Source organism: Canis lupus, chromosome 3 (assembly GCF_048164855.1).
Source record: "Canis lupus baileyi chromosome 3, mCanLup2.hap1, whole genome shotgun sequence".
In the NCBI taxonomy this organism is placed as follows: Eukaryota; Metazoa; Chordata; class Mammalia; order Carnivora; family Canidae; genus Canis; species Canis lupus.
The window spans coordinates 22139243-22209481 of NC_132840.1; the positions used below are offsets into that span (position 1 = coordinate 22139243).

Below are 70239 nucleotides of genomic sequence, written 5' to 3' on the forward strand. Positions count from 1 at the left end.
AAAACTGTTCTTTTTCAGGACTGTTTCAAGCTCTTTTGCTAGTAATCAGTATGAATATAAAGTGTGTATTTGAAAGGTAAAAAAAAAAATTTAAATTACCTCATGCAGTTCTTTAAAGTTTTATTTATTTATTTATTTATTTATTTATTTATTTATTTATTTATAAGATTTTATTTATTTATTCATGAAAGACACACACACATACAGAGGCAGAGACACAGGCAGAGGGAGAAGCAGGCTCCATGCAGGGAGCCTGACACGGGACTTGATCCTGGGACCCTGGGATCACAACCTGAGCCAAAGGCAGACACTCAACCACTGAGCTACCCAGGCGTTCCTTATTTAAAGTTTTATATACTTTGCTTCCCACCCTTCCTTTGGAGGATGGTTATGAATTAGGTACTTGGCGCATTGCAAGGATTGAATAAAAATCAAATAAATGAATCAATGATGCATTTAAAAATAATGAATTTTAGTATGTAAACAGAGACTTATCCCAGATTTTTATTTGTCATCCTTCCAGGGTAAAGAGATCGATCGAGGGCAACATTAGTGATGTAGTTTTTGGAATGTTGGTGAGGTTGGTGTGATCTGGAGCCAAAGGCCAAGGAAAAATTCTTGAGATATCTTTGGTGCAAAACGGTGGTTTTCTTAAAGCCTGGGGACCAGAGCCAGGGGCAGAAGGAGCTGCCGCCCCAGGATTGTGAGGAACAACTGATCATATACTTTGGGGTTGGGGGAAATAAAGATAAGAGAAGCTCCCGAAGGATTTTCATATGCTAAAGGAGACTCCAAGGATACTGGAGACCTGGCCATGGTCTGGCTAAGGTGGTTTTTCCCTCTAGGCAGGCATTCACACGAAGACAGTCAGGAGCTCCCTGGAGGAACCTTATTCCGCCTGCCTCAAGTATTTGTCAATGGGCTGCGGGTTATAAGGATATTTAATTTTATCTACATTTCCTTCTGTCTTTGTTTCCCACATCGTTAGCAACTAGCAAATAACCATCTAATCCACCTTAAACAAACAGAGCTATTGATTCAGTGACAAGAGAAGCTGCATGAAAGGACATGGGGTCAAAGTTTACATTTCTAGCGCAGAGAGGTTTTATCCAGTTTCCTTCTAGAGGCTCTGGAGTCAGCCTTGATTTACCACCTGAAGGAAATCCTCCCTTTTCTTGGAAGACAGCCTCTTCCATGAGAAAACTGAGCACTTGTGCACACACACATACACGCGTGTGCATACATGCTCACATGCACACACACCCTGACAAACTGTGGCCATTTATTCTGTGTTGTGTCAACTGAACCCAATGAATGGGTCTGTCCCTTATCTGCCTGGATAAACTGCCAACTTACAAGCAGTGGTTGGCTTTCTCAGGAGGATCCCTCACTTCCTGCACCTGCCGCCCAGCACCGCCCCTGCACACAGCCCAGTCTTCCTTCTGATCTCCAGAGAGGATATTGCTTGAGCCAACAGCCCTGTCGCTTGCCCTCAGGTGGTCAGTTGTCCTTTGTCGCTGTATTCATTTTTTGTATGAACCCTGGGTACGGTAGGATGGATTTTCCGAATGTGCACACCTGCATACGTACCGCCCAGGTCAAGATGCAGAACATTCCAGCCCCAGGAAGGCTCTCCAGTGACTCAGCCCAGTCAATTCCTTCTCATACCCCCAGTCCCAGCCCCCAGAGGGAACCTCCACTCCCACCTCTGTTGCCTTAGTATTGCCTGTTCCTAAGCTCGGACAAATGAAAGCAGATTCTCGGCTCTTCTGTTGCCCTGGCGTTTCTCCCTCAGCGCTACGTCTGCGAGCTTCACCCTCACTGTGGGCTGCAGTGATGCTTCGTTCTTTCTCACTATCACCTAGTATTTCATCATGTGCCTCGAGCATGGTTGGTATTCGGGCTGCTTCCAGGCCAAGGTTGGGGTTATTCTGAATACAGCTACAATTGAGCTTCTTGTATGTGGGTTTTAGAGGATGTGTTCCCTGCCCGCATTTCCCCTGGGGACATATTTAGGAGTGGAAGCTCTGAGCATAGCATAGGCATAGGTTCAATCTATGTTTTCCAAAGTGATTTACCAATTTGTACTCCTGGCAGCCGTGTGTGAACGTTCTCGTCATTCCACACCTTTCCTAACATTTGGCATCGTTTTAACCATTTTTAACCAATTTTTACCATTCTGAATTTTAACCATTCTGGTGGTGTCTTATTGTGTTTGTTTTTAAGATTTTATTTACTCTGGAGAGTGAGCGCATGAGCAGGGCAGAGGGAGAGGGAGGAACAGACCCCCCACCCCCCTCGCTGAGCAAGGAGTGGGATGCTGGGCTTGATCCCAGGACCCCAGGATCCTGATCTGAGCCGAAGGCAGACACTTAGCCGGCTGAGCCACCCAGGGCCCCCTTACTGTGGTTTTGAATTTGCATTTCCCCGACTGATGATTTGGATCCCGCTAATTGTGTGCTTTCTGGCTATCTGGTTAGTGCAGTGCTTGTGTCTTTTGGTAGACACCGGTATGGAAACTCAGAGTGTGAATGTGACTTCATACTTTAAGGAGCCTTAATTTCGATAGTCTTAGAAGGAAGGAGGACTGATTCAAATGCACCGTTTGTTTCACGCCCACATAAACCACTTCAGTGACTTGAAAGGTCTCTCTCAAAGCTGATCAGCTCGGTGCAATTAAGTCACGTTTCTTTCACAAAGCCTGAGCACTCGTCCCGGCTCCAGGACATTGCAACGTGGTGCCTAAAGCCCGCACTGGAGGTTAAGTCGGGCAATCCGCAGGTACGGGGCCCACATCCATGGAGTAGAGACGTGTTCTGTGACATCCGAGCGGATTCTGACAAAGCACCAACTCACCTGTTCCCGAGTAGGGGGCAACTCCACGGTAGCCGTTGTGCCTACCCCGTTTCTCCGAAAATGGCCCGTGGTATCTGGTGGCACAGAAGGTCCAGGCGGTCCGCGGCCCCTGCCGGGGGTGGAGATGGAATCTGTTTTTTTCTTTCTGGCGCATAGGACTTCTTTTCATTTCGCGTATAAGTCATTTCTTGAAAATGGGTGTGGTGAGCTTCTCCCAACGTGCTGGGGGCTCTTCACGCTGCCTGATAACCAACATAAACTCCTAATTTTAGTGAAGTCCGGTGCATCTCGCTTTTCTTTTGTGGCTCTTGCTTTCTCCGCCCTGCTTTAAGGGATCTTTGCCTGCCTCACCTCACTGTTTTCTTTCAGCTGATATCCTGTCCTGCCTGCGCCGCGTTTCTGACCCCTGGCCTGCTCTGGCCAACCCGTCCCCCCCACCGCCCCGCGCACCCCGTGTTCTCTGAAGCCTTTCTTATCTCTCCGCCCAGATGAACGCTCTGGGGACTGCAGGTCACTCACTATGTCCTGTTCCTCTGCCTGTTTATCCGGTGTTCTCTGGCTGCCCATTCACAGCTTCAGCAGCCGTACCATTGCTTGCAATCAGCCACCCTTTCTCTGATGTGGTGTTGCCACTCTCGGAGGAGAGCGATTATATCATTAACATGGATGTGGTCTGAAGCAGAAAACTCAATTTAGAGTCAGTGTGACATCTCAAAGGGGATTGATTCTGTGAGAGTGGCCATTTGTTGGTTTCGTGAAAATATGCAATCAGGAAAAAAAAAATCCCAAACTGTACATGTTTCCTTTGCCCAGAGCTGTACTTGGAAGGCACTGGAGTCAAGCCTGGGAGGACAGAGACTTAGTGGTGCACCCTGGGATCCACATGGCTGACAGATGTAGCCGGCAGGCACCACGGGGCGTGGGCAATCCACAGAGCAGGGAAAACCGAGAACTTTCAAGCCGAAAAGAGCTTAAAAAGCTTCCAATCCACCTACGTTTTTTGCATCTGGTGAAGTCAGCAGGGCCTCATGGCTGGGAGGGGCCCTTGTTCCCAGGTGGACTGATCCCCATGGAGGTGCTGGCACTCAGAGAGAGGCCCCAGGGGAAGCTTGCATCCCCCCTGCCTCCACTCCTACCATCCAGTGAATGCTGGGCCCGTGGGAAGCAGGAGAAAACACAACTCACCCTAGTTAGCAAGTAAACACAATAGGCCAATAGCAGGTAGATACAGCCATAGTGGCAGCGTGTGGCAGCTTCTGCGAGTCAACAAACCCCTCAGAATGAGGAGCATGTGCATAAGGGAGTTAATGCAGCAGGCCTGAGAGCATGGTCCCCAGGAGGGCCTCCTGGTGAGGTCAGCCCTCAGCTGGCATCTGGGAACTTGGATTCAGGGAGGGTCCCCCACTCCCAGGGCTGATAAGAGGGGCTCCTGGTGCTGACACTGTGCAAACAACGTGGTGGTTGCAGAACATCTGCTTTCCTCCAGGGACTCTGGGATTTGGGTCTGTGCCAGGGAGAGGAGAGTGCTCACATGACTGACTCCCAGGAAAAAAACTCTGGCTGCCACATCCCTGGCGAGCCTCCCTAGTGGACACCACTTCCCAGGTGTTGTCACAGTGTGCTGCTGGGGAACAGAGTGTCTCCTGTGTGGCCCCTGAGAGAGGGCTCAGGAAGCTGGTGCACGTTCTCCCAGACTTTGCCTGTGTGCCTGTCCCTTTGCTGATCTTGCTTTGGGCCATCTCCCTATAACACGTTAGGGCCGTGAGTACGACTCTATGGTGAGCTCATGAGTCCTTTTAGAGGATTACTGAAACTCACACATGTCTACATATGGCACCCCTAATTCAGTGCTGTGCTAAGTAGTGGTGCTAAACCAGAAAAGGTCTTATGCTTTATCTTAGGTAGAATCCAGTGAAATCATTCATCGAGGTGAACATCAAGTCCCAAATGATGCAGTGAAGATTTCAGTGTGGCCAGAGTCCATGTGTTTAAAATGAGGGTCAAAGGCTGGGGTAAGGAAAAAAAAATAGGCTTGAGTTGGGTCTTAAGGATGGTGTGGCAGGCAGGACACTGGCCCCAAAGACAACTTCGTTCTAACCGGTGGTGCCAGAAACTCGTCACTTTACATGGCAAAGAGAAATTACAGTTGCAGGTGGAATTGAAGTCGCTAATGAGCTGTCCTGGATTATGTAGGTGGGAGATGTTATCACGGGGTAATTATCAGATATGACAGAAAGATGTCTCAGTTTGCTCAGGCTGCAATGAAAGAATATGTATGCTGGGTTGCTTATAAAGAGCACAGGTTCGTTTCTTGAGGCTCTGGAGGCTAGAAATCCAAGATTAAGGGTGCTGGCAGACGCTGCTTCCTTGACAGCTGCCTCCACGTGCCCTCCAGAGGTGGAGGGAGCTCCCGGAGTCCCGCCTGCAGGGGCAGCCCTCCCGCTTAGGAGGGCTCCGCCACCGCAGCCAGATGGCCTCCCGAAGGCTTTACCTCCTAGTGCCCTCCTCGAGCACGGTTAGGGTTTCAACACAGGAATTCCGGGGGGACCATTCGATCTCTTGCAAGGGAGGCAGAAGAGATGTGATGTGGAGACTGGCCATCGGGGCTTTCAGACAGAGCGAAGGGCCCTAAGGCCAAGAACACGTCTGGAAGAGGCCAAAAGACAAAGGAACACAGCTCCATGGACTCTTCCATCTTAGCTCTGTGCCACCCAGCTTGGCTGTCTGACCTGCAGAACTGAAAGATGAGGTGTTACAGCAGCCTTAGGAAGTGAATAGAGATTTGCAGGGTTTCTGTTTTTGGTGGATGAAGGAGAGTAGCAAGCTAGGACTCACTCATCAGAAGCGCTGGGTGCCACCACCTGTCGGTTTCCAGGCCAGGAGGCAGAACGCCACCCCCTCCCACCCACAGGTGACTCTGGCTTCTCTAGGAGGGAGTCTACCCTGTCCTCCCAGCATCCACCTTTCCAGGCTCTCTTGAACACCCCTCCCTAAGCCTGGCTTGGAAGGTGCGAAGGAGAGGTGGACTGGAAAATGAAAAGTTCCTCCCTGAGAAATCTCTTCGCAGGTTCCCTTACAGAGTCCCCAGCTTCCCCGGTGCCCTCGTGGTCCCAGGCAGTCCTTGCTAATCCTAAGAGGCAGGAATACTAGGCTGAACCATACAAAACGGCCCCTTCTGTGGGGAGAAAATAGCTGAATGTTGGCGATTTCAAATAATTTCACATAATATTATCATCAACGGCACTGTACAGATGAGAAAACCAAAAGTTTGGAAGGTCAAGTCATTTGCTCGAGGCCACACATTTGGTGAGCCAGGAATGTGGATCTGAACTGAGGGCCCACCTCGCAATGTGCTGCTCTGACCACGGTGGCAGGCTGCCATCCATCAGATTGGGAGGGTGTGGTTTTCAGATGCCAGGATGAGCATCTGGACGTGCTGGGAAGCCACAGGGAAACCCTTGTAGGGGGAGAGGCTGCAGCGGGGGGAGGGGGGCTGGGGGGCAGCGAGGAGGACACACAGGGACGTGGTATGGAGGATGAGGCGTAGGCTGCGGTGGAGATGAAGGTGAACTGTACCCGGATTACGAGGTGCTGGCAGGTCACTGGAGAGGAAGGAATGATCAGAGACACTTTTGGTTTTTGAGTCTCCTGTCCTTGGCATCGGATCTAGCCCATAGCAGTTGCTCTATAAATCCTCATTAAATAAGAACAGAACTAAACAGATAAGGTTAGAAATTGTTCCCAGGCAGTGAAGAATCCCCACGTTGAAAGTAGGGGGTTTCAGGAGCAGCTGTGGTGCAAGCTGGTGTATGGTGAACAGCTCCTGTAATGCATATAGTGACACCTACTGCCAGTAATATGGGCTGTGACAGTTCCAGGGCTGACTTCTCTATACTTGGGTGCTCCTTTCTTGATCTAACTGGAACGCTGAGTGGAAATTTGAGCACACGTCTTTGTGTAGTGGGCAGGTAGGTAAGTAACCTGGGCAGGCTGAAGGGGCACATTTCTGAAAAGATATGAGTATAAACACGCACGCAGACTCTTTAAAGAATTTCTGAGTTCTGCAAGCTTGTCCCACATCATAACAAACATATCAAGATACTCCCATGTTATCTAAATACTCTCAAAGAATTTGAGCTTTGAAAAAATAGTTTTCATTTGAAATTATTTAGCGACAGGGAACTCATTTAATTTATGATTGCTATGACTTCCTGGCAATCATGGTATTAGGAAATTCTTACCAAGTGATTTCTAACTTACATGTGGTTTTCAAGTACAATGAAATGTTTATCAGTAAATAAATTACAATTTGAAGTTGGCACGTTACATTTTGGGGACTTTTCTTCAAACATTTATTAATTTCAAGCTTGCAGGGGAACCCTGGGTGTCTCATCGGTTGGGCCCCTGCCTTTGGCCCAGGGCATGATCCTGGAGTACCAGGATCGAGTCCCACATCGGGCTCCCTGCATGGAGCCTGCTTCTCCTTCTGCCTATGTCTCTGCCATGCTCTCTCTCTCTCTCTCTGTGTTTCTCATGAATAAATAAATAAAAATCTTAAAAAAAATTTCAAGCTTGCAGTGTACTTCTTGCATTTTGGGACCAATAAAATTTCCTTTTCAGGCTCAAACATTTTCACAGGTTCATGAAAAGTCTAATGAATAAATGGCTTAGTAAACACTGCTGCTTGTGTATGATTGGCCAAAGAGGCAATAAAAGTCAATGAAGATTCTGACTCTTCTCTATAGAAGGGTGCCTAGACCTGAATGTGGGGAAACGTGTCTTTTTCCCTTGTTGCCAGGGTTTTCTTGGTCATTTCCATCACTCCTGCTGCCCCCACTCCACCATAAATAGGAAATGCCAGTTAACATCCAGGAGCGGCTGGAAACTGGGCGCAGACACACAGAAGACCCCCCCCCAACACAACACAATTGACATTTTCTGGGGAACAACAGGATTTATGATGGAAATTTCCCTAATTGGACATTCTGGCCCTAATATGCTGGACAATCCTGTTTTTCTCTGGTCTTCAGATACTTTTCTTTAAACATCTGGGCTTTCTTTCTTTCGTTTTCTTTTCTCTACACTCGGGGTCAGTGGGCAGTGACTGGCGCCCTAGGACCAGGTCTGTAAGGAGCCGCGGCAGGTGTACAGTTGGCCACTGTCTGCACACGTGACCAGGGTCTTCCTCTCCTCCGGGTGTGGGGGTGTGTGGGGTGGGGGGATGCCTCCCCTGCAGCTCCAGGAACTCGGGGCGCGCTCACCGAGGAGGGCCTGACCGCTGACCGGGCCTGCTGGGGGTCACGGTGCAGGGACCCCAGGCCGTCTGCAGCCCTGACCTCGGCCCCCACCCGCTCCGTGACTACCACCGCTCTCCACCTCCACCCACCCGGAGCCCTGGGTGTGGGGTCTGCACCCCGACCTCCCTCCGCCGTCGGGCCGGCAGCACCTCGTCTTCCGCCATCGGACTCGCACGCCGCGCCCCGCCCGCGGGCTCCGCCGCAGGAACGCCCCCGCGGCCCCTCGGGAATTTCTGCCGACACCCCCGCCCCGCGCCGCCCCCGGGACCCCCGACGCAGACCCCGGAAGGACACCCGGACCGTCAGCCACCGCCTCTGCGCAAACTGATTTCTCGGAAAGACGAGCGCTTCGAAGAAGGCCGGCCGGGCCGTCCGCCCCCATTGGGGGGCGCTGGCGGGGCGCCCGCGCTGATTGGCCGGCCGCGGCGCGTCTCCCGCGCCCATTGGCCCGCGCGGCCGCCGCTCGGCGCGCCGGGCCCGCCCCCGCCCTAGACCCGCGCGGGCGCCCCAGCCACGGCCGCATCCCCGGAGCGCGGCGGCGGGAGCGTGGGAACCGGGCGGCGGCGCCGAAGGCGGGCGGCGGGCTGGGCGCGCGGCGGCAGGTAGGCGGCGGGCTCCGGCCTCCTGGTCCCGGCTCTCCCTCCCGAGCCCAGGCCCGCAGGCCAGGCGCGGAGCGCGGGCGGCGGGCCCCCCCGGCGGCTGATGCTTGCCCCTCCAAAATCCCATTTTTCTTAAAAGTCTGGCTTGCGTGGAAGCCCCAGGATGGCCTTTCTCAGGAGGGGGAGGACCGACCTCTTTACTGCAAGACCTGCCCTCCGGTCCCGCCCAAGTCCTGCTGCCCGGAGGAGCGCTTGGGAAGCGCCCAGTGACCACCGGGGTGGTGAGCTAGCTTGCGCAGCGGGGCGCCCTCCGCACCCATCCGACCCCAGGGGTCCCTGCCCAGAGAGCCCTAGCCCTGCAGGGCTCACAGCTAAAAGGCATTTGGGCGTAAAATGCGCCCCAAGGCAAAGGGGAGACTTTCCCGTTTGAGGTATGTTGCTTACCCCAGGGCTGTGGAGTGCTTGCTGGATGGAGAGACTGGAGGCTGAATGTTCCAGAATTTAAACTGTCCTTTCAACCTGTAGGGGGATGTAACATACTTTTTTTTTTTTTTTAAACCCGAGTTAGGAGCTGGTCCTGAAATGAAGGTTCTGAGCATGCCCTTTGAGATTATGGGAGGCTCTTCCAAGAAAAGAATTGAGAGTGGTTCAGTCATTTCAGAAAGACTAAGGCCAAAGTGACAAATAACTTTGATGCTTTTGGTTTAGGGGTGGAGGACTTGGGGCTGTGTGGCCACCAGGCAAATACCTCCCCGCCCCACCTCGGGGCCCTGAGAGGTGTGGGTGGTGAGTCTTGCACCTCCTAGGCACATCCTGGAATCCGGCTTGGGTGGGGGCAGGGCAGCTTTTTATCACCTCCCGCCTGGGAAGCTGATTCCTGGGACCCATTTATTGGGATGCAGATTAGCTCCAGATAGGACTTGGCCCTTAAAGAGAATGATTATCTAAAAATCAAGGAAGAGGAAGTTATAAACATGTGACCAGGCTTATGAATTTTTTTCTGGCTTGACATTTGACGGGATTAATGGGTTAGCCTTCACTAAATCATTGTGGGTCATGGAGCTAGAATCTTAGGCTTGTATTGCCACTTAGAATCTTAGAGGTGCTTTCCATGAAGATTCAGGTGGGACTGGCCATGTGCTTAGATCTTGTAACGTGACCTTGGCTTTTCTCTGCAGAGCGAGCAAAATAAGAGTCTGCTGGGGTGCCTGGGGGTCAGGGTGCCCTTCTGGGCTTCAGTGTTAACTCCTGTGAGCAGGCCGGCTGGATTAGATGGTTTCTAAAGTATTGTCCAGTTTTCCTATTCTGTGATTCACTCTTCCTATCCATGCCCTCTCTCTGTTCTCATTTCCTGTCCTTATAAATCACCAAGACAGTTGTCCTTAACAATTCTGGGGGTCATGAGTGCCTTAGAAATCTTGATAAGAAGGTGTTGACCCACTTTCTAGAAAAATGCCCATACAAACAAAATCTTGCTTTTTATTTTCAGGAGGCTCCCGGAGCGCGGACTCTGGTTTATAAACCTCGTGCTAAGAGGGTGAATAAAGTCCTAATAAGTGGGCACATTTCATTGAATTGACAGATCCGCAGACACCACCGCTTCTGTTGTGGCCCCTCTCACCCTCCTCCTGCACACAGCTCACTCCTCAAGGGAGGCGAGATTCTCCTGTCTTTCCTCCAGGAAGGCCTGCAGGAATCAGTACTGTGCTAGGTTATCTTCTGGGGCATGTTTCCTTTCTCTCACCAGGTGTTCCTCCTAAATCTTTTTTTTTTTTTTTTTATGATTTTATTTATTTATTTGAGAGAGAGAGAGGCAGAGATAGTGACAGAGCATGAGTAGGGAGGAGAGGGAGAAGCAGGCTCCCCACTGAGCAGGGAGCCCAACATGAAGATCCACCCGGGACCCTGGGATCACGACTTGAGCCAAAGGCAGACACTCAACTGGCTGAGCCACCCAGGCTCTGCCCTCCTAAATCTGTACTTCATTTATAAGCACAAGGGGCTGTTTTGGAATTCTGGGATGCTTGAGGTGCATTCAGTTTGCAGGTGAGGAGAGCCTCAGAGAGGTTCTGGTGGTTTTCCCAAGGCCTAGCTGGAGAAAAGCCTTTGCTGGGTCTGCATTTTCCAAATCCAAGTCCAATTCCTATTCCACCCCCCGCTTCACCCCATTTACGCCCACCTGTGGGCATGGAAAAGTCACATTTGGCATTTGGGACTCTCCTTCTCCCCAGGACCTGGGCCCCCTTTCCAATCCCACACCTGTAGGGAGGCTGGTTTCCAAGTCCTGTACTTCTTGCTTCATGGACCAGCATGGCTCTGGATGTGACCGTATTCTTGGGGACATTATGTCTTGTCAATACTGATTATTTCACACCTATTTGCCCAAAGAGGTCACACTTTAATCAGAAGAATAGAAATGCCTTTTTTTTTTTTTTTGGTGGGCGTCTGTCCAACTGTCTAGGGGATTTCCACCCCTGTTCTTGTAAATGTGGGCTGTGATTCGATACGGCATGATTATTCTTTTTCTCTTTGCTGTTGGGAAAGCTGCCTCTTCTGGCAACAGTGTTCTTTTAGAGGATGTCTTTGGGTACCCTGGTGAGGTCCCCAAATCCTGGTGCCTTCTGGAAGAGTCTAGCCCAGCTGACTTTGCTTTGTCCTATGGCCCCAGTTGATCTTCCTTTTTGTTCCAATTGGTTGTAAGGGTTCCTGAGCAAGAAAGTTGGGGCAATAGCATCTGTTAGAATCTTTTCAGGTCCAGGCATGGCCTCAGGTGCTTCATATGCATCCTCTGAACCTTCACCACAAGGATGCCCAGTACTGATAGTTACTCTAGGGCTTCAGTCCCCCTGGCTCGCACTCCCAAGGTTAAATCATGATTCAGGGTCACCCAGCTGGGAGATGGTGGGTCTCAAGGGGACTCCAGCTCTGTCTCATTCACAAACTCTTGCTCTTATCATTAACCCAGCTTTGAGGGAATAATCTAGAAGGGCTATCTTTGAGGATCTCCTTTTTTGGAGCACACAGATGTCGTATTTGCCAATAGACACGGGTCAGACTGGGCATCAAGTGATAGAGTTGGCTCTGAGAGTGATGAACTGCTTATTAAAGGACCTGGAACTGCAAAAGTGATTATTCCCCACGTCATGCTAAAAATGGAATGGTGCTCTTAGACGTGGCTGTGTTTGTCCGGAATGGAGCAAGGGGCGAAGGGTGGAAGCAGAACCAGCCAGAACCTTAGGACAGGTGGGTATATGGTGCAGGGCAGCTGCAGATGCCCCGCAGAGTCTCAGTTTTCAGGACTAAGAGGGCCCAGGGAAGCATGCTCTTCCCACGGCAGGTGGCTCAGGGTCCTGGGGTCTGTGGATTTCCCCCTAGGCTAGCACCTGTGTTGCAGCCCTCTAATCATGCTGTCAGCAATTCTGGACTCCCAAGTACATGGGGTGCTATGATTAATGAGACGATATATGTAATTTCACAGAACGTGTTTTTTTCTTTCCAAGGATGTGTGACCGGAACGGTGGCCGGCGGCTTCGGCAGTGGTTGATTGAGCAGATTGACAGCAACATGTACCCGGGGCTGATTTGGGAAAATGATGAGAAGAGCATGTTCAGGATCCCTTGGAAACATGCTGGCAAGCAAGATTATAACCAGGAAGTGGATGCATCCATTTTTAAGGTACAGACTGGAACTCCTATCCCACATCACCAGCACTTGCTGTCTTCCCTTCGGGCCCACGGAGGCGTTGAGTGACATCTTTCTCCTTTGCTTGAAAAGCCATCTAATTTTGTTAAACAAACATAGATTGAGTGCTGAATGTGTCTCCACACACCTGTTGTGTGACTGAACCCCTTTGAGGTCAGTTGGCGGCTGTCGTTGGCATTTCCCCGGCAGGGGGTATCCAGGGCTCTTCCCCACCTACCCTTTCTTTTGCATGAGGCTGACAGTCAGGGAGAGAGAGGACTTCTGCAAGGCCCTGAGACCAAGACCTTTACCCTCCCCGGGTTACCATCTAAATTCCATTACGAATTCTAGGAAGGGCATAATAAGTCTTTGTACTTTCAAAGTTATTACTTCTGCCTGGCAATATAGCGTCAGCTCAGACAAGAGAGACACCATCTGTCATTGCTTCCGGGGCCGGGTCATGTGGGGTGTCCTGAACCTGCAGCAGAGGTCTAAGAATAGTCTTCCTTCCCCTGAGAATAAGAAGTGCCCAAGCATGGAGAGGCTTGCTGTTTACCAGCAGCTCTGAGCAAGAGAGCTCACTGTGTGCCAGGCCTGACCCACATGTTTGTTTCTCCTCTTGCGTGCTCCTCTACAGTAGGTGCTGTTCTTTTCCTGTCCAGGCACCAAGGGACAAGGGGCTTGTCCGAGATCTCATAGCTCTTGGGCCGTGGAGCCAGGTAGCCCTACCATGAGCCCATGCTCCTAACCCTAAGTGCCAACCAGCAGAGGTTTCTTGCCATTCCACCAACATTCAGGCAGAGGAGCAGGAGTGAGGGCAGCCCAGCTGGGTTGTCAGAGTCCCCTGTGGATTATTGTCACCTGCGGGCTTCTCTGAGGCTCCAGGAATGCAGCTCCCCCACCTGGGGTGATTTGGATCCCTGGGTCATGGTGAGCCCTGGCTTCTGCGATGGCAAACAGATGCACCACAGTTGGCTCAGAGCCCCTCTAGTTCTGCGGGCATTCAGGGTCCAGGGAGGGGAGAGTGGGTGAGGATGAGGGAGGGCGGGGCAGGCTGAGTTGTAGAAGGGTGGGCATTGGCCCCCAGACTGTGGTGAGGGAGGGAGCACAGGTGTGCAGGACCCCAAGCAGCACTGGATGACTGAGGATGGCAATCCTCTGATCCAAATGAACAAAAATCTTGGAAGATCATGCCTTGGCCCCAGAGTGGAGCACAAGTAGGTCACAGCTGGCTTCAGAGGTGTTTTGGCCCTTCCGGTCTCTGTGTAGCATTTGCAGTGGGCTCCACGTTTCTGTTACAATTCTGTTATATCTCTGATCCAGGGTCACAGAACTCTTTGGTCAGTTACCAGCTTTCTCCGTGGAGAGTGGACACATGTAGACAGTTTGTACTCACTCACCTTCATGGGGCCCTGTGTAGCCCGAGTGTCCAGCAGATTTCTTCTCATCAGGGAACCCAGGTCCAGAGCCTGGGTCCTGCCAGGATTTGTAGTGTTACTGTTTGCTCCTTTATCATTCTTGGTGATGCTGTGGATGCCTCTTTTGTAGAGGCATTTTGCCTTTGGCATCAGTATGAACCTCTCTTGGGAAAGACTCCAGCTAAATTTGAGCAGTGCCCAAGGTCCACAGGGTCCACTGGGAATTCTAGGTGATAGATGGCTACGGGCCCGAGCTCCTCAGCCCTGGCATCACTGACACCTAGGGCCAGGTAGTTCCTTCTTGTGGGGCCATCCTGGGATCTGCAGCGTGCTTGGCAGCACGCCTGCCCTCAAGCCGGTAGTTTTTGCCCCCTCCTCACTGAGAACCTCTTGGGTTGCTGATGATGACCAGGATGAATGGACATAAGCAGATGTGTGGGGTGCTGAGGGCTCGGTTTGTGAGTGACCATCAATGAAACCTGCAGGAGGGGATAGAGGCTGGGCCAGTAGGTGGCCTGTCCCTGCCTGTGGCTCTTGGTGGCCATGCAAGGCTTCTCCTTTCACCCTGCTCCCTGTTTCAACTTAGGCTCTAGGGGTAATGAAATAAAGCCAGCCCCAGATTTATACGTCTTATGCAATGCTCTCCATGGCCGTTTCAACAGTGTTGAGAAAAATGTGCAAGATTCCCAATGCTTCCGTTCATTACGCAGTCGCTCAGTGTGGCAATCTGAAAGGAGCCCACAATCTCAGCAGGAGCGGGGTGGGAGGGAGATGTGGGTGCCCCCAGGGCTGGTGGCCACGGGGAGGGTGGCACACTGGTGAGAAATGGGGGAAGAACCCACGTGGCGCTCCTCAGAGTCTTGCCAGCTGGCTGCTATCCTCTGAGGGCGGATCCCTGCGATGCCCAGATGCACCTTTGCTGGGGCAAGAGCCCACAGTCAGGCCTTGGGTGGATGGAGCCAGCTTATGGGTTTTCTGGTTAAGTAGAGAACCTTTAGTTTGGGCCACAGAAAACCTTTCAAAAATCTGTGAGTTAAGAAAATTTAGTGGAGCGTAAGAAGCCATTAATACCAGAGGATTCTTCACCGTCTGCAGGTGTGATTGTGTGGCCAGCCTCACTGTGTAAGCCGGAGACAGGGGTTGAAAAAGACTGAGCTCATTTTGTACCATCCCTGAGTATACGGAGGCCCTCATACCCACTCGTACTTGTTTTTAAAAAAGTACTTTACATCCTTTTCGTAAAGCCGATGGTCATATCTCTCGTTGACCAGCATTGTGATGGGCCTAAATGATCTACAACTTACTTAGTAGTACAGGTATTTCAAAATCAGTAGGCCTTTGAGGAAAAAAAAATAGCATTTGATTTTTTTTTTTTTTAAGATTTTATTTATTTATTCATGAGAGACAAAGAGAGGGACAGAGACACAGGCAGAGGGAGAAGCAGGCTCCAATGCAGAACTCGATCCCGGGATTCCGGGATTCTGGGATCACAACCTGAGCCGAAGGCAGATGCTCAACCACTGAGCCACCCAGGTGCTCCACATTTGATTTTTAAAACACGAGATGAGACAATAACGTTCGGTCAGGAGTCATCCATGGCCACAGGTTTACTGCTGGCTGCTGAGCGCCAGGGCAGGGTGGAGACTGGCCAGCGGTGGTGGACTCTGGAATTGCTCCGTTCCCTCTGGTGTTAGCTTGAGAAGCGTCTTGACAGATCATGCAGCTAAGCTGATATTTTAGAGCCAGCCAGAGAGCCCCTGAAAGGGCCCAGGGCAGTGCTGGAAGCAAAGTACCTGATGCCGACCCCCGGCACCTCCCAACCACAGGGTCCCCGCTTTGCTCTGTGGCGTCCTGCCTTTCTTCACGGGTGAGTGTGAGCCCCTGATGGAGGACAGGGCAGTAGGCCCAGCTGATCCTAACATTGCCTCTGAACCTAAGCTCTTCAAGGCCCACTTGTTTTTTTTTGTTTTTTTTTTCAAGGCCCACTTGTAATGTGGGTTATTACCCAGTGGTTCGCCAAGTGGGGTGGTGTGGGGGAGTGTGTTGCAAGTTTACCTCCTCAGGGTGCACTTGGCAATGCCTGGAGACATTCTTGATTGCCACAACCGGCATCTCGTGTGCCAGGGATACTCCTAGACATTCAACCGCACACAGGATGGCTTCACCCCAAGGTATGATCCAACCCCTGGTATCAGTAGTTCTGAGCTAGAGAAACTGATTTAACATAACAGAACTTTGAAATTAATGTTCAGTGTGAATGTGGTTTGCCTTCCTTGAAAAAAATAAATGCACACATGGTCTGCGATGCAGTTAAAGTGCTGCAGTTAAAGACTGGCAGGGACTGGAAGCCCTTTACCTCAGAGGGAGGTTTGTGTCTGTGTCAAAGAAGGGGGTGATGCTTCTGTGCACCAACAGGAACATTGCCCCATTTGCCTCCAGCAGTGCTACAGGGTCTAAGCTCAGGGCATCCACAGAGGGGATGTGTGGGGAAGGAGGCCTGGACTGTGAGAGATGGAGCTGGGGTGTCACAGAGTTCCTGCAAGTGTGGCTCCCTGGTCGCCCACCAGCCCCAGGGATGCTGGCTGAGGATAGTTTCCCAGATCTAACCCATGCTTACGGATGAGAATCTCAGGGCTTGGGGCCCAAGGATCTGTGTTTCTTGAGCTCCCGGGGCACTGGTGCAGGCTTTGAGCTCCAGGACACTGGCTGCAGTGGAACTCTGAACTGGATCACCTTGGGAAGACTTGCATCTTCCTGAGTGGTGCTGAGGATTCGAATCCTCCAGCCCTTGTATTAGCATTGGCTACCGGGTGGCTCTGATTTTGTCTGCTACCCAAAGTTTTAACCTGACAGCACTAAGCTCCCGCACCCCCCTCCATTGGTGTGTCTGGATTCCAATTTTGAAATCTTGAAACTAAGCCCATTCATGTGTTTGTCTGCTTTTTTCTTTTCTTTCTTTCTTTCTTTTTTTTTAGTTCTGCCCCATTCTGCACTGTGGCTTTTATAGGTTTCCAGCTTTGAATGTCTGGTCCTCGTTGAGACTGTGAGGTTTGGAGAGGTCAAGAACAGCTGTGCAAAACCGAGAGAGGCAGAAAACATTTCGTTGTCTTTCAAACAGGGCCCTGGCAGTGGGGCAGGGAAGGTTCGAATACAAGCCAAAATGCAAAACACAATGTCTATTAAAAGTAGCAGGGCCTGGATGACCACAGTCAGACTTCTTGCAACTGTTCCCTTTTCATGCTAAATTTTAGCTAGGGGTTGATTTGAAAAAGCAACAAATTGTTCTTTATTTTGAACACTGTAGTTGAAACCATGTGCGACTTCCTCTTTATACTAGCTGGCCTCAGGCTCCTCCTGGCCCTCGGGTCCACGGGCTCCACAGGGGGCAGATCCTAGACATGTGTGTGTAGAGGAGCCAGGGGCAGGGGCTGGATTCTGGCTCAGCTGGATGACCTGGGGGCAGGCAGGGGGGGTGGGCCTTCTGGCCCAGGTCTTCTCAAGACTGAGGTGTTTGAGCCCTGCAAGTCCTGGAATGAGAGCCAATGCCCAGAGACAACTGTCAGGACTGTGAGCATGTGCTGGTCCTGACCACGGCTGTGGCCATCTGTGGTTGGGCAGGGCAGCTGCCTATCTCATGTGTTCCTTTCTTTTCCTCAGGCCTGGGCAGTTTTCAAAGGGAAATTTAAGGAAGGAGACAAAGCTGAACCAGCCACTTGGAAGACAAGGCTACGCTGTGCTTTGAACAAGAGCCCAGATTTTGAGGAAGTGACAGACCGGTCCCAGCTGGACATCTCTGAGCCATACAAAGTTTACCGGATTGTCCCCGAGGAGGAGCAAAAATGTAATTATCCATGGCAGGCGCTGAGCCCAGCAGAGGCTGGCCAGCCTGCAGCCCCCCACCAGAGAGCCTGGGTCTGGGGTGGAAGGCCCGTCCTCTCCTCTGCATAAGCAGATCTTGAGAGCTCTTTGCCCTGACCTCAGCCGCTGTCCTCTGGCCAGGTGGCAGCTCCCAGTGGACAGAGAGGCTATGCCCGTGGAGGAAAGGATGGGGGGGGGTTCGAGGGTGGCCTCTTGCTGCTCACCTTCCCTGCCATCAGACGGGAGCCCATTGTGGAACACCCCCCCGCTCGCCCCCAGGCACAATGGCAGTGTCAGCAGGAGCAAGCATCCTGGGCAGGGTGGATGGATGAGGAATTCCTTCTGTTTCCTAGTGCTGCCCAGAGGGGGCTAGGGGATGGTATAGGGGACAAAAAGTCAGTGGGTGGATGGATTGATGATAAGGATTGAGGGTGAAGGTCTTGAACACGTTTGGGGATGGTGGCACCGCTGGCTTCATTGTCAGGGAGCAGACACGCTTCAGCACATGGTTAGATCCTGATCCCTACTCGGGAGCTCTGGGATGTGATGATTTGCATGGGTGTTCTAGCTCCAGAATCCCCATAGCAGTTGTGAGGGGATTAAAACAGGAGGCTCCTGCCTCACGAGCCACTGCCCAGCTTCCACACCCTGGTCAGACGTTGAACCTCAGCCAGGAGGCAGTGGGCTCAGGTCGGGCTCCAGAACCCTTTGCAGAGTGGCCCTGACACGACAGCTTGTTACCGTCCCTGGTTTAGAACATTCTTCAGACACACTGATTAGCCATGAGATGTAGCAACCAGACCACATCAGCCTAATCACTTTCTTCTCCCAAGCTTTTTAGTAGCCCAGGGTGCCTAGAGAGGCAGAGCCCCCAATCTCTCTGGCGCTGTGCAGACATTCTGAATTTGAGCTCTTCCTACTGGGCGAAGGTTGAAAATGTTGACTGAGAATTAAAAAAAAAAAAAACTAAAATTGTGACTCTTCCAAATCTGTAGTGAGCGTGGTTCAGAATCCCTTAGCTCTTTCCCCTGCAAAATGCAGAGATTTTGTGGCCAAGGATGTGGCTTGGATGATATACCGTCCATGGGCCCAGCCTATGGACATCCCACCCTGGCGAGCCACTATAGTTTGGGAGGGGGGGTGTTTCTGAGGTGCTGGTTGTCTGTAATTTCATTGTGTGTAAATCAGCACCTGACTCAGTTGGAACCCTGAAACCCAGGTAGTCAGTAGTGAGTCAAACAAACTGACCTTCCCCTGGACAATCAGGTGACCTTGACAGGGAGGTCTCATAGGCAATGCTCTGGGGGGGGGGGGTGGGGGGAGGCAGGGGAGCTGGGGCATCTCTCCATCCTCCCTCCAAGTCCTGGATAATTTTTCATCAACACAAAATGACTTGTGATTTGAGGGAATGGAGAAGTTTCTCTTCGTCCCCCACCCCCAGGATCGGCCAAGCCTGAACTGGCAGGTGAGCCCAGCTTGTTTATAGCATGGGGTGCGGCCAGCATCACCTGCCAGGATGGATGTTAGAGAAGCAGCAGGTTCTCAGGCGGCAGAGGGACGCTGCATTTGCATAATGTCTAAATGGACCCACTCTGCTCTGTAGTTGAGTGGTTTGCAAGCTACACCGGGGGTGCCCCCTCTACCCCTTACTTCCCCCACCAGCAGCTTCTAGCGAATTCTCGAGTCTGTCAAAGTAGAATCAAGATTCAGTCAGGATGGAACAATGGGTCAGTTAGGTGTTTGTTAGTTACAAAACCTGGCACACTGATCCCTTGATAAGGCGGATCTCTGGCCTGGGGGTGATGCATGGGGAGGACACGAGCCTGGTGTGGGGTGCTTGCTGTGGGGCCACTGTGTGCCTGTAGGCCATGCCTGATGGAGCCTGTTATCCTGGTGCGCTGTGCATGTGTGCCTGGTGTGTGCACTCAGATGCACGCTGTATATTTGGAAAGGCCACAGAGACATTTCCTGTCAATTAACTTTAAAAAATGACTCCAATCTGCACACACATTTTGCCAGGAAATCTTTGAGTATCTTCAAACAGCCTGGCTTGTAAATGTAACCCATATGGGTGGTGAACGCCTGGTGTGAAGCATGTCTGATAGGAACTCATTTTCCATCTCAGCAAATGGGGCCCCGGCCACACCACCATCCTTGTCCTCTGAGTTAGAAGCAACAAAACCGACTTCTCCCTTTGACTTTGCCAATCAGACAACTAAAGCAGCGGGAAAAAATGTCTAGGCCTTTTCCAAACCAGGGAAGACACTCACTGACTTTTCTTTCTTTCTCTTCTTTCTTTCTTTCTTTCTTTCTTTCTTTCTTTCTTTCTTTCTTTCTTTCTTTCTTTCTTTCTTTCTTTCTTTCTTTCTTTCTTTCTTTCTCTTTCTTTCTTTCTTTCTTTCTTTCTTTCTTTCTTTCTTTCTTTCTTTCTTTCTTTCTTTCTTTCTTTCTTTCTTTCTTCTTTCTTTTCTCTTTCTTTTCCCTTCCTTCCTTCCTTCCTTCCTTCCTTCCTTCCTTCCTTCCTTCCTTCCTTCCTTCCTTCCTTCCTTCTTTTATTTCTTTCAACTCAGCATTAAAACAAACAAAACCCCCAAAACACTGATTATGGCCTTGATGATAGCTATGATGCCACAGTGCCATTTGTCATGTGTCTGTCCAATTTTTCACAGGCAAATTAGGCATGGCGACTCCTGGCTGTGTGAGCGAGATCACTGAGATGGAGTGTGGTCGTTCTGAAATCGATGAGCTCATCAAAGAGGTAAGGTCCAGCCCTGGCTGCAGAAGCCGTGTGGGTTTTGGTGAGGGGCGGCATCTCTCCTGCCCTGGCAGGGCATCCAGAGCCCATGGGCTCTCTCGGGAAGCACCTCTCCACCGTCTGGCCAGCCCCTTCACCTCGTTCCCCAACTTCATCCCAAGGGTCGGGCTGAGCAACTTGTTCTGTGCCGCTGACATTTGCTCCGGCTGTAAATGTGTCCTATTTTAAACTTTTTGAATGGCAGTCATAAAAAATGCATCATGTATTCACTTGGCTTCTTAGGCAGGCCACAGTGAATAAATGTAAACTTGCCTTGCAGTTTGGGATTGTCTGTATGACTTGGATAATTGATGGTGCTAGTTCTCACTGCAGGTGAGCTGCCTGTCTTACAATCTACAGCTGGTAGGCCTTGTCGGATTGGAAAGGCTTGTAATCACACTCGTTAGAATTGTATGTAAACTCATAGTTAATAGGCTATAAGTAAAGGCTTAATGGGGTCTCCTTAAGGCAAAACACGTGGGTTTTTGGTTACCGGTTTTAGCTATACAGGTACCCTTTTCTGTTAACATCAGCCTCTTCCCTCTGTTTTTATGGCTATTACCAGGTGTACATTGCATAGCTAAAATAATCCCACACGGTTCTTATAAAAGGTGGTATGGGTGCTATAGAAGTTCTTCCTAATACTCACATGGCGATAGCAGAATTTTTAGGAGTAGCTGGGATGTCAGTGAATGCAGATAACAACATGCAGCCTACCCTAAGCGGCCTGAGGCTTCTGCGGATGGCAGATGTTGAGTTTCTGGGTGGTCTCTGGCAGCAGACCAAGTGAATTCCTGGCTTCATGTCTCCAGCAACATCCCATTTTCTGTACAAGGCTTTTTTTGGCTGACTCAGCTAAGAGAGTGAGGTGGTTGGGTTGGCACAACAGGATCCCAAGAAAAGCAGATTTCAAAATGTTTGCTGATCAGATTTATCAGCATCCATTAAGGAATGGGTCAGAGGTTGAAAGTCCAGAGGTGGAGTGTTAAGCAGGACTCGCGAAGTCATGGCAGAGTTTGTTCAGCGCCACTGTTCATGGGTGTCCCAGAACCTGTCTGCTTCTCGGACATCGGGGCAGCTGGGTGACCTGGCTGTTTTGTTTTGCATCAGGTGGTTTCACAGAAAGGCCATAAGCTTTCTAGGGGTCCTGCGGAGGCTTGTAATTCAGCCACATAGCTTGATTGCTAAGCCTGCTGGATTTGTCTTGGATCTTTCAAGATGCAAAGTAATATTTTTCTTTTGTCGTGGGATAAAGGGGACCGTATGGCTCTGGTTAAGTCTAAACCAACCCCAGAGTCCCACCCTGGAAGTGCAGTGACCACAGTGCTCCTCTGTCTCGCCCCTGTTCTGCAGCCCTCTGTGGACGATTACATGGGGGTGGTCAAAAGGAGCCCTTCCCCGCCGGAGGCCTGTAGGAACCAGCTCCTCTCAGACTGGTGGGTGCAGCAGCCCAGTGCAGGTAAGGATGGGAGTTCAGGAGCCGCCCCCCCTTCCCACATGGGGCGGGGGGAGACTGGGGCTTATTTGAGTGGTTTACAGTGTTCACTCCTTTCTGCCTTCAGGCAGCCGGGGGCAGATAGGGCCATGGTACTACGTGATCCCTATTTTATTGAAGGTAACTGAGCCCAGAGAGGTACCCCTGGTTGCCATCACCACTGCGTCTTAGGAAGGCCCACAGACCCTTTCCCTAGGGGCGGTCTGCTTGCCCCCATGCTCCTGTGGCTGTGGCAAGCCCTACCTAGGCCAGAGAGGAGAAGGGGCTCTCAGCTGCACTTGACCTCACCACACGGGCCTGCCAGCTATTCTCTTAGATCATTAGGGACCCTTGGAGCCGAGGGGAGGCCAGGGCCAGGTCGGTGCAGCCACTCACTTGGAGCCCTGGATATGAATCCCATGGGGGGAGGTTGTGTACCTGATTTGAGACTCAGCCCACTCATCTTATGGGAACACTAGGACTTGTCCCAAGGGGTCACGGGGCCTGAATGAGGCATTCATGTATCACTTAGCTTCTGATGCCACCTCCCTCACACCCGCTCACTTTCCACTATGTGACCCTCCTCCGTGAGTGCGGGTTTCTGTGTTTGCTCTCTCAGCCTCTTTCTGCTGCTGTTACTCTGCAGGAGATTAGGAGGTGACTCTGGCCCAACTGGCTTCATAGCCCACCAGGCTATGGGGGGCAGGTTTGTGTCCAGGGCCCCAGGAGAGCCCCCTCTCCCTGCACTGTGATGGCCCCTCAAGGAAAGTGAGCTCAGGGCCCCAGGGCCCCTCCTGCAGATGGGGCCTGGCTGGTGGGCACGCAGCCTAGTAGTATTTCTAGAGCAGGCCTTGGGGTGGGAGGAGATGTGGGCTGAGAGCGTCACACTGACACTTGGTCAGAAATCCCACAGCACAGAGGACGCTTCCTCCTCCTCTTTGCTGGTTGAGTTGAGGTCTGGTTTATAAAACATAGGTTACCGTGCTGGGGGGTGGGAAATCCCAAAGTCCGCAGAAGCCTGTGGCTTTTAAAGAAACTTCTGGAGAAGGGAACATTTGAGCCAGTTCCCTCCCCTCACCCCCCAACACGACTGCGTCTGAATTTGCTCTTCTCTTTCTCTGGCAGGCCTCCCACTAGTGACGGGGTACACTGCCTATGATGCACACCATTCAGGTACGGAGGTGCTCTGGGTGGGTTGGCAGAGTGGGGCATGGGCACTCTCCAAGGCAGAGCTCAAAGGACCTGCAGTGGGCTTGCAAGGGTCCAGGACGAGCCGATCTAGTGTCAAAAGTCAGGACCCCAAGTCCTCCTCCTCTGTTGGAGAAAGCAAGGGCCTAGCCTTCTTGAGGACCAACTTAAGATTGGACCAACAAATAGATCCAAAGGGCTCTTTTGCATAACTCTGCAGGAGCAAGAGCATATGGACAGCTCATCACCAGCTCTGCCCCTCTTATGTGACCCCAGGCAGAGTGATGGACCTACTCAGAACCTCACTGGTGTATGGTGAGGATTAACTGTAGCGTGATTAAAATTTTCTGGTAGGGATGTCATTGGTCAACAAACATCACCAGTGTCTGTCACCAGCATCCATTTCCTTGACTCTCTTCCACACTCAAGTTCATAATACCAATTAATGGTAATGATGGGGATGATGATTGTGATGATGGTGTTGGTGGGTGGGGATGATAATGGTGTGGTGGTGGTGGTGAAGATGGTGACGATGATGATGGTGGCTGACATTATTGAATGCTGACTAGGTGCCAGAATCAGTGCTGAGACTTTCATGGCCACGTCTCATTATACCTTCCATCACTCATAGACAAGTGCTGTTACTGTTCCCACTTCAAGGCTCAGAAGCCCTGGGTCACACAGCTTATGGGCTGCAGAGCTAGGATATAGCCTCGGACTATCCCATCCATGCTTCTGTCCCTTATAGGTGGAGATGGCCTCTGTGGCACATTTTTGTCTCATTATGCTGGGGACTCAGATGTCCTGCCAGTGGCCCCTGGAATTTGCATTCTGGCTCACTGACAGTGTCTTTAGAGCAAAGGAAACTGGTGTGTTCCCCAACAGCTGCGGGTCTGTGAGAAGTGAACAGCCTTAATCATCAGGATGGGCCACAGGACATTAGGTCTGGGGGACCAGAGGCCTTTTGGTGCAGAGAGGGAAATGGGGCTCAGACAGGTGTCTGAACTGAGGCCCAAATGGAACAAGTATTTGGGGTGGTGGAGGCAGGTTCTCACCCAGGCAAGAAAATGACAGAGAAGCGATGTTCCTATTCATAGCACTCCTATCACTGCACAGCAGCCCCACAAGCAGGGGACTGTCACAACTCTGGCCTCCAAGATGTGGGAACCTAGGCTTACAGGTAAAATTGCTGGTCAGGGTCACCCTGCTAGCGAGCAGGTTGCTGGGTTCAAAGCCAGGCACCTGGCTGCAGCCAGCACACACAGCAGCGGCCCCGCTCCGGGAGGCCCTGGCTCACGGGGTCAGGCCTCTGACCTAGTCAGCTCTGGGTTGTGGCCTGGGGAGTCTGCTGACCAGTGCTTTCTGGGTTCGGGGGGGAGCGGGGTGCAGGGCTGAGGCATCTGGGTGAGGAGGAAGTGTGCTCAGTTGCTCCAGAGCTGTCGAAGCACACAGTGAGTGAAGCAACCCACAGCACTGCTTCATGCAAAGAAAATCCTACAACACTTTTCTAGAAGTTGTGAACTTTGATGCTTCTGTTTAGGTCACACCCCCCCCCCCCCCAACCTGTGTAATTAAGTCGATGGCAGGGGTCCCCTGTTCTCAGTGCTGCAGGGGCGAGATAATGAGCGAACAGGCGGGTGAAGGGTGGTGGGAGTGCCGGACTCCTCTGTGAAGTGGAAAGGCCCCTGCCCCTGGGTTCTTCAGTGCTATTTGGTGCCCAATGGACTTCAGACGCTGCCAGCCTCAGTTTCCCCATCTTCCTGGGGAGATCAGAAGTCTCAATCTTTATGTGAAAGCTTCCCAAGTGAAATGTTGACCACAACTCTGGATTAACAACACCCCACTGCCCTGGTGGATCTAAATGTGCCCATGGCTGCGCTCTCAACTGTGTTCACGATGTTTGGGGGGGCAGGCAGCATTTGAAATCAGACAGTGGGGCTCAGTGCTAAAGAACCCAGACGTGGAACGGGCGTGCTGCGCTCTTAACTGTGTGCTCTCAACTGTGTTCACGATGTTTGGGGGGGCAGGCAGCATTTGAAATCAGACAGTGGGGCTCAGTGCTAAAGAACCCAGACGTGGAACGGGCGTGCTGGGGAAACGAGTGAGTCTGGTCTCCCCCACTTAGCAGTTGTGCCATCAGAGCAGATGCCTTAACCTGTCTATGCCTGTTTCCTTACCTGGGAAATGGGTATAATAATGAGGAGCCTCTACCTCATTAAATGTGTGGGTAGGTATAGCACGTGAGGACAGCTCCTGGTATATGCTGCATAGACCAGGAATTAGGATCTAGAACTTCAGGAGTCTCATCTACACAGCTAGCTTCTTGTCCTGTTACCCTGATTTATGTAGTAGTAGCTGCTGGTGCGGTGCTTACATGTGCTAAGCACAAACGTGAGCTCATGCAGTCCTCAGCCACCTGAGGGGTTGGGTCCTGCTATTCTCTTCTTTGCTGATGGGGAGATTGAGGCACAGAGTGATGAAACTGCTTGCCCCGGGTCCCACAGTTGGGCTCCCATGTCAGGACATCTCTGCTCCTGGCATTGTTGCTTTGCTGCCACTGTGGTGAGGCCGTCCCCCGGTGGGCAGGTGGCTGTTGGGGGGGCAGGACAGGTCGCAGTTGGCTGCTGAGACTTGCAGAAGGGCTGGCTGGAGTTACATGGTGATCTCAGTGGTGGCTTCTCCGTGGGCCTCTGCTGCTTTTACCTCTTGGGTGCAGTGGTCCTCACTCAGGCCCTTCCAGCTCAAACCTTCCCCAAGCTAAGCTGCCCTGTGGCACTGGGGTCACCAGGATGGCCTCCCCCAGGCATCTGTGGAACACTGCCGCTCCCAAGGGAGCAGTTCACGGGCCCAGAGGTGGTGGTAGGAAGAAAGCCTTGGCAGTGGCAGAGCGGAGGTGCAGAATGGTGACAGAGTCATCCAGAGTGTTTCCTTCACTGGGACAAAGTTCATGCAGTTGTTGTGGAGTGAAGGAAGTGGAGTGTGTCATCAGGAGATGCAGATGTTACAGACTTGGCACAGTGGGCAGGGTGGTGAACAGGGCATAACCAGACGTGTGGTCAGATGCTGGCGCTGCCACTTACAGCCAGGTGACTCCCCCCCCACCCCCCCCGGGCCTCCCACATGTCACATGAATCAGATCGGAACACCTGAAGCTCCCAACCCTGCGTGATTCTAGAATGCCATTTAACTCCAAATGGAAGAACATGGAGCCTGTGAACAGTAGCGGGAGTCTTATTCTTTGAGCAAATTATTTTTAAGCAGAGCCCAGTGGGAGGGTCCAAGGAATTATAGGTACATAGCAGCATTAACCCAGGTGACCACCCAATATGTCTGCCCCTGACAGTTGTGTGGGTGGTGCACTGCACAACTCTAGGGGTCACCATGGATTTGGGCAGCTCACAGTTTGTGTGGCTCCAAGGGGGCATCCCAGGACAGATCTAGGACACTTAGAAGGTGCCCCAAACTCATCAAGTTCACTGATAGTGCATGTAGTTCTTATAGTTTAAGGATATTAAAATGCAGATTTCGCTGGGACTGTCCTGGAAGTTAGCTGTTGTCTTCATTCCTTCCCTAGCTTAAAGGTTCCCAAACTTCAGTCACTTGAACCACACGTTTTGCAGTGGGTTTTCATATCTTGATACCACCTGTACTACTATTAACATTCTTTTCACTAAGTGTCACTTTTTAAGACTTATTTTAAATGGAGACCATCTATGCCTGTAAAAGGTGAACCAGTGCCACTTGCTATAAGTAGGAATTTAGAGGTCAAAGCACTGTTCAGAAATTCTGGTCCGATGACACCACCTGCCCGAGGCTGAGAGACCCATTTTCTCCCTTTGTTTAAAAAGGAGTCGGTCAGGGTTTGCTGCGAAGGATCCATCAGCACCAAGCTGAGGCTGCTTCTTGAGGTGACCTGAGCCTGAGAGAATATTGAAAACGGAATAATAGTATTTCCGTGTACTTCATGTTGGGTCCCTGCCACCCGCCCTCAATCCTAAACGTAGCGGATTCAGGGAAACACTGGCTTAATTTGAACATTTTTCAGACTCTTCCAAGAACAGGTTTAGATGAAGGGTTTGGGGGAGAGTTAGGATTTAAAATGCAAGGAACCCCAGGGGGACTGTGAATTTGTCAAGAAAAAGATCGCGTCTCTATATATTTCCTAACCTGGAGTCCTGATCTAGCATTCGCGTCTGTTACGAGTTAGGGAGTGGGCCACATTGTTGCAGAGCATGGAAAACCGTGTATACGGTGTGTCCTGTGTGTGTGTGTTATAGGACCTTGTCTACCAGAATCACGCAGTAGCTGGGAGATGGAGCGATTTCACTAACTTCTAAATTGTACGGGTCATTGTGACCTTTGCCAGAGAGTGGAGAGCGCCATAGTGGTTTTTATATTGAGTCATTGGTTTCCGTAGCCCTTCTGTGTATTCATTCATACTTGTAAAAACTTTATTTCTAGAAGGAGTGCATGAGGTCCCAGGCACACAAGCAGTTACCACCCCCCACACACTGGTGGGGAGCAAGAAAAGACCTGGTGGGGAGGCCCCTTCCCTGCAGCCCCTGACCTGCGCCCCTCCTTCCTGCAGCTTTCTCCCAGATGGTCATCAGCTTCTACTACGGGGGCAAGCTGGTGGGCCAGACCACCACCACCTGCCCCGAGGGCTGCCGCCTGTCCCTGAGCCAGCCAGGCCTGCCCAGTGCCAAGCTGTACAGTCCCGAGGGCCTGGAGCTGGTGCGCTTCCCACCAGCGGACGCCATCCCCAGCGAGCGGCAGCGGCAGGTGACGCGGAAGCTGTTCGGGCACCTGGAGCGCGGTGTGCTCCTGCACAGCAGCCGGCAGGGCGTGCTTGTCAGGCGGCTGTGTCAGGGCCGCGTGTTCTGCAGCGGCAACGCCGTGGTGTGCAAGGACAGGCCCAACAAGCTGGAGCGTGACGAGGTGGTCAAGGTCTTCGACACCAGCCAGTTCTTCCGAGGTCGGTACCGCTGCAACCTGCTGCCCTGCACCTTCGCGATCGCGCCCCCTTCCTTGGCACAGCAGGGGTGCCCCCCTGGGTCCAGTCCTGGGCTGTGCATTCTTGCTGAACCATCCTGGGGAACCTCTTTGAGCCCTGCCTTCATGCCTGCCGGGAGGATTAAGGACCCTAGCCTCTTGCAGCTCCCTTGTGAACTGTCCCAGGTCCTGGGAGCTGGTTAGAAATGCAGAGGCCACGCCCCAGCTTGCAAGTCCCCAGGGATCCATGTGGCACATTCTGGGACACGGTGACCTTGTACCTTGTCCTTGGACGATGCTGGCACACAGAAATGGCATGCATGAGCTGCTGTTGTTCTGTGGGGCATACATAGGATTAGCATCTCGCCCTGTGTTCCTCCTAGAAGGTCAGGGTGGCTGCAATCAGGCAGGCCACCTCCCTACCCTGTGTCCGCTCTCTGTTCCTCCACCTGTAACAGCATCGGCCTCCAGCTTGGGTCAGGTCTCCTGCCACCGGCCTGCAAACTCCCGAGGGAGGCAGGTGGCTTCCCTGGAGAAGGAGCCCTGCAGAGGGTGGGCCAAGTGGCCTGAGCTCAGGTGTGAAAGCCCCGAGGCGCCCACTGGGGCAGAGGATAGATGGACAGCGCCCCTTCCTTGTCTTTCCAGAGCTGCAGCAGTTCTATAACCACCAGAGTCGGCTTCCCGACAGCAGGGTGGTGCTGTGCTTCGGAGAAGAGTTTCCAGATATGACCCCCTTGCGCTCCAAACTCATTCTGGTGCAGGTAAGAACGGGCAGCTTCGGGCTGCCATCTCCGAGCCCCCATGTCAGGACTCCACTTATCCCTGGGCTGGAGAACAGGCAGTAGGGGCAGGGGACTCCACCTGTGGGCCGAGGCAGGCCTGGGGAGACCTCAAGTGGAGCTAGTAGATTCTTGCCACCTCCGAACCATCTTCTCATGTTCTGGGACTCACAATCTGTGTTCTCCCCTTGCCCTTTTTTTTTTTTTTTTTAAGATTTATTTATTCATGAGACACACACAGAGAGGGGCAGAGGCACAGGCAGCGGGAGAAGCAGGCTCCATGCAGGGAGCCCGATGTGGGACGCAATCCCGGGACCATGGGATCACGCCCTGAGCTGAAGGCAGATGCTCAACCACTGAGCCACCCAGGCATCCCTCCCCTTGCCTTTTTTTAATTCAAAACCCCCTAGCAAGATTCTACCTTTCTAGCCACGTTCAACTGACTCAGGGTCTGAGAGACAGATAAGGCTTTGCAAGCCCTTACGCAATCTAGTCCAGAAGTTCCACTCTAATGGTGGAATTCTGGACACTGGCTGCTACCAGTTGGGGACTGCATTGGGACTGTACATAGGAGTCTTTGCAGGAATATCACTTACCCTTTCCGTGCACCTGCCTATTTGGGCCTCATTCACTGGGGACTCCTGGGGCAGTTCTCAATGATAGCTTTGGACTGGGTAATGAGAGGATATGGCTAGAGTCAGAGACCATCCCAGCGGACTTCCCACCTCCATGTCTGACTGTGCCCCTCCGTCTAGATCGAGCAGCTCTACGCCCGGCAGCTGGTGGAAGAAGCTGGGAAGAGCTGTGGCGCCAGCTCGATGGTGCAGCCTCCCGAGGAATCCCAGCCAGACCAGGTCTTCCGGATGTTTCCAGACATCTGTGCCTCACACCAGAGACCTTTTTTCAGAGAAAACCAGCAGATCACGGTTTAAGCCTCTCCTGGGCACCCCATTCTGCCCATGCCTCATGTTTCATTATTACAATTACTGTTGTAATTATTTAAAGATGTGGATCCCTCTGACCTGGGGCGGGATGCTTCACTCTGCTCTTAATTTAGTAAGGGCATTCCCCGAGGACTTGACGTTTAAAAACAGTCGCGTCACACTTCTACTTTGAAACCTGCACCAAATGATCTGGATGCTGTAACTATAATCTGTGATTCAAACATTTATTTCCCTGCATTTCCCCTAATTATCATTAGTTGCCAGATTCTCTCAGCGTTCAGAGATAAATGATCTTTCCAAAGACTTGGCATTCAATTCTCCTAGCCCATAGCTGCTTCCGGGGAAAAAGATTTGAAATCTCAGATCAGCTTGTCAGAACAAGGCTGCTTTTTTGTCTTTACCTTGTGTTAGAGCTATAGATAGATGATTTCATATGCTTGACTCGATGTGGAGTGCCTTTACTGTGAAGCATGTTAATAAGATTTTTTAGAAATACTTAGATAACAGCCTCTCTTTAGCAAGTGAGAGCAGAACGCCAGGCTTGTTAGAGGAATGTATGTCCCTCCCAGGACACGTTGCCAGAGGGCGTGTCCAGCACCAGACGAACTGGTGTGTTCTCACCTTCCGACCATGACAATTTTCCCTCTGGGCCTTACTGCCAGGAAGCTTATAGCTAAATTTTTTTCATTTCTGTAATTAAATCATCCCTGATACTTTGCTCTTTTCTTCTAAATGGTTTTGACCTGTTTAAAAAATATTCATACTTTTACTTGTCCTATTTCACATGTCCTATTGTAAACTGCTTTGAATTTTTTTTTTTTTTTTATCAAGTGAGCAGGCTATAAACCACAAACGCAAAAAGTAATTGTAGATTGTGCCTTCGATTCAGTGAACCCATAGACCAGCTGGTGGTGTTGAGCATGTGGTGGGTGTGGCCCGGGTGGATTGGAGGATGTGGGTGAGAGGCATGAGCTTCTCACCACTACCCTGGTCCTGGGGTGGACAGTGGCAGGGATGGTGTCTTCTCCCTCCCTAGGACTCCTTGAAGTGCCAGATGGCCTCAGGTCATACTGAATTCTCTTCAGAGGGGTCCTGTGCTGGGACTCACGTTATTTCCTAGCAACTAAGATACAGCGACTACCCCGAAATATGTCAAAATGGCAAGGGCAGGTCAGCCTTCCCACCGACCTTGTCTTATGCATATAACACATCTCCACGACTGCTCTAAAACCACTTTCATGATTAAAAAGCACTTGAACATTTTTTTCTGGGGGGGGGGGGGCGGGGGGAGTTGTATTTAGCTATGTTGGGGATTAGGGTGCCCCTTCCCTGGCTGTGTGTCCTGTGTGCTGTGCAGGAACTGGTGGAGGCTGGCCAGCCAGGGTGAGCATAGAGCAGCAGCAGGTGCCCACTGTGTGGCAGGGGTGGGAGGAGCCAGTTCCATCTTCAGTATGGACAGCAGGCAGGGTAGGGGAGGCCCTGCTGCTTTCCCTCCATTCTCAGTGGGGTGGGGAGAAGAGCCTTGGCCTCATTCTTTCTCCTTTATAACCCAGCAGCAGCCTTACTGGCTGCCACCACCCTGGCTCAGTCTCACTGTGAAAGGGCAGGAAGGGGCCTTACCTGTCAACACCACTTTGCCATGTGGGAGAAGCTGGGGTTTGTGGGCCCCAACTTAGCCAGCCTGGCAGCCTAGTAACCATGGGTCCCTAATTTCAAATCCAATGCCCGTTCCCTTTCCCCATGGCCACTTTCATGAAGGTGATGTAGGCGTCGCGTGTGTAGCAAGACTCCATCATCCTGGGTCCCTCGGGTAGTGTTTGATTCCACCTGCAAACATAGGGAAATTCAACAAAAGTGGCTTTTCCTCTTTAGCCAACAAAGCCAGCATCACATTATCAAGGATAACAGGTCTGTTTTCTAAAAGTATGTCGGAGAACAGTGGGTTTCGGTGTCTAGCTCAAACAAATGGTAAAGCATTTATCTTGAATATGCTAAATGAATATTTATTTTTGTATCCATTTAAAATGTATATTGATCTTTTTTGTTCTTTATTTTAATAAAGTGCTTTTTAAAAAGCTGATTCGTGCTTTGTGTTTTGTTAAAGTTACTGTAAAATATTTCATCATTTTTACCTGATTCTGGGTCCTTTAAGGGGGAATTGAAACACAGTGCCACGCTGGGAGGATTCAAGGATTTTTTTGCTTGTTTTTCTCTCATCCCCAAAACAACAGCAAAAAGTATAGAGGCTTGCAGGTCAGAGAATTTTCTGGATGCAGAAAATGCAGGGCATGCTAGGTTGTTTTTTTGAGGTCCGGGGGCCTGTTTGGGTTTGTGTGAGCTGATGGAGGAAAGTGCAGAGGGTGTGAAGGGAGAAGGAGGTTGGTGGGGATAGGACAGTCTTGGAAGGTGCTGGACCCCGAGCTGGGTTGGCCACACATGATGGGGATGTGCATCCTTCCATTCACACACTCAACTGTGCTGGGTTCTTAGGGGATACAGCAGGGACAGGAGGGGCCTAGTTTGGTCATCATGGAGGTTGCTTCATGAGAGGTTCCTGTTGAACAACCAAGGACAGATCAGTCTGCTTCAGGGGGGCCCCGACCGCAGCCAACCCAGGGGGCATGGTGTTCCCAAGCGTTCCCCACCATGCTCCATTGACAGGTGACGGGCTTCCTCAGACAAGCCCCGTAAGCCTGGGATGGGTCTCATCCTCGGCGCAGAGATGAAGGAATGAAGGCAGGGCCCATGGGGGTAGACCGTGGCCATTCGTGTCCTGGGACAGCTTGGGGTGAGAGGCTATCTGATGAGGCCTGGCTGCGAGGCTTGAGGTTGCCGGGCCCAATGACCCCCGGAGGGGTGGCTGCTGGCCAATCATTGGCTCTCTTAGAAATCTCACTGAGTCACCCTAATTCCCCCATGTTGCAACCAGAACTTTGTTTATCAGGAAACCATTTTCTGCTTGTGGATTCAGGGTCAAATGTGGAAACTGGACAGAGTCTGCTTCTTGCCAGAGTTCAGCACTCCTCTGCAGACCGTGGTGGACAGACCCTTCTCACTCAGCTTCCTGTAGGGCCAAGGGAGGCTGGGGTGCTTTCATCTGCCGAGGAGGAGGTTCAGGGACCCAATACTTCAGGAATGGCCAGGAGTTCTGGAAATGCCCCAGGGTCCTAGAGGTGACCTGACTCTTGAAATGTAGGACCTCCTCTGGACGAGAAGCTTCTGCAAACCAAGGGCAGCCCGTGGGACTGGGCTCATGAGACACTGGGTCGAATAAGCAGCCTTCCCTCTTCATATTCTAGAAACATTTATGCAAATCAAGACTTTTTTTTCTTCTATGGAGATAATTCAACTATCACTTTCTGAGTGATCACCCCTTGGCACACTAACTTCTGTAAAATCCATTAGGGATGGAAAATTTTGGTTTTCCTTTGTCATGTCCAGATGGGTTAAGATGCTGCCCCCGCCCTGGGATCAGCATCCACAGGATCTGCAAGGCCTGGGGTCCTAGGAGAGGCCTCGTGCTCCTGGACTGACGACTCTCCATGGAGAGGCCACCGTGGGAAGCAGGAAGAAGGTATTTGTGTGAGTGATTCAGACTCTCCACACGAGAAAGTGTTGCAACCCGACTACTCAGAAATATTTAGAAATTCTTTCTAAAAAATGATCTATAGCAAATGACTGTAATTTTAGCCGCTCAATTGGCCGAGGGAGGAGGGGTGGCTTCTCAGTGGAAAAGTGTGGCTGTTTTTACTAAAAGTAGGGGAAGCAGTAAATGTCTTGACCTGCTCAGAATCTCGATCTTCCTCTTGGGCATGTGCACGACATGTTGCACATTCAAGTTCTCTCTCGTGCTAAGAAACCCATTGGATCCAGCATTTTCTGAACATCCTTGATCTGATGTGCAAGTTGTCTTTGGAAGGGGTGCCTCATCCAGCTTGATCTACTTCAGGCCTCAAGAGAAAAATGCGTGCATTTCTGTTTTGGTTGGGCCGCCTTGTTATCTGGATCGAGTCTTCCAGGGATGGGAGCAGCTACCCCTCTAACTACCCTCGAACTTACATTTTGTCTTGCTCATGGATGTCATGGGTCAGAATTTAGACAGGACACAGCAGTGTTGGCTTTTCCCCTGTTGTGCGAAGTCTGGGGGTTCAGCTGGGAAGGCTCACACAGTGGAGGATGACTTCAGTGCCCTGAGGGGTGGAATCATCCAGAGACCTTTTCATCCACACGTCCAGGGCCTGGGCCGGGAGTGCTGGGAGGCAGGGGACAGCTGGGGCCACGCTCTGCCTCTTCGTATAGCTGGGCCTTCCTCACAACACGGCGGCCCCAGGGCAGTCCAGGGCAGGCGGCTGTTGGTAAAATGGCCTCAATGCATGATGCATCAGTCAAAGCAGTCACAGGCCACCCAGACCAAGGATCGTGGGCAGGGTCCCCACCCCTCCATGACAGGAGTGTCAAGGAGCTGGCAGCCGTGTTTGAAAACCACTGGGTGGGGATGAAACATCTTCTGCTTTGCCAGGCATCCTGCCTACCTTTGTGGAAACGTAGCCTCTGCCTCCCGGCCTGGAAGCCCAGCTCCATTCTGCCCTGGTCATCTGAGGCCCAGACAGGTCAACCTTTCCCTCAATCCACCGCGGAAGCCCAGTCATGGACACTCACCTTCTTCAGAACGCAGGCCTTCCCTTGGGAATACCAATCACCGATCAGGGTGAGAGGATGGGGTGTTACTGTGTGAAAAAGACCTGTCTCCATTGGAAGTGAGGGTGCAGCAACCAGGGAGCTTCTTGAGGGTGGCGAGGGCCTCGTGTGGGTTTCCCTCGTCCCTCCCATCCTTCTGTTCCTCACCTCTTGGGGGGAGGCAGGGCCGCCTTCCTTGCTGTCATCCCCGACACTAGGGCTCTGCCAAAATGTGTCTGCGAGAGCATGAGATGTAAGGAAAGGTCATGCCGTGGGTTCTGGCTCCTGTGGGGGCCAGGAAGGTTTATGGAGCTTCCAGCTCTGCCACCCATAGCTGAGTGAGTGAGGGCAGGTGAGGAAGATCCCCCACCCCATGCCTCAGTTTTCCCATTCGTAGGCTGCCTGTGAGGGTGGAGTGAGCGCACCAAAGCAGCTTACAGTGGTGCTGGGCAAATGGCCAGCTGTTCTTCGGCGTAGACGCCATTCCTAAGCAGCTGTGTGGGATCCTGCGTTGGGAGGCCCCTGGAAGCAGAGCAGAAACAAGGATGGAGGGTGAGGAGGGTGCATGCGGGGTTGTGTCAGGAGGAGCTGGTGGGGGAGAGGAGAAGTCTGGGGAGGTGATGCTCCTGCCGGCCTGGGAATGACCAGGTGCACGGGTCCCACAGTGTTAGCCCCAGGGAGCCAGGCCCCCGTCCACCCCCTTCCACCAGGGGCTGGGTGAGGCTGCTCCCAGAGCTGTTAGTGACTTGGTTTCCACCTGCTTGAATGCGGGAGAAGGTGGCTCTGGTGGCCACAGAAGCCTCAGCCCCCCTGCAGGGGCCGGCAGCTGGGGTTGGCAGTCTAACTGGAGCAGGAAGGGTCAGGGGACCTGCTGGGACACTGGCTGCTCCATGAAGTGTTGTTACCCTCTCGCAGAGGGACAACGTGCCAGACAGCCCAGGGTTCAGCTTCCAGCTCAGGGCTCATCAGTTGTGGGTCCTAGAGAAAATCATTCAAACTCTCTGTTCCTCAGTCACCTCATCTGTAAGACTGTGGGGATAAAGGGCTTACATCAGTACCCGGCCACTGTAAGTGCTAAAAAAACAGTATATTTATATTTAATTTATCATCTATGTAATTAATTTACTTTTTCTTAAATTTCAATAAGTTTAAAAATTAATAATTTTTAATTTAAATGTTTCTTAAATTTTGATAAGACTTTTAATAGGTCTAAGAAATAATCTTATTTATATTAACTATATGCAATTATTTGCTAATTATTAAACAGTAATATGATAAATTGTTTATGTACTTGCCTATTCTAGAATTCTTTGATTATCTCTCATTAGATTTAATTTTATAAATATAGGAATTATTCAATGATTATATAATGACTAAAACTATGTGGAAATTGTATAACTAAGGAAATAATGATACCACAATGGTTGATCATCATGTAATTTCTTATTCTTTGTCTGCTCTGGAGCAAAGGTGAGGACCGGCTTCCACCAGGCCTGGCGGGCAGAGGCGCACGGTTGGTGCTTCTGAGTGAGGGGCCCACGTGTGAGTGCTCTGGCAGTAGAAACAGGTGGCACCGGACGTGGCCGGGAAGGGCTCAGGGAGACGGGTCTTCCAAGCTGCCTCGCACATCACAGGTGCTCAAAACACATTCACTCCCTTCCCATCACCTCCTTCCTGCACAAAATGGAAAAGGAGAGCACTCCCAGAGGTTCCTGCGGGGTTAGACGAGTGCAGCAGGAATGATGGGGAATGATGGGGTGTTCCCAGACCTCTCCCTCCTGCAGGTCTTCCGGGGAGAGCGCTGTACTGGAAGCTCAGCTCTGCCTCTCCCCCCTTCCCAGACGGGTTGCTTCTGGCTGGAGTGGGACTGAGCTGATGTGCAGGGAGAGAGCGAGGGGACCAGGAATGGCCAGCCAGTGCCACGCCCGCGTGCGGGGAGTCTTAGGTTGCGTGTGGAGGGCACAGAGGAGATGGGAAGACTTTTCACGACTGCCGGGATGGGTGAGCTGTGTGAGTCGACTTCGGGGATCTCATCAGTGAAAACAGGGCATCTGAGCTAACCTGGGACTGCTCATGGTTGTGGAGCTAGGCTTCCTCGGGAGGGACATTTCTGAGACAGCCCCCAGGTCCTGGCTTTGCTCCCACATGCATCAACCGCCTCTACGTGGAGGGCATTCTCTTCTCCTCCTTTTTCCAAATTGTAAGGACCCGAGGGAGCAGGAAAGAACAAAGGCTCTGGAACATAAGCATGTCTCAGAGAAGCATGAGAGGAAGGGACTCTGCTATTCTCGTGGAGATCTTCTGGGGGTAGAAATCACGGTGCGCTGGACAGCCCCAGATGTCACCCTCTGTTCATCATTTCCCTTCCTGTAGCACCTGCAGGAGCCTTCCTCCTGACCTCCTCCCTGCTCCACGGTCCAAAACAAGCATTGAGCAATCCGGGCCAGTTAGAAATCCCGAGCCCAGAAATAAAATGACTGTTGCTTTGGTGCACTTGCACGTTTGCTCGGGGTCCTGACAGGGGCAGAGGCAATGCTTGCAGGAAGCAGATGGCCTGGTCTACTGTACATTTCGGAATATTTCAACTGCAAGGCTGGCCGGGCTGTTGCATCACTGGGTCAGACAGGGCCACGGGACGGAGGCCAGGGGACTGGGGACCGGGCGACAGGCCAGGTGGGGAGCGGAGGGGTAGGTCTGGAGAGGGGAAGTGAGGGGGAACAAAGGTGGGGAAAGCAGCATGCAGTTCTCAGCCAGGTGCAGCCACAAATGGCAGATACATGGGCTGAGGGTTCGAATCCTGCCTGGGTTGTTGATTAGCTGTGAGACACCGTGGAAATGACTCTCCCTCCTCAAATTTCAGTATCCTGGGCTCTAAATGATGTGTCACTCCTACTTCACATGGCTGCTGTGAGGGTAGCTGCCCTGCCCTCAGGGGTTGATGTGAGGATGGCACGAGGTCATCCACGCACAGTGCTTAGGCCTGGCCTGGTGCCCGACGTGGAGCACTGGGGCCAGCCTCTCCCTGTGGGCAGGTGGTGTGGGCAGCAACTTGGCAGACTGCTCAGTGGGTGTGGAATTGGACACAGGGAGCTAAGAGATTCCCAAGAGGGCCTCTCCCCCCAGTGTCCAGTTGATGCTGACTGCCCGGAGTGCTAGCAGGCTCCCCCACCCTCTGGCTTCCAGCCTCATCAGCCAGAAGTAGCCCAGCAGGTCAGAGGGTGGGAGGAGAGAGGCCGGCCTTCTCCATGCAGTTCCCGGAGTTAGCCGTGCTGCTCCCAAGGCAGCAGTCTGCACATGACTGTCCCTGGGCCCCAGGAACCGTTCCCTCTTCTTGTCCCTTTGGGTGCCACCGCCTTGGGTGGTGACAGCTCTGCTCCTGCCAGTCCTGGCTTCTGCACATTCTCTTCTGGTTCTCTTCCACCAGGTCTCAGTGCGTCCGGCAAACCTGGCCCACCGCCTGTTGTCGAGCTTAACTGAAACCTGGCTACGCTCACTTGTTTGCATGTTCCCATGCCTGCTGTGGTGCTAATGACGGAGACTGCTTCGGCCCCCAGAGCTGAATATGCTTCCCGCCTGGTCCTTGATCTCAGCTTTTTGGAGCCGTGTGCCATGCTCTGCCTCAGACCCGCCCGCACTGGAGATACTGAGCTGCTGCAAATCTCCCCCGGGGCCCTTGCTGGTGTGGGTTGATCACTGGCATCTTCTTCACGCAGAGGAGTCCTCTTTCCTGAGTTTCCATGTGTCGATGACACTCGTCTCTTCTCCAAACCCATCCACGCACTGGTAGCAGGGAGCAGGACAGGGGACGCAGCCAGGCCCCTGATACTACCCCTCTAAGTGTGAGCCAAGACAGTTCCTGGCACACCTCGGGGCCACTTCTTCCTCCCAGGGCTGTAGGAGTTGGGGTTTGAGAAGCATCCATATTTCTTTGCATTAGTGGCCTTATTCTCATCACTTGTCAGGGGCTCACCCCTGGGGACACGCAGATATTTTTGGTTGTCACGACTAGAGAGGTGGGAGCTGCTGGCATCTGATGGGTAGATGCCACTCACACCCTCCAGTGGATAGGACAGCCTCCCCACTGACCCAACTAGAGTTATCCATTCCCAGATATCAACGGGGCCAGGGTGAAGCCCCATGGGAGATGCTCATCTTCACCAGGGAGGGACAGGGTCTGCTTTGCTCTGCACTGAATCCCTCACACATGGCACCAGCTTAAAGAACAGCTCCTGATGCATGAGTGTGTGCTTGCTTCTGGGCAAGCCCTGGGCTCAGGCAGTGTGTGACCCATGTGCCAGCAGGGGACACAGGCCAGGGGGGCTCTCAGGACTGCGAAGGGGCATGCAGTGGTGGGGCAGGGGCAGAGCCTTGATGGACAGGGAGGACTGGGGGGCTGGTGGGGAGGCAGCTCAGGCTGGGCCCGGGCTTGCCATAGGTGGCGGGCAGGGGCCCCTCCAGAAGTCTGGGGAAGCAAAGCAGGGCCCATGTGCATAAGGAAAACGATTGCAACAACTATCTGGCCCAGCGAAAGCTGCAGGACTTCCAGCCAAGACACAGTTTACTCAAGAAGAGCCTGTTTTTCGGAAGTTTTGGGGGAAGGTGCAGGACACAGGTCGTTCTGAAACTCAAGGTAATTCCCTAAAGTGTGCCTTTCGTTTCCTGAGAGTGAAGAATGCTGGCTGGGATCACTTCCCTCGTCTCAGGCCTGCCGACCTGTCGGCACCAAAGGTTGGTCCCTGCCCCTTCCACCAGGCTCGCAGCAGTGTGACTCAGTTTCCTCCCTTGGCAGGTGGGTGGGAAGCCACAGAGAGGATGCTTAGGGTGGGGAGCCTCCTGGCTCCTGACCCTGCCTGCACCCCACGGACACCGAGGGGGATGATGTCAGCTGGAGGCCCAGCACTACCTGCACCCCTCGGGTAACCACTCCCCTGTTTTCATCTGTACGTTTACCAGCACTCAGCCCCTGAACACATGCCTGGCAAGGGGTGTCACACACTAGAGTTACACGCTAAGTCTCCCTCTGTGTCCAACTTCAGTCACTCACCATTACTGGAGAGCCGGCTCCGCTGACGTGCTATCCTCGGTCACTCATTCACTTCCATGGCCAGGGTGCCTCCCGTGCAGTGACCCCATCATGACTGCTACCTCCTTCCACAGCTGGGCACTCGGTCTGGTTCCAGGTTTGGCTGTCACCGATGGCACCGCGTACATGTGCTGGTACAGGTGCACACACACGTCAGAATTTAGATTTCTTAGTCACCTGTGTGCACGTGTTCGACTTGGCCACGCTATCACACAGTCTCCCACATTCCTGCTGGAGCGTGTGCTCCTGTCCTTGCCAGCATCACCGGGTGGGCTCTGTATCAATGCTCAGGACCACATGGGACCCTGGCCAAGGGCAGGAGGGCTTTGCCCTGGGAGCAGCTGAACATAGAGGGTCAGGACAGCAAGGGCGCCGCGTGGGAGGGGGGCGGGAGGCAGTAGGACCCCATGGCGGCGGGTGTGACCTTTCCTGCCTGGACCCTGTCCTCATTCAAAGGCTCCAACAGCAGCTCCAGGAGCTCCGTTGCCACCTGGGCTGCTCTGGTCCTCGTCCTGCCCGGCAGTCGTGAACGCGGCTGCCCCGGTGGGTCTGCAGGCGTTTGTGTGGACGTTGGTTGTCAGGTCCTAAGGATGGATCCCTGGAAGCGCCACTATAGATCGCAGGTTAAGCCGACGTGTAGCTTTGTGACAAAAAGGCCCAACTGTCTTCCAAAGTGGCCGAGCCATTCTGTATCCCCACCAGCAACGAGTGAGAGTCGTGGGCTGAGGAGCTCGATAGGCAAGTCTTGGGTTCATCCTGACTCACGGAGCTGAGTGTGGTTTAGTGCCACCTCAGACACCAGGGCGGCATTCCATCCAGGCGGCCACGGCCTTGGGCTCGGGCAGGACGCGGGTCAGGGACCCAGCTCTGCCATTCCCTCCTGTATGACCGTGGACAGGCCAGTCAGCACTCCCAAGCCCCACTTAGCCCTCCGTGGACAGGACGGGGACGGGCCTCACATGTGTGGGAGCGGGCAGGCCGCACAGGACAGCATGGTCATGGGGAAGACGGGCCGCCCTGAACATCAGCCAGCACCGCGGCAGATAGGGAGCTTGGGAGAGGCCTCACGCCCTTGCCCAGAATCTTAAGAAACTTCCAGAGGGGAGGACCTTGAGGTGTACAGGGTGATACCCCCACGATGTCCAGAGAGTAGTTCTCAGGACAAACTTGGGCGGGAGCTCCCTTCACGGTGGAAAGCACTCTACAGATGGGGAGGTGGCCTTGGATGGTCTGGGTGGGGGCCGGCATCCCTGTGGGGTTCTCCTATTGGGTGGGGAGAGACTGGACGGTGTCGCTCTGCTGGCTTCAGAGATGCAGAGGGGCCGTGGGCCAAGGAGGACGGTGGACTCTGGAAGCTGGATGAGGGGAGGAAACATTGTCCCTGGAGCATCAGAAGGAACCAGTCCTGCTGACACCGTGACTTGAGCCCCCGAGAGACCCATGTTGGACTTCTGACCCCCGGAATCTACATTTGTGGTCAGAGACTCTAAGAGAAGGGATGTGGGGTCTGTTACAGCAGCTGGAGGGTACGCACTCCTGCAGGAGCAGACAGGAGACCCAGGCCCAGCGTGGCCTCATGACCCAGGGTCCAGAGCAGGGCCGTGCTGCTCCCGGTGCCCTCTGTCTTCTCTTCTGTCCTTTCCTGTGAGCCCAGGGCCCTGATGGTGTCACACAGGAGCCGGGTGCCCGAGCGCTTCGGGAACTCGGGGTGAAAACCCCAAGGTTGAAAATAGCTCCATACCCCCCTGTGTGGTTAAATTTCTGCTTCTCGGGCTGCTGTGAGGGCGACAGCTCACAAAGCCACTTCCTCCTGACTTGTTGCTGCCAGCCCATCCTCACGGGCATTCCCTCTCTGCCATGCCCTCTGCATCAAGTCCTGTGGGGCCAGCGCTCGGCCGGCCCGGGGGTGCGGGGTCGAGGGTGGGGGTACACAGCCTCCACACGCTCCCCACCGGCTGCCACTGCTGCTTCTGTTGTGTGTGACTGTTACGGCCTTCCTCGTTCTGAGGCTGAAGTCGGTCCTTCCTTTCTCTGGTGTGAAATTCAACCACGATGTAGTCACAGCAGAGACCATATTTCCACCCGAAACCATGGGGCGCGCAGGCCGTTCTCAAGATGCCTTCCTGAGCTTCCTCTGGGTTTTCAGGCTTGACCGAAAGGAAATCTGTAGTTGGAAAGTCTGAACAACCTAGCAGGCACATCGTGTGGCTTGTGTGGGAGGGAAGGGATGACTTTGTAAATGAGGCTTACAACTTGTTTCATCTCAGTCGGGAATGTTTCAAACATGCCACCGAGGTTTGAAAAACCCCACGTGTTTGGTGTGGAGACACGACCTGACCTCTGCCAGCCGGGTGCTCGGCTTCCTCCCCAGCACTTCATAGGCACTCCAGGGCCATCAGATGCAGGAACCACCACAGGAATGAGTGGATCTGCAAATTCAGAAGCAACCAGAATGTTCTGGAACTTACCCTCACGCTGGCCTCTGACGTGGACCCTGTGTTCTCTCTGAACCGTTCATCAGATGAGGGTCTTCTCATGGCTGGAACATCTGCAGAATGAGGACCGAGATGCGTGTCCCTGGGCCCGAGGGCCAGACCCAAGAGAGCTTCTGAGAGTCTGGAGGAAACATCTAGATCTCGGCTCACGGACCGTGCTGATGACGGCGAAGTCTCCATGGCCGATGTGGTACATTAGGGCAGTGACTGCGTGTCCTGTGGGCGAGAGGAAGGGGACTCACATTTGCCAAAGACCAGTCTTCCCCTCCGCGCCTCCCAAGCATCGTAGCCAATATTATTTCCATTGCTGAGATGGAAAAAACCAAGACTCAGTGATGTAAGCACATCGCCCAAGTCTCGGGGACGGAGCAGACCTTGCCTGGAAGTTGGCCAGTGACAGGGACAGAGCTGTTTGGCAGTGGACATGTCTCACCATCTCTGCCTTGCTCACAGAGCCCTGATTCTGTTCAGGCATCTACTCCTCCCCAGCATGATTCAGGGCGAGGATCCCCCTTCCCTACCCGGCCGTAATTCCCGACCCCTCCTATGACAGTGACGGTCACCCCCTGCCCCCGACAGTAACAGGCTCAGGAAGGGGCACGTGATGACACCCACACTGGGAAGACAAGATGTGCTGGGGGCTTCTGGGAAAGCCTCCCCACTCCTTCCTCGGCTTGAGGCTGGGGCCAGGGAGGTGATGCCCACTTGCCGCCAGCCTGTGCAGGGGAGTGCCAGCCTGGGCTGTCAGCTCCGGGATTCCTCTTTTCTAGGGAAGACACCCTCTTGACTCCACAGTTTGCTTCTTGCTGCCTCAAGTACCCCGAGGCACATACCTGGTCCCCTTTGCGCTCTCCTCCCCACATCAGCTAGAGAGGCACCCAGACTCTGCAACCTCGTGTCCCCGGCCCAGCCCTCCCACTTACAGAGTCGCCCTGCTCCCAGTGTGGCCGGGGATGAGTGGAGTGCCATGTGCAAAGGCGGGCGCCGACGGTCTGTCACCATAGGGAGCCTCACTCCGCCTTCCCGTGATGCCACCTCTGCCGCTCCTGAGGCACGGGCACCCCTTCCCTAGCTTCTCTCATTCTTCCTTGACAGGTCTTCCCACACGAATGAATTAGTCATGATGCCACGCCTTTCCAAGAGAGGGTGGCCCAGCCGGTGGGCCCGACAGACATGGCCCCGAGCTTGTGGAGGCCAGGACCCCGTGCTGTGTCTTCGTGGGAGGCACGGTGCAGCCCTTGCTCACGGGCATCAGGCCCAAGTGTGAACTGTGAACAGCAGGCACCTCTGCGCTCCAGTTAAGCCAGAAAGGAGCTTGTTGACCAGACGCCAGGTGGATGGACGAAGGGGGCCAGAGGCCTACCACACCAGACAAGGCCAAAGTCCACCAAGTTCCAAGGAACGTGCCCTCTTTCATTCCCTCACCTGTCCTGTGGCTGATTCCGCTGCGTTCCGCTGTGCAACACTCAGTGTTTTCTCTTGCAGATATTTGGTTCATTATTTAGCAATCCCACAGATGCGTGCCACCACCCATGCACCATGCCTGGGTCTACACCTGTGAGTCCATCAGGCTCCTGTCCCGTGCACGACAGTTCGCCTCTCGGGAGCATTTCCCATGTCCCCTCTCCTGGCTGCACCATTATCAAGGTCATTCCTCTTTTACTGATGGGGAAACCGAGGCATGGCTGGCTCGAGGTCACATGGCTTGCTCATCAATGGCACAGCTGTCAGAACTCAGGGGTGCCGCCCCCCACCCTTGTTCTCCGTTGGTGCCCACTACAGGAGATCAAATGTGGCAGCCCCCATGAGGAGTGCCGCAGGTGAGGGGTATGTGGCTCAGCAGCCCGGCCCGGCCCCCCTCTCTCTGCAGCCCTGCAGACTAGTGCTCCCATGCCACGAAGCCAAGGATGTAATTCTTTTTTTTTTTTTTTCCAAGGATGTAATTCTTGTGCTTGAGTCCAGGTCTCCCGAACCTGGTGGCCTTTCCCTTCTGGGCCTTGGCATCTTGAGGTTGACAGTGACCCCAGAGCGTCTAGCCCCGTCTCCGTCCCCAGGGCAGGTATTCTGACCGTGGCACCCTGACTGCAGATCACTCTCTCTGTGGCTCCATCATCCATTGGGAGGGACCCAGCGGGAGCAGCTGCACCGGCCCCTAAACTGGCCCCCTGATGGCCATCACACGAGCAGGAGCCTCAGCAAAGATCAGTCCCATACCCCGTCCAGGCCAGAACCTGCTCTGGAGATGGGGTCCGGGGATCACAATTAAAAAAACAAAAACAAAAACAAAAACAACCAAAACTTTATGTTTAAGAGCCATCTTAGAATTACAGAAAAATCACAAAGGTAGTGCTGGAGGTTTCCATCCACCCCACACCCCGATCCCCATCAGGAGTGCCTGCCCTCGGTAGGGTGGCTCTGGCACAATGAATGGGCTGGGCTGGGTGCCTTACTATGAGCTAAGCCTGTACCTTATTCATGTTTCCTTAACTGCCTGTTCTCTGCTCTGGATCCCACGCTGGGCTCCGCTGTCCTGTCTCCTTACGCTCCTCTGGGTGGTGACGGTTTCTCAGACTTCCCTCGACGGCATTGGGGAGCACTAGTCAGGTGCTTTGTCAACTGTCCTACAGTCTGGGTTTGTTGGTGTTTTTGTCACGGTTAGATCGGAGTTCCTGGTCGTGGCGGGAAGACCCCCGAGGTGAGGGACCATTCTCGACACGTCCCATCACGTGACAGCTCACCGTGGATGTTGCCCTTGGTTGCCTGGCTTCCTCGCTGGGTAGTTTCCTGAACCCCTTTCTATGTTCTGGAAGAAAACAGGCCCCAACACACTAGGGAGCTTTCTCAAGGTAACTGAGAGGAGCTGGTGGGGTGGCCCGGACTCTGTCCTCTCTGCCTTGGGCACCTGTCGCCTGGTCTGCACAGGAGACCAGTGACCAGGGAAGGCTCTCTGGTCCTTCCAGGGGTTTGACACAAAATATCCTTCATTTAGCAGTTACTCAAGGTTTTCACTGGAAAGTTGATCTGAGTGAGCTTCTTAAAAGCCAAGGAGCATGGTGCACTATCCTTTAAATCCGTCCCATGGCTTCCGATCACTCTCAGGATAACGACCAACACCCTCTGTGTGACCTGTAGGACTCTGGGTGTGCTGGTCCAGCAACCCCTTGGGTACTGGCTGTCTCTATGCTTCTCTTGCCGACCAAGCTCCAGGGATACTGGAGCTTCTCCAGCACTCCCCATCGCCCTCCTGTCTACCCCAGGACCTTTGCACACACCATTTTCTCTTCCTGAAATCTGCCCCCTTGCTTCCTGGGCTGGTTAACTCCTGCTTCCTTCAGGTTCCAGCTTAGGTACTGCTTCTTTGGGAAAACCTTTCCTAACCTGCCTCCAGATTAAGACTCTTGCCACAGCACACACTTGCTGAGTCTACCACCTCAGCTAGCACTTACATATGCATATGTGTTGAGTTTCTCTTTTTGATCAGCACGTCTCGCCTGCCACACACTAGGTTCAAGGAGATTGGGACTAGGTCCGTCTGTGTTCCCTGCTGCATCCCCAGAGCCTGTATCAAGACGTGCAGGGCATGCAGCAGGCTCTCAGCTCCATGAACACCTGCTGGAGTAAAGGGGTGAGCGGTGCAGGCTTGGCATTTGCTGTCTGGACAGCACAAAGGACCGGTTTCACCAGCATAGTGCACGCTGTCCTTCCCTTGGAGGGTAGGCAAGAGTGCATTTCAGATGGGGTGAGATGAAATATTGGAGTCAACAAATTTGGGATTTCCAATCTCACATCTGTCCCAGACTTACTGGTCTGGGTTTTATTGAACCACAGAGAGTGACCTTCAAAGGGCCTGGCCCTGTTGTAGCTGCACCATGCAGCATCCCAGTGTCTCGGGGACCACGTGGAGCTCTCATGCCCCTCCCCCCTGTGGCCTGTCCCACAGCTGGCAGGCCGTCCTCCAACGCTGCCAAACAAACTGACCCAGGCACAGTGGTGTGAACACCCACTGCTTTATTTTACCTATGACTTTGTGGGTCAGGACCTCAGGCAGGGCTCAGCTGGCTGGTTCTTCCACTCCATGTGGTAACAACCGGGTCCCCCAGGTTGCCCAGCTGGCCCACGAGCCACTCCAGAGCCCCAAGGCAGCTTCATGGATGGGATGCGGGAGGGCTGGGTCTTCTGGGGCCTCTGTTCTAGTGCGGCCCCAGGGCTGCCCATGTGGCCTCTCTGGAAGGGCAGGTGGACTTCCTGCCTGGCGGCCCAGGAACATTAGGGAGAGTGTCCTGGGGGACAGGAAGACGGAGCTGTCAGACCTCCCCCTCCCCCAGCTCAGGCCTGAATGTGGCCATAGTGTCATCTCTGCCTTCTCTACCACCTGAAGCAGGCACAGTGCCCACCGGCTTGAAGGAAAGGACATAGGCCCTCACCCTGTGGGAGGAAGGTCACTTTAATCCACCCCCGTTCACCATTCCTGGCTTGGATACTTGAAGCCATGAGGAGCTCACTCCTTCATACCGAGCTGTCTGTTCTGTTGCAGGGGGGTCTGGCGTGAAGTCTTCCTTTTCTGTTGAGAGGACTCCCACCTCCCCTGCTGTTCTACATGCTTGTCTGGGCCTGTCTTTTTGAACCCCACAGACGCTGCTGCCCCTTCCCCAGGCCAGGTTTCAGAGTCCTGCCTCACCTGAGAACTCGCTTTGGTTCAGTTCACCACGCTCTCCTGCCTCCAGTCTCACGCAGGGCCCTGCATGCTCAGACGGCTTGCACTCTCTTAGCCTGGTGGGGCTGGGGGTAGGGGTGCTGCTTGGATTAGCAGTTCTGTCCCTCGGTGACAGTACGGGAACGGGGGTTCACCACTAGGTGTGCATCCGTGTGAGTCCAGATCTGAAGGGACGAGCGTCTGGCTACATTTCCTCTCAGGCTGGTTCTGTAGACTGTCAAGTGATGGAGTTTTTATAACCATTATTCATTCACTCACTCCTTCACCGGCCCACCTAGCTACCCGTCCACCTGCCCTCACCTCCCCACCACCCATCATGCACCCATCCTCCATCTACCACCCCTCCCTCCATCCACTCATCCATCCATCCACCCATCTGCCATCCATTTATCCATCTGTCCATGCATCCACCACTCCTTCATCCACCCATCTTCTAGCCACTCAACCATCTACCCACTCTCCATCCACCACCCCCTCCATTCATCCATCCGCCCATCACCCATCCACCTACCCATCCTCCATCCATCCTCCATCACCCCTCCACCTGCCCATCCATCAAGCCAAGCATGGTGTCAGGCTCAGGACACAGGGTCAAAGGAGGTGCCCCTGGTCGATGGGAGCCCAGAGTGACAGTGACCACACACAGTTCTAGGGAGCTCCCTTTCAGAGCTTTTGAAACTTTGGGGGACTTGGCTCTCTCTCTCCTGAGTCTCTATGGCAACCCTGGACTGGGTACAGAGGATGGTTCAAGGCTGGACCAGCATATTTGCATGTTTTTTACCCTTTTGGTCTCAGTTTTGCAGAGGAAACTTTTCTGGAAGTCTTAAAAAAAACTGACGAAAAAAAACACACACACAGGAAACTGTGTCTTGTGTTCTTTGTAGCGAGTCTTGTGCTAATTTTGAACCGGTTTTATTTTTCTTTATTTTTAAACTGAGTCTAGAGTGTGAAGAGAGAAGCTTCCTCCAGCGCAGCAGCAACCTACAGTTGGTTGCAGTGGGTGGTGGGGACCAGAGACCCCCTCAGGAGGAAAGGCACACAGGGAGACTTGGGGCAGGGCCCAGCAGCCACCTAGCTCCACACATGTGGTCGTTACTGTCCTGGTGCTGCCCCGATGCTGGGGTCACCATCAGGGTGTGGTTGTGGGCCACGCATGTGCTGGAATGCGCTAGAAGAGGCTTGAAGCCTGGCTCTGCCCTTACCAGCTGTGTGGCTTTGAGCAAGGGGCTCTGTTTGTACTGGATCTTGCTTGCCTCTAAACTGGAGGTGATACAGCTGGCACCTCTTTCTCCGGGTTATTGTGAGGGTGACAGGAGTGAACACACACACACAGGCTGCTCCCAAGGGCGGGAGTTCCCTGGCGGCTCTGGCCCCGGCAGCAGAGCAGATAGAGGCAGCTGGAGAAAGTTGCCAGCTGGAGAGACGCAGGGCACCCGAGGGTAAGGGGACCGGGGCCACGGTGACTGCCCTGTGGGGCTTGGAGACAGTGCATCAGCTTAAGAGAAACACCCTGGTTGGCGCTCAAACCTTGTGAGTTGTGCTGCTGTGTCGTCCGTGGGAACCTCATCTGCCACCTGTTAAGGCTGTGCTTTGCCAGGGCCACGTCTGCCACGTCTGCTGCCATGAGAAAGTGGCCACCACAGGCTGGTGATGTCTAACCCACGTCTTCACGGTGGTTTGACAGATTCTGGAACGGTCTCAGGAACAGCATTTGACTTCTCTGCGAAGATGGACCACTGGCTCCTCAAAGTCCAGACTCCTGATCTCAACTGCTGCCCCCTCCAGGCGGCCCTCCACCCCACGAGGCTGGCCCTCACCTCCCCCCCCAGGCTGCCCTCGCACCTGAGCCCGGCCCTCGCCCCCCTGAACCCTGAGACTGGACCTAACCCGCCCCCCACCCCGCCCCGAGGCCGCCCCTCCATCCCTGCTTCTGTGTCCCAGGGACAGTAGACACCACACAACCGAGTCACCCTGACTGCTTGGCTCCCCACTGGACAGCAACACCTCTTGCTTTGACCACTCCGTGGTGGGTAGCTTCTCGCTGCAAACATCGGCCACCCTTCTGATCTGCTGTCTTCACAGCAATGGAGCCATCACGTAGCCACACAGATTGGACATCAAGACTCCATGCCCAGAGCCCTGAAGGGACTCAGCTGTGCTGACCTGATGGCTACTTGTCCCATGTGGCTACTTAAATTCAAAGTGTTTAAGTCGTGACAGCCTCCAGGCTGGTGTCCCAGGTGCCTACTCTTCCCTATCATCCACGTAAGAGCTAGAATCTTCTAGAACCTGGCTTTTATGGGGCCCGTACCCATCTCCCAACCTCTGCTACTCATGTGCCTGTCCGGCCTCCTTCTCCTGCCTCCCTCCAAGGGCCTCATGCTCTCCCCTCCCTTACCCCTCCCGTGAGGTTCCAGGGTGACCAAGCGCTTTGTCCCTGAGTGTGTGCATGTGGCAGAGGTCGAGGCCCAGGAGCTGGCCTACCCAGCACAGGAGGCCCAGTTTAGCTACACGTGGACCACGGGGCTAATGAAGCTTCAGCTCCATGTGCCTTTCTTGTGGGTCCTTTACTTGCTGGGTGTCTGCTCTGTACTCTTTATCTTGAAGAGTGACCCTAGGTCAGCAGCAGCCGCAGCCTCAAGCCTGGGTCTCATTGCCAGGATGACCTCACGTTCCCCATCTTTAAAATAGGAGTAACAAAAACTACCCCACTGGATCACTGCACTGACCACATAAGGACATGGGGTGTAGTGCCCAGGGCACGGCAGGAGCGGAATACCTCAGAGCGCCTGGGTGGCTCAGAGGTTGAGCATCTGCCTTCGGCTCTGGGCGTGATCCCGGGGTCCTGGGATCGAGTCCAGGATCGGGCTCCCTACATGGAGCCTGCTTCTCCCTCTGTCTGTGTCTCTAATGAATGAATAAATAAAATCGTAAAAGGAGAATACCTCAATATTGGGTAATATTGTTTGGTCGATGAATAGGTACTCAGGAAGTCTTAGTTAACGTTCGAACGAATAGCCCCAATTTATGGGTGTGGACTTAGTTCTAACCCGGTGGGGTGGGCCTTACTGTTGCCCCATTTTATAGACAGGAAAACCAAGGCTTGGGGAGGCCGAGTGATTCTGAGTCAGGCAGGGGCCTGCATGTGGGGCTGGGTCCGGGTGGCTGGGCAGTGGGGTCCATTTCTGGAGGATGCCGTCCGCCCCTGAGTCTGGCCACGGGAGATGGGTGTGGGCCCCATAAAAGCCAGGTTCTAGAACATTCTCTCCAGCTCTTATGTGGATGATAGGGAAGAGTAGGCACCCGGGACACCAGCCTGGAGGCTGTCACGACTTAAACACTTTGAATTTAAGTAGCCACATGGGACAAGTGGACAAGTGGGCTCTGCTTCGAGAGCTGGGCCAGGAGGGACAGCAGCTGCTCCAGGTGCCGTGTGACTGGCTCCCAGCCCGACTCTTCTCCTTTCTATTTCGGCTCTTCTCATTCTGAATTTCGTTTCGCCTCAGGCTCCCACCTTGACCCACATGCGGGAGAGGAGCGAAGTTTCGGGGACCCTGAGCATCAGGGTGGTTCCATGCGGATGAGGCGCCCGGCTCCCGAGATTAGTCATGCACCTTTCTGATAAGAAAAGTGAAAAGGTGAAGTTGAGGACGGAAGGCACCCGGCTCCACACGTCCTGCCCTAAGGAACAAGTGACGCCCAAAGAGGAATCGTTAGTGGAAGTCCCATGTTTCGCAGGCGGTGGAAGGGGAACTGGCCCGGGGGCTCTGGTTTCAGGGCCTCACCTCGCCCCCTGGCCCGTGGGAGGCCCCGGCGTCCAGGCTGTCCCTGTCGGTACCTGAACCAGGGAGGCCCGGCCTCGTGGGCCGTCTCCAGCCGGGCGGGGCGGGGGGGTTTGGGGGGGGTGCTGTTGCGACACGGCCCCCTGAGGTTTCTGTGGGCCTCCCGTCGGAAGGCAGCCCAGGTGCTGCGGGCACCGCGTGGGGGGACCGCATGAGGGTCCCTGGAAGAAACGCCGCTCTGCCTGCCTCGCTGCGGGGCCCGCCACCCCGCTCCCGGGCAGGCGGCCTCCCTGCCCATCTCCAGGCCGCCTGCCCTCAGTGGGCCCGCTCCCCACCCGTGGGACGGCCCCGACTCCCGGCCAGGCTGCCGGCCCCAGCGCCCAGGCGCACGTGCAGCGCGTCCCTCGCTGGAGGGCACCGCACCGACCCGGGCAAGGCTAACGTTCCCAGCGCGGAGTCAGAGTCCTGCTCACCTGAGACGGGATCGGCCACTTACAAAAATGTACCGGGAAGTCATTTTAAACGCAGAGAAAACGTGCAGAACAGTGCCAAGAGCGCTCTCCTGGGACTCACGTGTGCTTGGTGACGGCTTTATCGGGGAGCACCTCACAGCACACGGGGCACCCAGCTGCAGGACACAACTTGGTGGCCGTTAGTGTCACAGTCACACAGTTGCCTCCAGTTTTAGCACGTGTTCATGACTCCCTCCCACGCCCCTTGGCAGTCGCCCCCCCCACCTGTCATTAATTAATGCTTCGTTACTGTTAATACTTCCATGCACCCTTTGGGCCTGTGGTTTTCAGGGGTTTTGGGTCCCTCTTAAGTATTCAATACTCTGCAGGGGCCTCGGCATCATGTACTCCATCCACCTGTGTGTACTGAGCGCCCACCGTGAGCGGAGCCCGACACCAGCAGACACAGCCTGTTTCCAGGGCTGCAGACAGAGCAAATCGGGCCTGAGGAGTCTGTGTGCCTCGAAGTCTTGATACGGGAAAGCTTGGTTCTTGTCAAAGAATGAATCTTGCAGGCAACAGCGAGCAAAGCGGTAAGTTTATTGAGCACAGATGCAGCGAAAGCTCTCAGAAGTGAGAGGGGTCCCAACAGGGTTGCCACAGAGGGCTTTTATGGTCTTTTATAGGAAACTGACCAGGAACTTGGTAAACTTATCAGTATCAGGGTGGATATTTAGAACAAACAGGGTGGACTTATAACTATCATAACATGAGCCAAACAAGGTGTTCCCTTTTCTCTGGTTAATATCTCCTCCATAATATTTCTCTACATTTGGGATTTCTGTGATTGCTTAGTAGCCTTTATGTAGGTATGTATGTATGTATGTATTCATTCATTCGTTCATTCATGAGACACAGAGGGAGAAGCAGGCTCCTCGCAGGGAGCCCAATGTGGGACTCGATCCTGGACCTCCAGGATCAGGCCTGGAGTCAAAGGCAGACTCAACCGCTGAGCCATCAAGGTGTCCCACTCAGTAGCCACTAAAAGGGGCTACTCTCTAACATTGTGGAGCTAGGGAACCAAGTTTATTTTTTTGTTTTTACTGTCTTTGTTTTCTTGGGATGGGCAGGAGCCTGACACTGGGGCCTTTCGGTGTGCTTGGGGTTTATGGGAGCCCAGATTCCTGGGAGCCTGACTCTGGGCCTTTCCCTTATCTTTCCCTGTCTAGCCCCATCTTCCCCTAACTCATTCCTACATCATTCCTCCCTCTGGAATAGTAACCTTAACTTAGGGAATGGAACGATGACCACTCTTCGCTGCTTTAGACTGAAAAGGGGTGGTGGAGGGGGGACAGCAGTCAGAGTATTCTCAGGGGTCAGTCAAGAGATCAGCTCCTGAGAGATGTTGGAAGGCATGAAGCGACACAGGCACCAGCAAACACAGAGAAAAAGACAAAATCCAGCAATTATTTCTATTAGTAAAACATCTCATATACTGACTCCAATTTCCAAACCAATCAAATAATTCTGTAGAGACTGATTTTGTCCAGCTGAGCTTCAATGTCATTTATTAATTGTGAGACCTTATGAGAATTGTTAGTTATAGTAAAACAGCACATATGTAGAAACTCTTTACAACCTAAGTGATGTTGAAGCAATAGTGTCCGATTCTCTAGAAATCCTGCCCTAACTTCAACTTCTTGAATTAGAGCATCCAGCGCTTTGGGATGGGTCGTTTAAGGTTCTGCTGAGCAAACAATTTGCTTATTTTATATTGCAGTCCTATCTAAAGTCCTGCAAGTCTCACAGTGAGCTTTGAGGCTCTTTTTACCAGAAGAGCTATTGTATGCTTGGCAATAGCCTTTGTTTGCAATCGTTACCTTAGTAGAGGCGGCTTCTAAGATAAATATGACTAAGGGATAAAGCCATCAAACAGCCTGATTGGTTTGAGGTCTAGCCCGAACAGTATTATAGTTACAAGGAATCACTTGCAAGTAGGAGAAAACTTGTCAAGAAATAAGGGCATCCCCAAGTACATCACCCAATCCAATCATAAAGTGGGGTCATGCATTATCTTCACAAGTCTATAGTTAACCCCATGCAGTGAGGTACACTCTGGCTTTAAAGGAGCAATTTCGTGATCCCAGCCATACAGAGTTGGTGAAAGTGCTAGTTGTGTATACAGTTGCTGGGGAATTCCATTTTTTTTGTTGTTTAATCATATACTCATGGGATCCTGTTATTCCCATAGAATAAAAAAGCATAAGGATTATCTATACATGAGCTATTGTGTAGAAATAGAAAAGCTATTTCTGAAGTTTACCTCAAGCAGCCTAGCTTCGGCAAACAACATTTATTTAAAGACAATTGGAGCTATAATTTAACATCTGCAGAGATATGTTACTGAAACATAGTTTCTCTCTATAACAACCCTCATTTCTTAATCAGCCACATCAGAACTGACCTGTCTGCAAAGTCCAGTTTTAACAAACTTGGCCTACTTATTTACATAAGCTCAGCAAGAATAATGGTTGATCATATAGATCTTTTAGAATCTAGGTTGAGGGGATCCCTGGGTGGTGCAGCGGTTTGGCGCCTGCCTTTGGCACAGGGCGCGATTCTGGAGACCCGGGATCGAATCCCTGCTTCTCCCTCTGCCTATGTCTCTGCCTCTCTCTCTCTCTGTGACTATCATAAATAAATAAAAATTAAAAAAAAATTAGAGTCTAGGTTGAACTTTTAGTAGCCTCTCCAGGCCAGAAGCCAAGCCAAGCCAAGCCAAGCCAAGCACTTGCCATCAGACATGCCTGCAATACCTGTAGATTTGGGCAGATTCCTCTTTATGAGGTCCCCAAAGTATCCTGAGGTTCCTGCACCTGCCAGGAAGTGACATTTCTTTACTTACTTGGTGAGGCTGCTGGGAACTCTGTAAGCAAGCAAGCAAGCAAGCAAGCAAGCAAGCAAGGTATCAGGCCAACATTTCCAAGTGGCTTTATGGCTCCAGGTTTCATAAAGTCAACCTTAGTTCCTTAGAGCTCTTTGGTCATATCTGATCTATGCATCTCTCTCAAATATAACATTCCAATCAAAGCCTTGTAAAATAACCAATATTTCCAATGGTGTCCTGTTACAAGAACTGATTCTTATTGAATTTATGCAAATGACCATGAGTGCCAGGGAAGAAAGCTTACTGAGAGACCTTCTCAAAGAGGGTTCAAGTAGAGAGAAAAGTTAACGCTTTAATTTGTTTACAAATGAATACATTTACATTTCTGTAGGTCATAGATGTCTTAAGTTTTCCTAACCTGGAAGAGCAAACAGAACCAGCAGTGTTTCAAAACTATAATCCTTTTGGATTTTAGATGTGGTCAGGATAGATTAAAATTGAAATGAATGGATTTTAAAAGTACACAGGTATAAGATTAAAAGTCTGCTTTCTCTCTGTTCAAAAAGACAAATTTTCCTGCATTGTTTTCACTGCATTTTCCAGGAGTGTTTCAAAGGTATAATCCTCTTTAGTCCCATGTTACTATTCTTGTTTAAATTGAATGCAACTTTAGTTCTGGAAACTCTTACCCATTTCAGCTTTGATCTTAAAGATATTAAAACTATATTTGTCCTAAAGATCCTTTATATGAACCTCCTTGAAGATGAAATTCATTTTACAAAAGAGAACAATTATAAATGATAAAAACTTAGAAATGGACAGTTAATCATGATGCAAATTGACAAGGAAACAAGTTATTTGTGACACATAACACTTCATAAATATCAAGTGATGTTTTATATTAAAACATATTAAAACTTCAGGAATTGGTTATCATCTCTAGAATAGTTCTACCATTTACTCAAATGTAACCTAAGGCTTATCATTTGCTTAACAGTACTTTCAGAGTAAGTTAACATACCAAATAAAAGGCCTAATGAGTCAAAGACTCCCATTTCCAATTTAAATCTTGGAAAATTTGTTAAAACCTTAGAAACTTTTAAAGCACGTGCCTAAATAGGATTAGGGATGTTAAAGACCTGTTAAAGGCAAAACCTAGAAACTGGTTTTTTTAGGCTGGTAAAGAGAAAAGAACGGTTTACCTTGTCTTATCAAGAGCAGACCAACAATGCAGGAAAATTTGTCTTTTTGAACAGAGAAAGCAGACTTTTAATCTTATACCTGTGCACTTTTAAAATCTATTCATTTCAATTTTAGTCTATCCTGACCACATAAAATTCTTTTCCAAAGATGTCCCTTCACAAACCTTCTAACAACTTTCTTTTGCATGCAGATTTTGTCTCAAGCCATTTCTTTTCAACCGGTCTTAAAATTTAGGACAAAATTAACTTCTTTTACCTTTAACAAAAACGTATTGCCATTCTTATATCTTTTTTTTTTTTTTACAAATTTCTAACATTTCTATATACAGAGTTGTTTCCCTTATTCTCCATCAGTCTTAATTACATTTAGCAGAAACCTTGGTCTCCAGTGAAAACTAAGTAGTAACTAATTGTAAACTGTTATACCAAAACTCTTTAGATTGAAAATTTATGGATTAAGCGCAAAGCACATTTGCCAATAGATTCAAATAACCTTAATTTCTCTGCAAGATGTCAAAAGCACAAACCTATGTCCAGGAATCAATGCTTTAGCACTTTATCCTATTTAGAAAAGACCTGAATTGAATCTCAGTTACTATCCCAGCAAAACTTTGAAGTTTTAGGTTACCAAAAACTTTGAAAGGGATCTTTACAGTTACCTATGAAAACTTTGACAGACAAGATAAGCCATCATTTTAAGTTATCTTTTGCTAACAAATTGTAATAGAGATAACCCGAGCTTATTTAACCTTTAGCAAACCTTAACAGAATAAAAGTTACATGTCTATCTTAAACCAACAAACTTAAATTAGTTTAAATACTGAGTATGTTTCACCTGGGTCCACTTTTAAAAGTCACTTTATGCCCCATTGCCAATTTTTACCTGTGACCCTGGTGGGGAAATCTGAAGTGACGGTGTCTGCAGCCCACGCCCAAGGTGGTACAGAAACAGGAGCAGAGGGAGAGGAGACAGAAGAGGCAAAGTGCAGCCAGCCAGAAGGCTGAGGAAAAGGATTTCCAGTTCTAAAGCTCATTCACCTGGATTGATGAGCAAATGCCATGTTTTTCCACCAAGTGGAATGAGGCAGCCCATATCAGGCAGGAGAAGACAGGGAAACTTCCCTGAAACAAAGAGTTTTGGCAGCTCTTTGGGAATATTCCTTAAAGTTCCCGTTCTGAGGTAGACTAGCTATAGTTGGCTCTAATTATAACCATTAAGCTGGGAAATGAGTGAGGGAGAAGCTCCCATGTACAGCTGGAGTAGCCTGTATCTATAGGGAACAGTGAGGGTCAGCCTCCTCTTTGCTTGGGAAGACCTGTGTTTCCTCCAGCAAATGGAGTGTAGTATGTCAGGAGGAGTTTATGAGTCAAAGTGCTCAGGCAAACACATTCTGCTAGAGGCCCTTAGGTGGGGGTCCTGATGTTACAGCCCTATTCTCCACAGAAAATCTAACTGATAGATCCCAATAAGGCCATGCAAGTGCTACCGGAGATCAGTCCTTAAATTTTGCAATCCAAATTGTTTCCATTGGGTTAAAAGGCAACCCAAGGGGGAGTCCTAGAGAGCAGAAGAGACCATGCCTTGCCATGAAGGTCTTATTCCACCTTGCCTTGAAAAACCCACTGTTTTTAACCCATGGAAAACACTAGAAAAGTTTTACAAGGGGAAAACACCAAATTTTGCAGTACCCAATCTAGAGAAGTCCCTGCAGAGGATGGTTTGTTTCCCATTTCGTGATCTTGGTAGGAATCTCTTACCCATACCTGTTGTTTTAAGCGTCAGTGGGTCAAATTTTTCCTAGTTTCTCATCGGCGTCTCTGCCGATGGGTTGTTTCCCATCTCGAAAACCAGGTAGGAGTCTCTGACCCAGTACCCGTTAGAGAGAGGTGACCACTGCAGGTGTCTCTACAAGTCAGCTCTCGCCTAAACCAAGGTGTCCCTTGGTTTGCCCTCCCAAGTGAAGAGTGGCCTAACGTCTTGGGATGAGGAGGGATCAGGTCAGTGGGAGTAACCACTCTTACCCATCTGCCACTTAATCCTCCTGCCTCCTCTGGATTTTCCTGAAAAAATCTGGCCTAATCAATCATAGAGTTTAGCAAGATTAAATTTCAATTGTGATATTCTTTTTAGAAGGCTAAGGAAGCAAGTGAAACACCTAAGGTCTCTCAGTGGGAGGCATGTGCTGCTTGTGGATGAGGCTTCCCCGGGGCGTGACTCCCCAGGGCTGATCTCCATCCTTTTACGTGTCTTGAGACCCCAAGGCCACCAGCGGTAACCGAAGGGCAGGTTCAGAGCACTGGATTGCCAGTCCTTCCTTATGTGCGCCCTCCGGATGAACCTTAGGCTAGCAGGAAATCCTATAAATGCCTTATTCTTTAGACTGCTCTTGCATAAGCCCTCATCGTTTGGTCATGTAAATTCACTTGCATGCCTAGCCCCACGGTGCCTATCAGTCAGGCCACTCATTAGCCAATTTTGGTCAAGTTTTCTGCCTCACCCTTGCTGCCTTTCGGTTCCAATACCTGAGGTCCCATTTGCAAGCACGCCCCTCAGTAAGCAAAGCCCCCCGAGGTGGGGGGGTGCGGGGAAGCCAATTCAGAAAGCCAGAAAGACTCTAGTGGAACTGGTTAGGGTTAGGCCAACATTCCCTTCCTTTGGGGAAGGGGGATTGACCAAACCTTTCTCCAGAAGCCTATCACCTGAATCTTTAAGACCAGTATTCACCTTTAACTGACAGGCGCCCGGTTTTGGTGTTTGTTACAAGAGGTATCCAAGGGAGAGAGGTCTCCCAGGAAAAAAAGGATAGAGTCCACTTTTACTCACCCCTCCGTGGGAGTAGTCTGGGTTTCCAGCACCAAAATGATAGGGGAGAGCTTGGTTCTCTCATGGAGTCAAAAAATGAGTCTCACAAACAACAGAGCGAGCAAAGCGATCAAAGCTTATTAAGCGCAGGGGCAGAGAAAGCTCTCAGAAGGGAGCGGGCTCCCCACAGGGCGGCCACAGAGGCCTTTGTGGTCTTTTATAGGAAACTGACCAGGAACTCGGTCCATTTCTTATCAATATCTGGGTGAGTATTTAGAACAAACATGGTGGACTTGTAACTATCATAATAACAAGCAATTTTTTTTTTTTTTTTTTTTTTTTTGGTAAATACATGAGCCCAAACAGGGTGTTCCCTTCTCTCTGGTTACTATCTCCTCCATAATATTTCTCCACATCTGGCATTAGTGTCCATTAAAGGGGGATACTCCCTAACACTGTGGACCTAGGGAGCCAGGCTTATTTTCTTTGTTTGTTTGTTTTCACGGTCTTATCTCTGTTTTCTTGGGATGTGTAGGAGCCCGACTCTGGGGCCTTTCAGTGTCCTTGGGATTTATGGGAGCTCAGATTCCTGGGAGCCTGACTCTGGGCCTTTCCCTTATCTTTCCTTGCCTAGCCCGGTCTGCCTCTCACTTGCTCCTGCATCAGTGTGGAAGGTGCTGGAAAACTGGGGAAGAGCCACGAGAGATGCCACGGGGACCTTACCTCTCCCGGTGGAGGGGGCGTCTGCGGGTGGAGCAGAGGAAGGCTGCACTATGTTCGCAGACAGAGGAGCCGGTGCAACAAACGAATCGAGGCCTCCGGGGCGGGTGGGCTGAGATCAGACCATGCAGGGCTCTTGGGGGGCCACACCCTGCAAGCCTCCCTGATTCTCAGGTGCTATGCTGAACTCTCTGACCTGCCATAGCTAGCAGGTTGTCTCAATTAGTCCTGGCAGCTTCCTGGCCTCTGATCAGTAGTTGCACACACCTGAGCCATAGTATCTGCAGTGGAAATCCTGGGAGGGCTCCCCGGCTCCCACGGAGTCTGTGTCCCACCAGTTAGATGCCATTGTGTTAGCTTCCCCTTATTCCTGCAGTTTATAAACTCTCTCCTCCAAGATGCTGACCACCTCCTCAAGCAAACAAACCCAGGCCCCTGGTTTGTAGTCAAAGTTTGAAAGTACCCCAGTTCTTTCCATACATATCAGATGCCCTAGAACATATTAAAGGCTCTGAGAAGTCCTGCAGCAAAAAGCCTACTGCTTCCCAAACTCAACAGTGCAGGGAACCCTTATCTTCCACGACTCCCAGGAAACTCATGAAACTAACGTTACATTAAAAAATCCTTTAGAAAACGTGGCTTATGTCTGCAACAAACCAGCTGAGGTGTGGGGCCTGGGAATGTCTAGATATATCACACGGAGGGGAAGGCCAGCATGAAAAACAGGGGTTGCAGGATGTTTTTAGAAGCATTCACTTGATTACTCTGGAGGAAGCAGAGGGGTCCTGACACCGGGACACAGTCCCGGTTCCGGCTGGGCCATGCTGTCCTCCTGCTGGACACAAGCCACCTCAAAGGACACTAGTCTCAGACAAGGTCACCCCAGACCACATTGTAGTGAGAAGAAACAGGTCACGTGCCACCAGGAGCCAGCAAACATTGCTCCCTCTCAACTCAAATGGGGGATCGATGCCTCTTTACCCCAGAGCTTCATGCTGGTGCAGCCCTGCAGGTGGGAGGAGAGGGGGAGATCTCCATTTGGAGGCTGGTCCTCCTTTCTGAGCACCCATTGGACAGGGAACCCCGCTCTGTGGCCCCCAAACCACTTCCCACAGTGGGCTCTGACACGGTCTCCCTCCGCGGGTCCCATGGGAGGGTCCACCCTCTTGTGAGGTATCAATTGGATTGTTCCACCGTGGGGTAGGGGGGCTCCTGGGAGTCTTGGCTGGAGGGTGTCCACATGCTCAGAAACCTACAGTTCTCCGAACCAAACATATCTCCATTGCTTTATGAATAAAGCATCTTTCTGGAAGCAGTGGTGTGTATTTTGCCAAAATACTCTCTGTATAAGGCTTGACTCGGGGGCCCCGTGTTTTCAAAGCGAGTGGCAGAGCCGAGAAGTCCCACGTAAGGAGTGATGCAAAGATGGGTGTTGTTCCCCTCTCCTGGGTCCGAACTCATGCCCAGTCTCCCCAAACCAGAGCAGAGCCTCTTCTGTCCCAGCCCCACGCCTGCAGCTGGGGTACCACAGGAGCCCGGCTGGGTGGGCTCACCCCACAGCTCTGCATGGAGCGGGGTGGGGACTTCCATGTACGTTAAAGGGGAAGGACATGGGTGGGGATGTTACGGATGTCGACGCAGCCTCCCTCACTAACGCAGTGACCTCAGCCGAGTTTCTCTGTTCTTGCCCTCTCGTGCTGCGTGCTGCACATGCACCTGTTGCCTCGACACCCACAACCCTGCAGAGCCCGCGAATAGCTTGCAGGGGCTGCTGTCACACAAGCCCGAGCCTAGAGGCTTAGAGACGCTCAGATGTGCTCTCTCGCAGTTCTGAGGGTCAGAAGTCTGGCCTGGGCCCCCTGGGGATGAAGGCATTAGGGAGGCTCTGAGCGAGAATCCCCTTCCTTGCGTTTCCAGCTCCTGGAGACACCGCATTGCCTGACTGTGGCTCCCTCCTTGCCCTCACAACCTGCGTGGCAGGTGGAGCTCCCCCCTCCCCTCCGACCTGCACCACTCTGACTCCCGCTTCTGCTTTTGGGATCCTAGTGATGGTGGCGGACCCACCTGGTGGACCCACACTACTCTCTCCATCTTGGGGTCAGCTGATTAGCAAGCAACTAATCATCTTCAGCAGCAATTCTCTTTTGCCATGTGACCCACCGTATCCACAGGCACAGGGGACTAGGGCGTGGGTGTCTCGGGGCGGGGGGCACTACCAACCCCTCCACGGTCTACTTATTGTTCTTGTTATGCAGATGGAGAAACTGAGGCTCTTCCTGATGAAGCGGCTTGCCTAGAACCACACAGCAGGAAAGGGCTCTGGCGAGATCCCTGGACCCTCCATGTGGAGGCTGAGGGACAGGGGTCCCCCGACACCTGCAGGCCCCGCAGGCCTGAGCAGGGCTGCGCACTTCCACATTTTCACTCCCCATGACCCCAGGGCTCATCCCATTCCGGCGGCCTGAGCAGGTGCGGAAACCACACGACCCCCACCGCATTCCCAGACCCCGCTTCACAGATGGGCTCCCACCAGACACCCGCCACTCCCTTTGCAAGCCAGTTTCTGTTCATTTAATCAGACGCCTTGCATGTTGAGTGGAGACCAGCTGGAAACATAGCGGGAGGTAAAAATAAGAAACCAGTGAGACTCCTGGACCCAAACAAATGGTTCTTACAGGCTTTTATTTTCCATTCTGGAGGCTCACCAGCTAGAAGCCCCCGCCTCTTTGATGACTGCTGTTCTGCCCGTGGGCCCCCCGGGCGTGGGTTTGGGAGTGAAAGATGCACTCAGCATTTTGGGTGGGATGTAAGATCTGGATGGAGCAAACTGAAATGATAGAACACATGCCTCGGTGAGATGGTGCTTCCACTAGAGATGATGCACATTTGTGCCACCCCGACCTCAAAGGGACCAGAATCTCAGGGCTGGAAGGGCCTTTGGACACAGGCCCTGGAACTCTACGCCGTCTGTGTGTAGGGGAGGACTCGGAGCCCCAAGGGGCCCCTGGCCAGCCGGCACCACACGCTGAGGGTGGTTCATCAAGCCCTGAGCCCAACGGCCGTGCACTGCTCAGGGCCCTGGATGCACGTGGATGCGCCCTGGGAGACTCTCCTCCCGTCTCCCTTTCCCGTCTCTCATGGCCTCCTCTCCTGAGGCCAGGCTTCCGTCTGAAGGTTCCAGCAGGGTTCTGAAAGCAAACATATGAGGGTGGAAGCACTGGGTTACTTGGACACTGACCCATCCTCTCCAGAGCCTCTAGGGGTCTCACTGGGAACAGGCACCTGGTGGCCTGTTAGCCCAGCCCAGACCTGCACCCAGACCTGCAGAGTCACAGCCGTGGGGGCTCACGTCCGAGCTTCACCCCTGGACTTGTAGCACTTGGACACCCTCACTGTAAAGAGCTCCTCTGGGGATCCGCATGTGTGGCGTGGCTACGAACCCCCGTATAAAGTTCTATCTAAAATTTGCAGGCCCTTCTGATGGTGGGTTGTAGAAATGAGTCCAGTTGTGGGTTTTGTCTTTGTATTTTTTCCCTCTATGTTCTAAATTTATTTTTGTCATGAGAGTTTTACAAAAATGACAACAGGACGCAATTTATTTTCTATTCCTTTTTTTTAAAAAAAAGATTTTATTTATTCATGAGAGACACACAGAGAGAGGCAGAGACATAGGCAGAGGGAGAAGTAGGCTCCCTGCAGGGAGCCCAATGTGGGACTCGATCCTAGGACTCCGGGATCATGCTCTGAGCCAAAGGCAGATGCTCAACCACTGAGCCATGCAGGTGTCCCTTATTTTCTATTCCCATCTGGAAGAAAAAAAGCCGAGACCCTCATCACATGGAAACCTGTATGCGAAGGCTGGTAGAGGAATCCCGGTCTTTTGCGGCTCCTGGACACGGCCCTGTTCAGGCCTCCCGGGTCCCGGCCACCAGCGCCGGCTCAGACATTGCCACTCCTGGGGGCTTCCTTAGCAAATGCCTGGTCCCCTCCCTGCCAGCAAGTGTCACATCCCACGACACTGAAGGCAAAGGGACTCCTGGTAGCTGACACCACAGCTTTCTCAGCAGGGCCTGCCCAGGCACCTCTGCCTGTTTTGGGCACCTGGTGTGTCCCCAGGCTCACATGAGCCCTTCTCGTTCCCACCGTCCGTGCTCCCTTTTCTCCAATGCTTGTCCAACCTGGGCTCATGTATGCATCATGGCCTCTGGACTGGCACCCCCACGGGTGTGTCGGGGGGAGGGGGCAGGAAGAGCAGCTCTCCCCTCATGGCTGGTCAGGATGGGTGCTGCGGTGGGCAGGAGGAGCCTGGATGGGCTCCTGATCCATCCTGGGATGTGGTGAGATCGGGGAAGGCCGTTCGGAAGAGGAGACGTCTGAGCTGGGTGTCAGGGGCTCGGCCGGGCACAGAGCGAGGTGGGCAGGCTGCCCTCAGTCCACAGAGCTTCAGCGCCGTTGAGGAAACAGCAGCCAGCTGGGGAAGGAGAGAGGTTTAGGAGAGGAGGTGAGAGAAGGGAGCGGGAGCTGGAGACCGGGCCCCTAGTGGATCCCCTCAGGACCCCGTGCCCTGTGCAGAGGGTCCCCGTGCCACGCGCCTCCGATTTGCCTGTGGGCCTGGGGATAGCTGCGGAGTGGCTGGGGGGCTGTTCAACTCCCCCGGCTCGGAGGCAGTGAGCCCGGGTGGCCTTCCACCCACTACGGGCGTGAGGGACAGGTGGGCTGTCGCCATGGGCGTCAGGAGGAAACCCCTGGTGGCTCAAACGAGTCTCAAGGGTGGGATGCCAGCCAGAAGCTGGGGAGGTGTTTGGCACATGGTTTCTCCAGCTGCCCTGGAAGGTCATGCGCCCTCCCCGCTCTTGACCCTGCTCTAGAGGCCAGTGATGCTCAGGGGCCGGGCTCCCCCATCCCGAGGAATCCCTGTGGCCCTTCGGGGCTGAGCGTGGCATTCCCGGCGCTGGCTGCGCCCCAGAAGGTGGTGGTGAGAAAACTCGAAACGTCGGTGTGTGCTGGGGGCGGGGGGGAGGGCGGGGGTGTTGGTATCATGAGGAAGGGAAACCAACATTTCTGGTTGCCTCCCCTCGCTCTGCCATTGGTTTGGTTTGAACACATTTTTCCCCTTAATTTTTTTTAAATTATAAAAATAATACAGTAACCGCATTATATAAAATTTGAAAAAAAGGAAAAAAGGACTGCCCCCTCCCACAGCCACCTTCCTCCCCCCAACCCCCCCGGCCAGACCACGCCAACAGCTCTCAGTCTTCATTCTGGCTGGAGACCATATTCTGAGCCGAGATTAAAAACTTTTTTTTTTTTTTTAAAGAAAAAACAAAACAAAACAAAACAAAAACATTATATCATGCTTGTGTTCCTCATTGCTACAAAATCTGCACAACTGTCTTTGGAGCTGATGTGCCATCCTCTCTTCAGCTGTCCCTGAGTGGTTGGCCATTTAGGTGGTTTGGAAATTTCTGATCCTTGGGGACAATGCTACAAATGCCTATGTGTGCGTATTTGCTTCTTTTTATTTGCTCTTTTGGGATAATGTCCAGGAGTGGCCTTCCTGGAGGGCCACCTCTCCATTCATTCTCCCTCCTGCTCCTCACTCCACAGCAGCCTCGTGGGGCTCCCTGCTGCCCGCAGTTGTGTTGAGCATTGTCCTACCCTAGGGCCTTTGCACAGCTGCTCTTCCTCCTGGAATATTCCTCCCAGTTGTTCATGTGGCTTTTCCTTCACTTTATCTGGGTCTGCTCAGATGTGACTCCCTCAGCTGTCCTCACCTTCTCTGCTCTTGTCTGGGCTTGTCTTTCTTGGGGGCATTTGCTGCCCTGTGACACTGATGCCATTGGTGGCTTCCCACAGCGCCATGAGGGCAGGGACTGTGTCTTGTGCATCCTTGAGTCTCTAGCTTCCCGCAGGTGCCTGGCACACAGGAGGAGGTTCAGCTGACTGAACATTCGAACGCAGGACAGGTGATGGACATTTCCAGGCGTCCTGACCTGGATGCCCACGTTCACAGAAGGTGTGGCCATGTCTCAGTGCTTGTCAATGGCTGGCTCCTGGGAAGGTGCTTGGGATTCAGGGGCAGTTCCATTTGGGGCTTTTCTCTGGCTCAGTCATGCCTCCCAAGCACTTGGAAATGAACATGTTCAGGGTGCTACTTTGGTAGGCACCGAACAGTTTGGGTCAATCCCAGATAGAAGACTAGGTCTCTGCTCTTAGGACTGACGTCTTGGGGCACCGTTTGACCACCTAAGTCCTGGAGATGTTGGGCTACATCTACGGATGGAGCCAAAGCAAATTGTGTGAGGGTCTGCTTGGTTCCCATGGCAGATGGCCCCACTTTGGAAGCCAGAGCACGAGTGGTCTGGGCGATGCTGACCTGCCTGAGGTCAGCTCGGGGCCCTTGATCCTGAACCTGATGGAGATGAGAACATAAAGAAATGAGCCAGCTCCTCGTGCCTGGCCGAGAATGGTTCCCGGGGGCAGAACTCACTCCTGGTTGGGCTTTGCTCCTGATGCAGGAGTCTGGCCACGTGGATCCTGCTGGAAGGAGCAGAGGAAAGCAGAAGCCTGCATTCCAGGGCAGACTCTCCCCAACAGGCTAGGTGACCTTGGGCATGTCCCTCACTGTTGCTGCGTCCTGTGGCCTCCTGTATCGACTTTCCAAGCTGCAGCAGCTTTGCTCAGACCTTGCTGTGGTGCTCAGAGCTTGCCGTGGAGTGAGACACAGAGGAGCCTTAACCCTTGGGCATCACTGCAGGGCCGCCTGATTGATGACCCCATTGATAACCTGCAGAAAACCCTTCACACACAGCAGCCCTCTGTCTTGGTGACACTAGTTCCCTGGTAGATTCCGTGTGAGCCAGTGACTCGAGGTTCATTTTAACAAGTCTGTGGACTCAGCTCCTGGTACCTAGGAGGCAAACCACCTGCCAGATAGTGGTTAAGGGGCCTGACCTGGCTTTCAGTCCCGGCTCCACTGCTTCCAATCTGGTTGGCCTCGGGCCTGTGGCTTGAACACCTTGAGACAAGTGTCCTCACCCCCAGAGGCACACGGTGAGAGTCCCCAGGGCTGTTCTGGTTAAGGAGAAAGGCGAATGGGCAAGCCTGGACTTGGGGTCTGGTGTAGGGAAGCCCCTCGGTAGAAGCAACTAGTGGTGACCAGTGATGTGAATATGGGAAGGTCCACTGGAGAGAAATTAGGGAGGGGGCCTCTCAGGGCATTTTCACTTCCGGGGAAGCGGCTGGGTGTGGGGCCAAGTCCCTGCAACCTGGTCGTTCTGGCCACTCAGAAAGGGAAGGGACTCTCTCCCTGCTGGCAGTTGGACCTGTCTCTAGAGTCCAGGCCCCAGGGGCCCCTCTGTCCACAGAGGTAAAACGCCTCCCCTGGCTCATGGTTCAGGCTGGCTAGAGACTCAGAGGAGGAGCCACCCCACAAGCAAGGGTGAGGCTGCTTCCAGGAGCTGTCCCACCTGCTGAAGGTCTCAGGGCATCTGGTTTCATTCTCCCAGAACCCCGGGGATGAACACTGTCCCCGTTCCACAGCTGAGGAGACCCCAGCTTAGAGAAGGTGGTGGTCACAAGGCATGGCGGGGGGGGGGGCGCTTTGCCCCAGACTGTGTGAGTCACGGGCTGGCCCCCGTGTCTCTCATCAAGGGGACAGGGCCCGAGTCCTCTGCACTCCTGCCGCTCTGGGCGCAGGCCTGCTCTCAGCCTGCACTGCCGGGCCGTGGCTCGGTCGCTGGCAGGCTGGGACCTCCGTAGCGGCTATTCCTGGGTGTGATGGCCTGGAGATCTGCATTGCCATGAACTCAGCAGGTGATATCAATGTGGGCCTCCCCTGGGCTGCTCATCTCTGACCCTGAGCCTGACCCCGACCGTGCTGGGGCCTCTGATGGCGGCGAGCCGGCTGCACCTGTGTGAGCCTCAGCTTCCCTACCACCTGCCAAGGACATCCTGCTTTCACTGCTGCTAATTAAAGAAAGGACACAAAACCCTATGGACTCGAGATCTGGAAGGACAGCCAGAAATCAGGCAGTGCTGTTTTCTTTTTAAATCTTAATTTGTAATAAAATTCACTTTTAGAGCAATTTTAGGTTCCCAACAAGATTGGGTAGAAAGCAAAGAGCTCCCACACAGCCCCAGCCGCCCCCCCGCCCCAACTCCCGAGCTAGCAGCAACCCCCGCTGGAGGTTCCTTTGTTACAACTGATGCATCGGCACATCCTGGTCACCCACAGTCCCTGTCTCTGTGAAGGGCCACTCTCATGTGGTACATTCCATGGGTTGGGACACATGTATGAGGACATGTATCCACCATTGTGGCCCCATATGGGGCATTCTCTCTGCCCTCAGCCTCCCCTCTGCTCCACCTGTCCCTCCCTCCCTCACCCGCTCATACTCTGTTTTTCAAACTGGAAAAGCCAGTTGCAGGCAGATGTATTATGGTACAGGTACGTGGTACATGTGGAAGCCTTCTTGGAGCACTCATTTTAATAAAAGATTAGGGAGGATCTGACAAAGTAATATCGCTGGTCATTAAAAATGTTTTATTAACATAAAAACTTATGTTTTCTGCAGTAATTGCAAAATACACAGGGATTTTAAAGATAGCATCAGATACTTCAAAGGAATTTGGAACTTTTATTTTTTTTTAAATATGGTATTTATTTATTCATGAGAGACACAGAAAAAGACGTAGAAACATAGGCAGAAGGAGAAGCAGGTTTCCCGTGGAGAGCCTGATGCAGGACTCGGTCCCAGGATCCCAGGATCATGACCTGAGCCAAAGGCAGACACTCAACCACTGGGCAGTCACCCAGATGTCCCGAATTTGGATTTTTTTTAAAAAAAGATTTTATTTATTTATTCAGGAGAGACACAGACAGAGGGAGAAGCAGGCTCCATGCAGGGAGCCTGATGCGGGACTCGATTCCGGGTCTCCAGGATCACGCCCTGGGCTGATGGCGGCGCTAAACCACTGAGCCACTCAGGCGCCCCAGATCTTTTGAAGTTGTATGCTGATAGAAATGTTAACAACTGGCTTTCTAGGAAAAAAAAAAAGCACATACCAATTTACTCCCAGAGTGGCTGATAGAAGCTACCAACGTGATGTCAGCTGAACGTGCAGCAGGGAAATGAGGCTCATAATTGACCCCTGTGGGTGAGGCACGTTCCAGCGCCTCGTTGGCTGGGAGGGCAGGGAGTTCAGATTTCTCTATGGAATACGGAAGGCTTGGATCTAGTGAGGCTGGAGACAGGAGCGGGGGATTGATTTAACGTCTCAAGGACTAGTAGCTAAGCCAGTGCTACAACCCAGCTGGTGGCCTGCAAGTGAATTCACTGGCCACACACTGGGTGCTCAGTTCAGAGCAGTGATGGAAAAACTTAGGTGTCCTTGGTAAATAAGTGTGGTTGTCAATAAAGTAACAGCATGGGCTCTAGAAGCACACAGACCATGTAGAACACAACAGGGTCCGCATTCCAGAGCTGGACCTGCTAATGCCCTCTCCTGCTCGGCTGCTCATTTATTTGTGAGCTCATTAGGAAGATGTTCCCTGAGTGCTAAATTCATGCCAGCTGATATTTCAGGCCCCAGGTGATGCAGAAGTGAGAGAAAGAACAATCAAAACTCTCCCAATTGGGGCTTCTGTGTGCTCACAACCTCGAGAGGAGAAAGCTCCAGGAAGCTGCAAGTGGAAAGCAGGATGGGAATAGAACGTTCTGGACTTTCATGAATGCCTCTCCTTGGGCTCTTCTCAGGCTGTGATGCATTTGTCTGAGGACTTGTACTGTTCCTTGTCGGGCAGGGAGCTTCTTGGAGCTCGTGTCCTCTCCCACTGCACACCCAGCATGGGACTGGGCAGGACAGGGGAACAGTGGGTGTGCATGGCACGAGGGGGTGCAGCACCCAGAGAGGTCCTCCCCATGGTTTCCTTCCACCCCTCGGCTCTGGTCTTTCCTCAAATCACCAACATCGTGAGATCACAAGTTTGTCGGCCAAGAGGACAGGCTGGTCATTTACAAAGAAGTGTGGAGGGATCGACAGGAGGCACCTTCTGGTAAGGGCTGGGTTTGGAGCCTGACCAACATGGGTTCCAACCCATCTCTACCACTCGCCGTGTGGCCTAGTAGAACCCCTTCTTTTCCCTGAGCCTCAGTTTCATCGTCTGTACAATGGGAATAAAGTGGCTTACCACCTGCCCCACCTCCGCCAAGGTTTGCTGTGAGGATTAGAATAATGTAAAGTGTCTAGCCGATGTCCAGTGCAAAAAGGGCACGTGGGGAGGGTTACAGACGTCATCAAGGCAACAGGCCTCCACTCCAGCAGCAAATCTCAGCGTGTTGAGTTGAGGGAAAGGATACTCTAGAGATGATGGGGCTTCTGAATTTTAGAGACAGTGGGAACAAAAGGGCAAGCAACCTACCCAAAATCATCAGCAGGTTAATAGCAACACCCACCGGCGTTCAACCTGCGGCCAGCTCGCAGCCTCTCAGGGCGCCGCGCAGGGCATGGACAATTGCAGGGGCAGCGGGAAGGTGGAGGCGGGGGAGGGGGCGCAGCAAAGGAGCCGGCCTCGACCTAGCAGGGTTCCTGCTTCAGGTGGCGTGTAATCCCCATGTTAAGCCAGAGCAGCAGTGACTTAGGTGATGACAGCCACGGAAGTGCTTTGCAAACTGTAAAGTGCTGTAAATTCTTACCAGTAACTAGACACCTTTGTTGATGCTTATGCCATGCCAGGGAGGGCGTTAAGGGCTCTGCGTGTATTAAGTCCTACCAAAAGTCCCGGAGGGAGCTACTGGGAACAGCCCCCTTTCCTAGACAACAAGTAGGACCAGAGAGGTGGTGCTTCAACTTGGATCCCACGGACTCCAAGCTCCAGGCTTTGTCCACCAGCCTGAGCTGCCTCTTTGGGGTGTCCCGACTCCGGAAGCTGGGGAAAGGCCAGCCAATGTGCACATCGGGTCTGTGGAAGCATGAGCGGGATCCGTGTGGTGCTCCAGCAATGGAATTCAGCCCCTGTCACAAGAGGAAGCGGATGCTGTCTCCTTTTAGAATGAGAAACAGAAGCCGAGGGCCTGGCTACCTCTTGCATGGAGCCCCAGGGGTCAAGACCAAAATACTCTCCTGGCCCTTGAACTCCATCCTGCCTCACATTCCCTCGGCCCCACCAACGCCCCTTCACTTCCCAGGTCAATGAGCCCAAGCCTCGTGGGAGGCCAGCAGGCAGAGGCTCAGATCCACTTTGGAAACATCTGGCTCCTGAGGACGTTTCATAGGAAATTTGTATCCAACCACCTTTGAGTCCTCAGCTGAGCCAAGAGCAGGTGGGGTCTGTTAGAAACTGAACCGGCCACCCTGACATCCCCCCAGCGCCACTGCATTGGGTGAGGGCAGACGGAAGGAAGAGCACGGTCAGAGGTGCTCACACCACAGCCACATCTCCAGTATTTCCATTGGGGGTGCTCAGGGGTCACTCTGTGGGAAAGGAAGCAGTGGTGATGGGGCAGCTAAAACAGCACTTTGAGTAAGAATCAAGGAAATGAG

The 70239-nt window shown here is 52.5% G+C and overlaps 1 protein-coding gene and 1 long non-coding RNA gene across 2 annotated transcripts; one reads left to right on the top strand and one right to left on the bottom strand.

Annotated features, from left to right (window-relative positions):
- Window positions 1-8665: 8665 nt before the first annotated feature.
- IRF8 (interferon regulatory factor 8) lies at window positions 8666-31960 on the top strand. The gene is made up of 9 exons (XM_072819509.1): window positions 8666-8755; window positions 12253-12427; window positions 17509-17692; window positions 20379-20467; window positions 21857-21962; window positions 23103-23150; window positions 27754-28140; window positions 28803-28918; window positions 29692-31960. Exons 2-9 carry the CDS (start codon window positions 12254-12256, stop codon window positions 29866-29868), a joined length of 1281 nt encoding a protein of 426 aa, XP_072675610.1. The 5' UTR covers window positions 8666-8755; window position 12253; the 3' UTR covers window positions 29869-31960.
- Window positions 31154-35072, bottom strand: LOC140630005 (uncharacterized). Its single transcript, XR_012027784.1, has 2 exons — window positions 32526-35072; window positions 31154-32434 (listed from the first exon to the last, which is right to left on the bottom strand). It is a non-coding gene; the product is annotated as an uncharacterized lncRNA (long non-coding RNA).
- Window positions 35073-70239: the final 35167 nt, after the last annotated feature.

What these genes read in the sequence shown, in the direction of transcription:
- IRF8 (XM_072819509.1), top strand. Translation starts at nt 12,254, where the DNA reads ATGTGTGACCGGAACGGTGGCCGGCGGCTTCGGCAGTGGTTGATTGAG. An exon ending in CACCAGCCAGTTCTTCCGAG is followed by an intron (nt 28,141 to 28,802) that starts GTCGGTACCGCT and finishes TTGTCTTTCCAG; the next exon opens with AGCTGCAGCAGTTCTATAAC. An exon ending in CCAAACTCATTCTGGTGCAG is followed by an intron (nt 28,919 to 29,691) that starts GTAAGAACGGGC and finishes CCCTCCGTCTAG; the next exon opens with ATCGAGCAGCTCTACGCCCG.